Source organism: Strongylocentrotus purpuratus, unplaced genomic scaffold (genome assembly GCF_000002235.5).
Source record: "Strongylocentrotus purpuratus isolate Spur 01 unplaced genomic scaffold, Spur_5.0 spur5_scaffold_9, whole genome shotgun sequence".
Lineage (NCBI taxonomy): Eukaryota > Metazoa > Echinodermata > Echinoidea > Camarodonta > Strongylocentrotidae > Strongylocentrotus > Strongylocentrotus purpuratus.
Genome location: NW_022145615.1, coordinates 6,124,494 through 6,196,582, shown reverse-complemented (window position 1 = coordinate 6,196,582; position 72,089 = coordinate 6,124,494). Strand labels below are relative to the sequence as shown.

The following is a 72,089-nucleotide window of genomic DNA, read 5'->3' as shown; positions in this document are numbered from 1 at the left end:
TTACCGGAAAGTGTGCGATGTATACAATGTAAACAATAGTAAACGCAACGCGTGGCTACACACTGCGAGCGGTATTATGAATGTCTAATTGACTCGTATACATCTGTGCAAAAATGCGAAGTTGGCACGCCTACGTCCGTGCAAATCGGCGAACAAAGCAAACAAAGAGTTAACCTTGCCAATTTTTGGTGCTGCCACAGAAGCTTAACCACTATGAATTCGTCACTTCGGCCAACTATAACATTTGCCACCCAGTACGATACTAAAACTATTTAATTTTACCAAACTACCCCTGCCAGTCTGAGATTGAATATGTATTTTTTCAGCAAATTACTAAACATGTCCAATTACATGTAATTTAACAATATATGCCAAATTTACGATGGGCCCCGACATCTGTCAACTCTGGCAAAGTCTCTAATCTTGCCAACTTGGCTTACAGAACTTTGGTAATTTAAAAGTAACAAGGATTTTTGACACAAACATCGTATCAAATACTCAGTTCTTGCATGTACATCATGTTTTGAACCATTTGGTACCAAAATCCCAATTCATTAGTTTGACACTCTGGTTTAAATGTTTGGCAAAGTGTCACTTTTACGCCAAAAAGGCAACTTGGCCAAAAGACCCGCTAGATCTGAACAACTTCTTGTGTAGCATCTGTTGAAGGCCAGCCAGGGATGTCTCTGGTCCAGCAATAAACTGCCAAAACCATCACCGCAGCAATCAGAAGAACACCAAAAACAGGAGTGAGGAAATACAACATTATGGGCTTACAACTGACTGGGCATGTGTATTGGGTTGATGTGTCTGCTGTTGTGAGGTTGAAAGGTTGTGGTCCGTTCAATAGAAACAGATTAGTCGTAACTTCAGCAGAGTAAGATGCCATGGTTGGAGATCCTCCCTCAGTACGGATTCTTAACAGAGCCTCCGAGTAAAAATAAGTTCCATTAACATATACAATACAAGTCACAACAACACCATCGTCTTCGAACCTAACATCCGATATCTTCAACGTCGATGATGCAGTAATCGATATTCGGGAGATTCCAAAGAGACGTGAAAACCTCCACTCATACCTCACACCACTCTCATGGCCATCCTTAAGAATGCATTCAAAGATAGCATTACCTCCCTCTGTTACTCGGTTTACTATTGGTGTTATGCCTACTGGCTTGTTAAGCATAACGGTATCAACTACACATAGTGACGAGTGGTTCTGATTGATACAGTAATATTGGGATATGGAGCTGATGTTCTCAAGACCTATACGGGCTACTATTTTGTTGGCCAAGGTAATGTTAGGACTGATGCGAACACCGTTGTGGTGGATGAAGAGTTCATCGTCACATTCCTCTTTATTGAGGCAGTCTCGTTGGCTGTAACTTCTGCATATGAAATCAAAGATCAGATGTTGTGATGAAGGCATCTTTTTGCAAGGCATGGTGATATTAATGAGCTGTCAAGAGCAGGAATGGTGATCATGAATGTTACTTCTCTTATCACATCTCTTCTATTCGCGAGCATTTCTTGACATTGGTAGGTGAAATTTCCTGGTTCTGTTGTTCTCATGTAAGCAAGCCCATTTTCTCACGCGTCATTATTGACTACCAATTGATGTCCGTATGACGGGTATTCCCAAAACCCCTGATAACAGTTAGCAACGTTAACATACGTTGATTTATCAGAGCAATCGTTTTGACACGGAAACATCCATGATACCTCTCTTATTTCCTCGCGAAAGACGTATGTTGGCGATGAATCCAAACATCTAAATTCGATCGTTTCTCCCACATAACCAGTGATATTTACAATACCCTAAACGGTATCTATTCTGAGAAAAGCAAGTATGGTAAAGACCAACATCAGCCTCAATACCAGCATCCCGGCGATGTTCATATTTTCACTTCACTTGACATTTTCACTTAAAAATGGTTGGAAAAACCAAGCAGCAGGCAACCAATTAAAGCTGTCTGACTAACTGAATGAGCACAGATCATCCGGTGTTCAGTTATACTCTATACTTTAAACTCGCATTTTCTGGTATCATTTGAAACTTCTAAAACACGTCAAAAGAACTTCTTGGACATGCTAAATGTATAAACTTCTGTGATGTTAAGAGTGTATAAGATCTCAAATTCTGTATATGCGCAGTTGGTTTCTGTTTATTATGCAAAAGGCAGTTTAATTAATACTTTCGAATTGTGTATAGTCGAAATGTGAGTTTAAGGTACAGTAGCTCTGAGTTAAAATCGTGGTTGCAATACTTCCTTGTAAATCCAATCAAAACTAAAATAATTAATAGAAATATGAAAAGAGGCACTTTAGATTTTCTGGCACACACCGCCATAATCCAGGAGAATTTTCAAGGAGCTGCTCAAAGGGATTGTCATTTCCAGGTTCAGTTTCCAGGCAAATACAAAAGTCTTGCCTGTATGCCCTTTTGAAATGTGTATACAATAAGGTATTGAAATTGCATCTGAATTAATTTCAGTTCTCATTTCAGTTCTCCCCATATGGTAGTCCTGGATGGTAACTATCCCAAGCATGCAGATAAAAGCCAAATATTTGAAGAAAAATTATAAAACTCTAGAGATAGTGATGAGACGTCTACACGAGGGAAAATTAGGAAAATGTCAAAAAGCAAGATGAGCAATTAAACTCGCACGAATAAATTATTGATGTTATTTAATTCATAAGAGTGAAAGAGAAGGAGAGAGGGAGAGAGAGAGAGAGAGAGAGAGATGGGGTGGGGAAGAAAGCATAGAAAGCAACTCTGGTAGATAATGTTAGCGCTACCTGGGAGGAACCTATAACTTTCCACTTTGATACCCAGTGTTAAATTTAATGAAATGTCATGTTTACCCGGTTCTTTGACTATGTACCATAACTTGATTTACTTTTGGCATACTGTCTTTGATGTTGACGTTTTCACTCTTGGGTGTTTTTTAATAGTTTCTCATAACGTTTATAGGGAAAATTCTGGATTCGTTACTTGTATAAACTTGTGACGATGCATGACCCCTTCCCCTACCCCCTCTCACATCGCGCTGTCTAATTATTCAATCGTAGAACTTCCATGTTACCATTTAGAACGGATTCTTTTTTCTTTCTTTTTTTCATTTGCTGTTGCAGGTGCTGATAAAGTACACGGTGATTTTGAAAAAAAAAATCCTCTTAGCTATCAGCAGAGGGAGCAATTTTAATCCACTATTTGTTGACATTAAGCGTTTGAGACTCTAGTCTGATGATAATGAAAGTTAATGTTATTCACATTTCATTTCTGAAAGGTAATACATGATTATTGGAATAATGTATTACATCTGAATCATAATCGCCATCATCATCGGACATACTTACATCTTTATTGATTTTGTTTTATTATCATGGAGTTTGAAGCATATATTTCGTCTTCTTATTGGTATATGACATGCTTTCTTGAAATGAATGAGTGAAATCGCATTTAAATAAGAACGAAGGAGGTTCTTCTTTCTTTAAAAGTGTTACTTTCACATGAATACAGTGCATTTTGATTAACAAAGTCGCAAATGGGCATTGATATAATGCACACAGATTTATACGGTTGATTCGAATCCCATTAACGTGTGCTCTACTTCCATACACACGTGCATGCGCCCCTCATTGTGAGAAGAACAGAACGATTTAACGAGTAGAGTTTGAAGTATTTTCACTCGGGTGGAGATGACAAATGTCGGGATTAACATTTTAAGTCGAGCAATAAATTCCAAAAATTACTATTTTTGCAAGAAGAAGAACGCCGACAAAAGAAGCCTTTCTCATCTCAACATCGCTCATTACAACAAACAACAAGTTTTGTTCTCAATGAGATGGGCTAAAATGTCATCATAGGATCTGAATTATTCTTTATCAGTACTGATTAAGCATTATTCAATCCTAAGATTTATACCAGACTTGTACAACTTAAATCCTCTAACGACCTGCACAACATACTGTAAACATGTGACAGGGCAAATTAGTGTCCTTTACACGCAGTCTAACATACACATTATTCACACTCGAATCTTTGGGAAACTTTCTTTCACGTCCTATATCGCATTCCTCCTAAAGGGTGGCGAGCAATCTAAAAGTACAATGACATGGAAAAGTGTCTAAATTCTCAATCACTCTTTCTAAAGAAGATGTAAAAGTACCAACCACCATCGCACTTTACTACTGTAACTAGTGTTAAACCAGACATCTATTACTATAAGAATGAATCTGTCATCCTAAATTTTTCAAGTGAACAAATAATAATTAACACTTTATTACTAGATTTCAACTAACAATGTGGTGTTCGAGCCTAATTCATATACAAGTCATGTCAAATTTAATTGAATGCAAGTAATATAATATTTTAATGTACATTATATACAGATGTGTTGCCACTTTTGTCCGACAACAAATACTTTATCTAAGTAATACTAGCGTAGATTTGGATACTATATGAAGTGTTATGTTAACGGTTATATGTACAGGTTTATGATGTAATAGTATTAGCTCCCTAACAACTGAATTCTACTCAAAAGGGAACCTTTTCTTTCCTACAAAAAACATGAGAAGTAATTATATTCTGTGCTAAACACAACATAGCCTCTCAACTACGTTCAATCTAGGCTAATAGCAGCAATCCAATAAGTAATCCAATCCAATTTTGAGTCCAAAAACTCGACTGTCAACTTCTTCTTGCCAACTGCAGAGAGAGTGGAGGTGGAGTGTGTGTGTGTGTGAGTTAACAGATTAATAATCCAGGTTGATTTTAACAGTGCACTCATATTTAGATCAATTAATTACATTCTATTTACACATAGGAGCAAAGGCATTTTTAATTCAAGTAATAGACTGGCTGTCTTTGTCGTCTATAGATAGATTAACGAGGCATCCACTATCTTACAGATTGAACTAAAGTTATACATTAAGTTATTATGTTCACGTGTAAAATAACATGTTAAAATTATTTTGTTTCTAACATTAAACTGAGAGTTAAATCTAAACCTAAATCTCAATCTAAATTAAAAGGACGCCCCATATATTATAAGGCACTTTTGATATTTTACGTTACAGAGTTCGTGTTTAAAAAAGTCCATAGGACTTCACCTAATCAAGAAAAAAAATGTTATTGTTTACCACTCATAAATAAATTTCACGAATAAGACATCTTAAATGTCTACGGTCATGGAAACAACGCATCTTGCCAACAAAATCTTGCCAATTTGGATATTAAACATGACTTTGGTAATTTAAAAGATACAAGACTATTTATCACAAACAACATATACAATACTAAGTTATAGCATGTACATCATGTTCTGAACCAGTTCAATAGTACCAACATTTCAATACATAAGTTGGACACTCTGGCTCACATTTTTGGTAAAGCCACTTTGGCAACTCGGCCAAAAGACCCGTTAGATCCGAACAACGTCTTGTGTAGCATCTGCTGAATGCCGGTCAGGGATGTCTCTGGTCCAGCAATAAACTGCCAAAACCATCACCGCAGCAATCAGAAGAACACCAAAAACAGGAATGAGGAAATACATCATGAGAAGCTTCCAACTGTATAGGCATTTATATTGGGGAGAGGTGCTTGCTGTTGTGAGGTTGGAAAGTTGTGTTGCGAATGAAAGCAGACTAGCTGTAACATCTTGGGATACAGTTGATGTAGTTGAAGTACCATGTGCAGAAAGTATTCTCAGGAGAGACTCTGATTGAAATATAGTTCCATTAACATCTACTGCACATGTCACAACAACCCCACTATCTTCAAACTTGACATCCGATATCTTCAACGTCGATGACGCACTACTTGATATTCTGGAGAACTCAACGTGACGTGAAAATCTCCACTCATATTTCTCACCTCTCTTACGTCCATCTTTAAGAATGCACTCAGAGATAGCATCACCTCCCTCTATAATTCGGTTTACTATCGGTGTTATGCCTACTGGATTGCTGAGCGTAACGTTATCAACTACACACGGTGACGAGTGGTTCTCATCGACACAGTAATATTGGGATATGGAGCTGATGTTCTCAAGCCCTATACGGGAAACTATCCTGTCGGACAGAGAAATGTCAGGAGTGATACGAACGCCGTTACGCTGGAGGAACAGTTCACTGTCATTTGCATTTTCAGTAAGGCAGCTTCGTTGATGAAAATGTATGCAAATAAAATCAAATGTTTTGTTGTGTGATGGAGGCACATATTTCACAAAACACGGCGATATTGATGAATTGATTTCTATGGAAATTGTGAAAATTACATGTACCACATCTATGCCGTCTCCAGACATTTCATGACATAAGTAAGTGAAATTTCCCGGTTCTTGTGACCTTATATACGCAAGGCCATTGTCACACGAGTCATCATTGCCAACTAGTTGATGGCCGTATGAAAGGTATTCCCAAGATCCCTCTGCACATCTGGCAACCGTAACATAGGATGGATTATCAGAGCAATCGTCTTGAAACAGATACATCCATGATACTGCTCTTGTTTTCCAGGTAAATTCGTCGGTTGCCGATGGAGCAAAACATCTCAATTCGATCGTTTCTCCAACATAACCGGTGATATTCCTAGTGCCTCTGACAGTATCCATTGTGACGAAAGCAGGCATGGTGACAATCGCAAATATACAGCTTACTAGCATCCTGTACATGCCAGTAGTCTCTTCGATATGCAAAGTAAACATTCGTTGATCTCGAAAAGTCAAAAAACGTTTGAAGAATATATTTGCAGTCACACAAATGAACCGCTTCATAGTAACTTGAACAGAGCGTAATGCTTCCAACTGAAATAACAACGCATACAGTATACTTTCCCTTTTGCTGGACAATCAAGCAGTCAATTAAAGTGGCGTGACTAACAGATCCTCCAGTGTTCAGCTCTATTCGGTACTTTAACTTAGCTCTTTTTTCTAACATTGAAACTTCTAAAACATGTCATAAGAACCTCAGAACATGCTGAATGTATTAACTTCAGTGATGTGAAGATAGTATAAAAGGTCAAATTATGTATATGTGCAGTTGATTTCTGTTTATTATGCAAATGGCAGATTAATTCAACGCGGGATTTGTGTATGGTCGAAATTTGATTTCAGAGTACAGTTTGCTTTAAATTTGTAATAATGGCTGCAATACTTCCTTATAAATTCCCATCAAAACTAAATAACGATTAGAAATATTTTTAAAAGGCACTTCAGATTTTCTGACACACAGCTCCATCATCAAGGGAAATCTTCTAGGAGCTGCTCAACGGGATTATCATTTCAATGTTCAGTTTCGAGGCAAATACAATAGCCTTGCCAATGCCCATTTGAAATGTGCATACAATAATGATTATTACGTGATCCGAATATGACTTCTTTGAGATAGACAATAGGGTATTAAAACGGAATCTGATTTGATTTTTCGAAAAAGGAGGGGACTGGGTAAAAGTAAGTCAAATATCGCAATAAATGCCATACTTTGGTTGTAGAGAATTAGATAGTTCTCCTTGCTGCATGTGGAGCATTGGATAGCAAAAGTCGCCTCCCATCTGCTTGACATTTTCGGTCTGGAATCGAAAACACTCAAGACGAGGCAATTTTCATTTCAAAGAAAGTAGCTCTGGCAGATAATGTCAGCACTGCTTGGGGAAACCTAACTCTCCTCTTTATTTCCCGGTGTTGAATTCAGTTAAGATATCAAGTTTACCCGCTGCTTTGACTATATGCCACTACTTCATTCACTTTTGGAATATTATCTTTTTTGTTGAAGCTGGCATTCTTGGGTGTTTTTTGTGAATTTCTTATAATGTTTATAGGGAAAATGCTGGATTCGTCACTTGTATAAACTTGTCCCGATGACCCCCCCCCCCCCCCCCCCCCCCTCACATCGCGCTCTCTATTATTCAATCGTAGAACTTCCATGTTACCATTTAGAACGTTTTTTTTTTTTCTTCTTCTTTTTTTAATATATTTTTTAAACATTTGCTGTCGCAGGTGCTAATAAAGTAAACGGTGGTTTTGCAAAAATGCTTCTTAGCTATCAGCAGAGGGAGCAATTTCAATCCATTATTTTTTACATTGAGACAATAGTCGGATGAAAATAAAAGTTCATGTTATTCTCTTTTTATTTCTCAAAGGTAATACATGATTATTGTAATAACATATATCATCAAAACCATAATCGTCATCATCATCGGAAGTCATTACATGTTTATCCATTTTATAATATCATCATGAAGTTTGAAGCATATATCGTCTTCATATTGGTATAGGAAATGCTTTCTTGAAATGAATGAGTGAAATCGCAATTTACTAAGAACCGAGGAGGTACTTCTTTCTTTAAAATTGTGACATAACATGTATACAGTTCATTTCGATTAACAAATTCACAAACTATGAAGTAACTAATCAGTTTTAAACGTACTTCAATCCAAAGACAACCGGTTTATTTTAGAATTCGTCCCAGTGCTATCTATATAATTTAATGCTAAACATACATTTCACTGTTCAATAACATTCGACAACTGTCACAAATTGTTATGATCTGAAATAAACTCTAATTAATTGTATTCAACGTTTCTTACTGTACAAATTCTGGGTGCCAATAGAGAGAGAGAGAGAGAGAGTTAACAGATTGACAATCCAGGTTGATTTTAACAGTGCACTCATATTATAGATCAACTATTTACATTCTATTTACACATAGAAGCAAAGGCATTTTTAATTCAAATAATGGACTGGCTGCCTTTGTCCTCTATAGATATGTTAACGAGGCATCCAAGGATACATATTAAACTAAATTTATACATTAAGTTATTATGTTCAGGTATAAAATAACATTTTTAAATTATTATGGTTCAAAGATTAAACTAAGAGTTGAATTTAACCTCAATCTTAATCTAAATCAAAAGGAAGCCTCATATAGTATAAGGCACTTACATTACAGAGGCCCAAAGCCTCTCTGTTCTAAATTTCGTGTTTAGAGAAGTCCATAGTACTTCACCTAATCGAGAAATAAAAGTTTACCACTAATAAATAACTTTCACGAAATAAGACATCTTAAATGTCTACGGTCACGGAAACAACACATTTAATAATAAACAGTAAACCCAATATCAAATTGGTGCCATCTTTGGTTAAGTCCCCAAAGCTGCCACAGTGGCTCAACCACTATAAATTTGCCACTTTGGCCAACTATAAAGTTTGCCACCCAGTAAAAACTAAAACTATTCAATTCTACCAAACTCACCCTGCCAGTTTAAGATGGCAATTGATTATGTCTCTTTTCAGGAAATTACTAAACATGTATAAAACATGTATTATAACAATATATGCCGAAGACCTCAAAATCTGCCAACTCTGGCAAACTCTGGCGAAGTCACAAATCTTGCCAACTTGGCTAACAAGACTTTGGCACTTTAAAAAGATACAAAGGCTGTTTGTCAGAAACATCGTATTCAATACTTAGTTCTAGCATGTACATCAAGTTCTGAACCAGTTACTACCAACATCTCAATTCATTAGTTGGACACTCTGGCTTAAATTTTGGTAAAGACGTTTTGGCAAAAATACGGCAGAGTGTCACTATTACGCCAAGAAGCCACTTTGGCTAAAAGACCTGTTAGATCTGAACAACGTCGTATGTAGCATCTGCTGAAGGCAAGCCAGGGATGTCTCTGGTCAAGCAATAAACTGCCAAAACCATCACAGCAGCAATCAGAAGAACACCAAAAACAGGAATGAGGAAATACATCATTATGGGCTCACAACTGTCTGCTGTGAGGTTGGAAAGTTGTGTTGGTAATTGAAGCAGATTGGTCGTGTCAGCAGAGTATGATGCTGTGGTTGAAGATCCTCCCTCAGTGCGGATTCTTAATAGAGCCTCTGATGTAATATGTCTAGAAAAGACACGGAGTAAAGCCTCTGAGAAATATGAAGTTCCATTTACATATACTGCACACATCACAACAACACCATCATCTTCAAAATGAACATCCGATATCTTCAACACAGACGAGATAGTACCTGATATTCTGGAGAACTTAATGTGATGTGACAACCTCCACTCATATTTCTCACCTCTCTTACGTCGATCTTTAAGGATGCAATCAAATATAGCATCCCCTCCCTCTATAATTCGGTTTACTATCGGTGTTATGCCTATTGGATTACTGAGCGCAACGTTATCAACTACACATGGTGACGAGTGGTTCTGATCGATACAGTAATATTGTGATATGGAGCTGATGTTCTGAAGCCCTATACGGGTTACTATCTTGCTATCCAAGGTAATGTTAGGAATAATCCGAACATCGTTATGCTGGATGAAGAGTACATTATCCCATTCCTTTTCATGAAAGCACTCTCGTTGGTGGTAACTTCTGCATATGAAATCAAAGATCAGATTTTGTGACGAAGGCACGTATTTCGCAAGGCATGGTGATATTGATGAGTTGTCAAGAGCAGTAATGGTGATCATGAATGTTACTTCTCTTATCACATATGTGCTATACTCGGACATTTCTTGACATTTGTAGGTGAAATGTCCTGGCTCTGTTGCTCTCACGTAAGCAAGACCATTGCCACACGTGTCATCCTCGCCTTCCAATTGATGTCCGTAGAAAAGATATTCCCAATACCTACCGTCTTCACATTTTGCAACATGAACATACGTTGCATTATCAGAGCAGCCGAATTGTAACAGATACATCCATGATACTACTCTTGTTTTCCGTGTAAATTCGATGGGTGACGATGGATCAAAACATTTCAATTCGATCGTTTCTCCCACATTACCATGATAGTTTCTGATTGTTTCCATTGTGACAAAAGTAGCAATGGTGAGGGTCACAAACAGACAAAATACTGACACCCTGACGATGTTCATATTTTCACTTAATATGACACTTTTACCTTCAAAATGGTTGGAAAACTGAGCAGTCAATAAAAGTTGTCTGACTAACGTAAAAAGGCACAGATGGTCTAGTGTTCAGTTATACTAGGCACTCTTAACGTGACACTTTTTTGTAATATTTAAAACGTCTAAAATATGTCAAAAAACCTATGAACATGCTGAATGTATAACCCTCAGTGACTTGAAGATAATATGAGAAGTAAATTTCTGTATATGTGCAGTTAGTTTCTGTTTATTAAACAAATGACAGATTAATTAACACTTTGGATGTGTGTATAGTGGAAATGTGATTTTAAAGTACAGTATGCTTTGAGTTGCAATCAGGGTTGCAATACTTCATTGTTAATTCCCATCAAAACTAAAATAAGGATAAGAAATATGAAAAAAATCGCACTTTAGATTTTCTGACACACAGAAAAATCATCCAGGGAAATCTTTTAGGAGCTGCCCAAAGGGATTGTCATATCAAGTTTCAGTCTCGAGGAAAATACAAAAGCCTCGCCTATGCCCTTTTGAAATGCCCATATAATAATGATCATTAAGTGATCCGAATATGACTTCTTTGTGAAATACAACACGGTATTGAAATTGCATCTGAATTGATTTAAGTTCTCATTTCAGTTCTTCCCATATGATAGTCCTAGATGGTACTTTAACTATGCCAAGCATGCGGTTCAAAGCCTCGTATTTGAAGAAAATTATACATTTTTAGAAATAGCAATGGCATTAGGGACATTTAGGAAAATGTCGAAAAGCAACATGAGCAATTAAACGCGCACGGATAAAATATTGATGTTATTTAATTCATAGGAGTGAAAGATAAGAAGAGAGGGAGAGATGGGATGGATAAGAAAGCATAGAAAGCAACTCTGGTATATACTGTAAGCGCTATCTGGGGGAACCTATAACTTTCCTCTTTAATCCCCGATGTTAAGTTTAATTAAATGCCAGGTTTACCCGGTTCTTTGACTATGTGCCATAACTTCATTTACTTTTGGCATACTGTCTTTGATGTTGACGTTTACATCCTTCAGTGTTTTTTTCTTTCTAATTTCTCATAATGTTTATAGGGGAAATGCTGGATTCGTTACTTGTATAAAATTGTCCCGATGACCCCTCCCTCCCCCCCCCCCCAACCCTCCCTCTCTGACATTGCGCTCTCTATTATTCAATCGTAGAATTTCCATGTTACCATTTAAAACGTTTATCTTTGGTGTTTTTTGTGTCCATTTGGTGTTGCAGGTGCTGGTACAGTACACGGTGATTTTGCAAAAAGCTCCTTAGGTATCAGCAGAGGGAGCCATTTTAATTCACTATTTTTCTAGATTGAGACACTTGTCTGACGATAATAAAAGTTTATGTTATTCACTTTTTGATTTCTCAAAGGTTACACATGACATTTTAATAATGTGTAGGTATAGGAGATGCTTTCTTGAAATCGCAATTTACGAAGAACCGAGGAGGTTCCTCTTTCTTTAAAATTGTGTCTTAACATGTGTACAGTGCATGTCTATTAGGCGCGATAGCTCAGTTGGTAGAGCAGTGGTCTCGTAATCCGGTGACCCGGGTTCGAAAGGCATTAATCCTTATTACCAGGTCCCTCGGAGAGGACCTAAAGCCGTTGGCTGTCCGGTTGCTTACTAACAAGCATTTATGCTTTCTTAGTAGCCAGGTAAAATAACCACCACACATATCACATATTAACAAAGTCAGAAATTATGGACATCGATAGACTATATAAAGTCATGTCGAATTGATTCCAACCCACATTAGAGTTTGCTCTAACTCCATTACTATTAATGTGCACCCCTTTTTGTGGGAGGAACAGAATGATGAAAATGTAACCTTTCAAAGGAGTGGAGTTTGAAGTATTTTCACTCGGGTGCAGATATTGTTCTAAATTAACTTGGGACTGCGGATGCATTTGTAATTTATAAACCAGTGGGAATACATTCTATTTTGAAGATTATCGCTCGTGAGATCTTCGAACAATTTCGAGATTAACATTTTACGTCGAGCAGTAAATTCCAAAAATTATTATTTTTGCAAGCAGAAGAACGCCGAAAAAACATCCTTTCTTATCTCCCAATTGCTCATCACTACAAACAACAAGTTTTTTCTCAATAAGGTGGGTTAAATCATCCTTATAAGATCTGATTTATTCTTCAGCAGTACTCTGTAAGCATTATTCAATCTTAAGATTTATACCAGACTTGTACAACTCAAATTATCTTACGATCTGCCCAACATACTGCAAACATATGACAGGGCGCACTCAGCGACCTGTACACGCAGCCAAACATGCACAATATTCACACTCGTATCTTGGGTCACTTTCTCTCATATCCTCTATCACAAACCTATATGGTAGCGAGCAATCTGAAGGCACAATTACATAGTTAAGTGTTTGAATAAAACCAGACGATGATTTCGTTCTCTAAATTCTCAATCACGCTATCTAAAGAAGATGTAAAAGTACCAATCACCATTCGCACTTAAACTACTGTAACTAATGTGTAAATAGACATGTATTACTATAAGAATGAATCTGTCAGCCTAAATTGTTCAAGTCAACAAATAACAAGTAACACTTTATTACTAGATTTCAACGAACAATGTGGCGTTAGAGCCTAATTTATATGCAAGTCATGGCAAATGTAATTTAATTCAAATACGTATGCAATGCAAATAGTATAAGAGTTTATATGTACATTATACAGATGTGCTGTCCGACGACAAATATTTTACCTAAGTAATACTAGCAAAAATCATGGATAATATATATGCAGTGTTATGTTAACAGTAATAGGGACAGGATTATGATGTAACAGTATTAGCTCACTTACAACTGAATTCTACTAAAAAGTGTACCTTTACTTTCCCACAAAAAACATGAGAAGTAATTCTATTATTAGCTAAACACAACATTGCCTCCCAACTACGTTTAATATAGGCTAACCGGCAGCAATCCAATTATTACTCTAATCCAGATTTTAGTCAAAATACTCAACTGTCTATCTTGTTATTGTCAACTGCATAATCTACCTTCATAATCACCGCTCAAAGGGAATTTCACTAATGGGTCTCTCTGCCCTTAGTTTAACATGCGAGCCCTCTCTCTGGGCTAACCTAGTGACTTAAAATACAAGGTCTCTAATAAAATTTCGAATTTCTACTTATCGCCAACTCCAATATCAACTAATCAGTTTTAAACGTACTTCAATCCGAAGACAATCAGTTTATCTAAGACTGCGTTCCTTGCTTTATGTTTAATACAGTACGTGTTAAACCTACATTTCACTGTCCGATATCGATATGTACATGTATAACAGGTTGGTATGATCTTATCTATACTCTAAGTAATTGTAATCAACGTTTCTTACTGTATAACTTAGTGAGGGCGAAGAGAGAGAGAGTGTGTGAGGTAGCTTACTGTCAATCCAGGCTTCACTCATATTTAGATCAACTATTTACAGTCTATTTACAAAGAGGAGCAAAGGCATTTTTAAATCAAGTAAAAGACCATTTGTCCTCTATATATACATTAATGAGGCATCCATCTTACATATTTAATTAAAATTATACCTAAAGTTACTAGGTACAGGTTTAGAATAACATGTTCATGATTTGTATGTACATAATTATATATGTATTTGTACTAAGAATAAAGAGTTATAAATGATGCCTCATATATTACAAGGCATTGGTGATATTTTAAGTTACAGACCCGAAGCCTCTCTGTCCAAAAGTTCGTGTTTATAGAAGTCTATATATACATACATCCCATCATAAAAAAATCCTCTGTGTGCCCCTACTTGAGCCTTCATGCATGGCCATCCAGAGTATTTGTTTATGTTGGGGACCGGGGTAAAATGCAATAAAATATTGAAAATTAATTGCATTTTCTGTGTTGTTTTTTATTTATGGTAACTGCCCCCTACCCTAGCCCCCGCTGCGTACAGTCATGGTTCAGTGACAAAGCAATGGCCTCGTAACTGTGAGGCCCCAGGATCAAAACCGTGTCGATGTGCTATATAAGTGCCCTTTTGTGGGGCATTAATCCTCATTACTGTCATTTATGACTTAAGGGCATAGGTCCCCTATATGATAAGCATAGAAGCATACACATGCTTTAGTAGTCACGCAAAACACACATTGGCAAATTATTATTCAATAAAATCTGAGAATGTATACTTTTATCTAGAGCTATTATTTTTAAATTATTTTTAAAATAATTCCAGAAATTGGGGTTAAACAAAAATATTCCACCTATATGAGCGACAGTGTAGTACTTCACCTAATCGAGAAATAAATGTTTACCACTAATAAAGAGTTTTCACGAAATTACATCTTTAAGGTCTACGGTCACGGAAACAACACATCTAATAAGAAACATACCAATAAACGAAATATCAAATTGGTGCCATCTTTGGTTAAGCCCTAAAATATGCCACATTGCCTCAACCACTATAAATTCGCCACGTTGGCCAACTTTAAAATTTGGCACCCAGTCAAAATCTAAAACTATTTATTTCTACCAAACTCACCCTGCCAGTTTAAGATGGCAAACGATTGCGTCTCTTTTCAACAAATTACTAAACATGCCCAAATACATGTATTATAACAATATATGCCAAATTGACCGAAGACCTAAAAATCTGCCAAATCTGGCAAAGTCTTAAATCTGCAAACTCTAGCAAAGTCACAAATATTGCCAATTTGCCTAACAAGACTTTGGCAGTTTAAACGGATACAATGCCGTTCGTCACAAACATCGTATAAATTACTTAGTTCTGGCATGTACATCAAGTTCGAACCAGTTGGTACCAACATCGCAATTCATTCTGGCTTTAATTTTGGTAAAGACGTTTTGGCAAAAATACGGCAGAGTGTCACTTTTACGCCAAGAAGGCAACTTGGCCAAAAGACCCGTTAGATCTGAACAACTTCTTGTGTAGCATCTGCTGAAGGCCGGCCAGGGATGTCTCTGGTCCAGCAATAAACTGCCAAAACCATCACCGCGGCAATCAGAAGAACGCCAAAAACAGGAATGAGGAAATACATCATTATGGGCTTACAACTGTCTGGGCATATATATTGGGTGGAGGTGGTTGATGTTGTGAGGTCGAAAACTTGTGGTGTTTTTAATGGAAGCAGATTGGTCGTAATTTTAGAAGTGTATGATGCCATGGTTAAAGAACCTTCTCCCCGCATATGGATTCTTAACAGAGCCTCGGAGTAAAAAGAAGTTCCACTAACATCTACCATACACATCACGATAACACCATCATCTTCGAACCTGACATCCGATATCTTCAACGTCGATGATAAAGTACTTGCTATTCTGGAGACCTGAATGTGACGTGAAAGTATCCACTCATATTTTACATCTCCCTCATGTCTATCCTTAAGAACGCATTCAAAGATAGCATCACCTCCCTCTGTAACTAGGTTTACTATCGGTGTTATGCCTATTTGATTGCTGAGCGTATCGTTATCAACTACACATGATGACGAGTGGTTCTCATCGACACAGTAGTATTGGGATATGGAGCCGATGTTCTCAAGCCTTATACGGGCTACTATCCTGTTGGACAGAGTAATGTCAGGAGTGATCGGAACGCCGTTATGCTGAATGAATAGTACACTATCATTTGCATCTTTCATAAGGCAGCCTCGTTGATGAAAAGTTATACAGATAAAATCAAAGATCAGGTTATGTGATGGAGGCACATATTTTGCAAGGCACGGTCCTATTGATGAATTGATTTCTATAGAAATCATGAAAATTACTTCTTGTATGGGGTCTTTGCCGTCTCTATACATTTCTTGACATTTGTAAGTGAAATTTCCTGGTTCTGTTGCTCTCATGTAAGCAAGACCATCGTCACACGCGTCATCATCGCCTTCCAATTGATGTCCGTTTAAAAGATAGCTCCAAGACCCTTGATCACATCTGGCGAACTGAACAAACGTTGGGTTACCATCGCATTCGTCTTGAAACAGATACATCCATAAAGCATCTGTTGTTTCCCCGCGAAGGTTGGCTGATATCGATCGATTAAAGCATCTCAGTTCAATAGTTGTTCCCACATAACCGGAGATATTTACAATACTCTCCACGGTATCCATTGTGACCAAAATCGGCTTGGTGATGATCACAAACATACACAATGCTAACATCATGAACATGCTTGTAGTCTCCTGGATATGAAAAGTTAGCATTCGTAGCAGTTGATTTCGAGGAATAGAATTGTAGCCACACAAATACAACACTTCTAAGTAACCTAAGCATATTAAATGCGCTAGCACCAGAAGCAGTTCACTGCATGCATTTGTTGCTATCTTTATAACAGTATAATTATTCATTTGGACATCGAAACTTGAGTAATGGGGTGATTGAAACTAAGCGTGTGGCAATGGCTTTTATCTTATTATTAATTTATCTAGTTGGTTTGGTTGAGAGAGGTAGGGAAAAGCAGAGGACAAAGCAAAATGGGATAACTATAAATAGAGAGAGAGAGAGATAGAGAGAGAGAGAGAGAGAGAAAGAGAGCGAGAGGGGAAAAAGCCTACTAGAGGGGGGGGGGGGGAGAGACAAATAGAGAGAGAGAGAGAGAGAGAGAGAGAGAGAGAGGGGGGGGGCTGAAGATTGTTTGCCACCTTTACACAAGCCTATCTGATATGCGTCGGGATTTACAAGTATACTAATCGCGTTTATTATGGAGAGTGACATAGGCGCGGGCGACAGCTCGGGCTGACGCCATCGCCGATTTCAGTCTCCATAACGCGATCAGTATATTTGCCATAAAGCCCGACGAATATCGGATAGGCTTCCTTTACACTGGTCAAGGAAGAACCGAGCATGCCCATTCCAAGATGATCCTTTTTTTCAAATGAGAAGGTACATTAATACAAATCCTGTTTATGGCGTGATAAGATCCCCGTTAGAAGAAAAAAAGAAAGACAATAATTGTGCTTTAATTATGATGATGAAGATAATGATGAAAATATTGAAAACAATAATGAAAATATTAATAATAATAATAATACAAATAATGATAACCACAACGATAATAATATAACAAAATAGTTATTTTTAAATAGACCTAGTGATAATAACTATACGATAAGAAGTCACATTAATAATAATAACAATAATTGAATTGAATTGAATTGAACTTTATTTCATTCATCATAAAAACATCATAACAAACATATAAAATACTTAACATAGCGTACAAGTTAAAGAGAAACATTTACAATACAACAACAAAAATATATTTGAATGTGGAGACAGCTAGGAAAGCCAAAAGCTTCATTGGTGTTGCCACCAAAACAGTAATAAAGTATAATAGAGTATTATATTGTTGTTTGAGAGGGTGATTGAACAAAATTATTTTAAAAAGCCTACTAGGGGGGGGGGAACAAAAACAAACCAAAAACAAAAAAACAGACCGTGTACATAATCAATCTTTATTTATTTTGTTGGATTAAAAATGATTTATATCTCCTTTTAAAAACGTTAATTGATGGACTAGATTTTATATCTTGAGGTATATTATTCCACAATTGTGGCCCTTTAAAAAAAAAATGATTTCTTAGTTATATTTAGTCTTATTTTATTTAAATGAAAATTAGATGAACTTCGAGTATTATATGAATGTAATGCAAAATTTGCTGGAAAGACTGCGCAGATTGTGACCTGAAGCAGCAACAAAAAATTCAGTCTTTGAATCATTTAATTTTAACTTATTTACTACCATCCATTGCCTAATATCTGATATACAAATTTGAAGTTTGATAAGTGCGCTATCAAGAGCTCCTGGAGTCTTAGGATTAAAGGAAACATATAACTGTATGTCATCAGCATAGAGGTGATAATTAATACTATGATGCCGGACGATATCTCCAATAGGAAGAGTATGAATTGAGAATCCTATGGGTCCTGCTATTGATCCCTGGGGGAGTCCAAATTCTCAGGTTGTGAGGTTTGACAATTTGCCGGCTATGTCAACTTGGGAAGACCATCCAGAGAGGTATGACTGAAACCAGGGGAAACTGTTGACCTAACACCTGTTCTTTTGAATAAACGGGAAATAACTATTTGATGATCAATCGTATCGAATGCGGCTGATAGATCTAACAGTGCCATTAGAACTACCTGGGCGGTGTTTCATCAACTACAATCGAAATCAATTTTAGACCCTTAAAATTGATCAAATCGATTTTTAAATCGATTTTAGGGCTAAGTGAAACACCCCCCTGGTTTGAATCAAGAGCAAACATGTCGTTTTTTTACTTTAATTAGAGCTGACTCGGTACTGTGACATGACCTATAAGCAGATTGAAAAGAATCAGAAGATAGTTAGATTCAATGTGATGAACTAATTGTGTACATGCTGCTTTCTCGATGAGTTTACCTGAATATGTTAAGTTTGACACTGGTCTATAATTTCTAAGGTCATTTTGGTTCAAGCCTGGTTTCTTCAAAAGTGGTCTAATTTTTGCTGAGTGTGCTCCGCTGGGGAAAGTACCTGTGGAAAGAGATTGATTGACTATGTTTGTAAGCAATGGTAATAAATAATCAGAGTTCTCTTTCAGTAGCCATGTTGGGATGGGATCAAGTCGACAGGATTTAGTAGCCGATGACATGATGATTCTGGACAAATCTGATTGTGTAAGCAACTGAAAATTTTCAAAAAGAGGAATGTTTTCATTTAGAGTGTCACTAAACTGGGTATCAACAGGTACATTACAAGTATCTATTTTATATCTTATCTTTCTTATCTTACCGATAAAAAATGAAGAAAACTGATTAACCAATCTGGATGCAGAATCATACAAGGGGAGTTGGCTGGACTTCTTATTTAAAAGAGAATGGATAATCTGATATACCTCCTTGACAGTACATGAACCCAACTTATCTTTCAAAAAATCTTCTTTAGTGTTATCAATGACTTGGCATACATTCTTATTAACCTCTATGAACAATTTCCGATCTGAGTCTAGTCTTGTTTTTCGCCATTTCCGTTCTGCTTTACGGCGATGTTGGCGTGCCACAGGCACAGACTCGTTGAACCAAGGTCTACGTAACTTCAAAGGGCGAGACTTGGTTTCCGATGGAGCATAGGTATCAAGTACCTTAGTGACTTCAGAAACATACCAATCAAATAAGGATTCACTATCTAATCCTGCAGGTTGAGATGACACTAATTCATGTAAAGCATTAGTGAATTGAACTTTATCGATCTTGCGATAGTTGCGTAGGGAAGAATTAATAGAGATTGGCTCTGATTTTTGTTTAGCCAGCGAAAAGCAGATCAGGTAATGATCAGAAATGCATGTATCGACTGTATGAAAGCCTAGTATCACTGAATCATCTCGGGTAAAAACTAAGTCTAAAGTGTGACCCATGTTGTGTGTTGGACCTTGAACATGTTGGATAAACCCCGCAGATGTAATGATATTCTTCATTTGGAGCACATCATTTTTAGTCATATCTTCCCAATGGACATTAAAGTCTCCCAATAACATCAATTTTCCTGGATATAGTGATATCTCACTTATATATTCATCAAATTCCTTCAGGAAATCAGAAACTGTAAATCTATTTGTTGAAGAAGGTGGTGGTCTATACACAATGAAAAAAATGATCGAACATGACAAATCGGTAATGTGTGCACATTCAAAAGTGGAAAAAGTCAAAACTGAGTTTTTTATCATCAACTTAAGAGCGTGTTTATACAATACACCAATGACACCCCCACGCGTACTTGCAATTCTTGGTGAATTTTTAAAAGTATACCCTATAGGAGTGCACTCCCAAATTACCACATCATCCTGTGAATTTAACCAGGTTTCAGTAATAAACATGATATCAATATCATGTTCACTGACATACTCAGTAACATATGTAGTTTTATTCCTGACAGAGTGCGAATTCCATAAACAAACATTACAATCAGACTCAACAGGAGAATTATTTACGTATTGGACTGCTTTTAGCTTGTCGATGTTCCTCCCTCTCTGTTTCTTGAAGTTCAGTTTCCCATTTGTAAAATTCTTCTTCTGTCCCCCTCTCTTCCCTCGGAGATGTGTCTGGATACCTTGTTCCTTGATCCCTCTTCATACATTCTCGTGGAGCATGCCTCTGTTCCTACCTGTTTTGTGAAGTATATTTGTTAATCCATTTGTCACTGTCTCAAAACTCAAATGTCTCCATGCAGGGTTGCACTGCAACAGAAATTCCCTGCCATACCCCGTACGTTCTCCATTTCTATTACAGGATGTAGAATGCTTGGTAGCACCATGGTCCCTGTGTACATGTTCATGTTCGGTCCTGGATTAGGGTCGACATCGCCGGACTTTAGTAACTGGAGCTGAAAAGTTGCTGATGAATTCTTGTAGCATAGCTGGCGGTGTTTCAAGTACTTACAATGAATCAAGGATACTGAAGTATTTGAATATCCTTGTTCACGTACATGATAGTGAACAGCTGTAGAATAGACTTGAAATGCAGATACAATGTGAATGATGAGCCAAAGTCTCAATAGATCCATTGTACTACCAGAGCATCAATGACTTACAGAATAAAAGCCCCTATACAACTGGTCTATAGTTGAGTGAACATGAATGTTGAACAGATGAAGTGAAGTGCATAGGCACAGTATACATACAAGGCATAGCCTACATGTACAAATGGCATACAGATTCAGTGTAGCTCAAAAATAAGAAACCAGTGCAAAAATATCACATCAAATATCTCACTTTCTACTGCACAATACAATTTAGATTTGGCCACATGTATCCATGCACATAACAAAATTAGCATGATACAATTAAAATTCAATATAAATGTGAAAACTACACAAAATATCAGAGCACAAAAACTACATGTCAACCACGCAAGGCGACAAAATAGACCCATAAATAATTTAGATTTTACACCACTCTCCGAAAAGTTATCTCCTATCAATGAGGAAAATACTCCATATGGTCCGAATCAAAGTTGTTTATTACCTGATGAATTTAATGATTTTGCTAATACACATAATTTGAATAAAATATTTACCTGTCTTCATATTAATTGTAGAAGCATTAAAAGGAATTATGATAATCTTGTCTCTCTTGTAAATACAATTGATCATAAATTTTGTGCAGTAGGATTATCAGAGACTTGGTTGAAACCAAATGATCCCGTTTATAATCTTGATGGATATGAATATGTTGGAAATGAACGACAAGATCGCAATGGTGGCGGAGTGGTTATCTATGTGCGTAATGATTTTAATTATAATCGTAGGCTTGATCTAGACATAAATAATAATGATTTTGAATCTGTCTTTATTGAAATTAAAACAGAAAAGAAAAGTATTATATTTGGAACTATATATAAACCACCTATTACATGCTTTACATCATTCTTAGAGTCTTTGAATTTAATACTTAACATAGTAAATAAAGAAAATAAACTGATATATTTTGCTGGAGATTATAATATCAACTTATTGAATGACAGTTCTTGCCAACAAATAAATTATTTTTTGGATGTCTTTATGGTTAATTTTATGTTCCCTGTGATTCACTACCCAACTATAGGGTAACAATCAATTCTGCGACATTAATTGATAATATATTCACTAATGATATTGAAAATATATTTAGCGGGATTCTATTTGTTGCTATAAGTGATCATTTTCCTATATGTTGTATTCATAATGATTCAATTGAAAATAATTGTGAACTTGTATATACTAAACGCGACAGGTGTGAAAATAATATTCGTAAAATTTATTTGTAAACTTGAAACTATATCTTGGCGCATAGACAATGTTAATCCCAATGTAATTTATGATTGTTTTTTATTCCAATTCAAATCTTTGTATGATGAATGCTTTCCTATTGTACGTAGATCCTGTAAAAAGAAGAAAGATAAATCTTGGTTTAATGAACAATTACGTAAAATGTGTATTAAAAAATGTCGCCTATTATAAAAGGTTTATTCATAAGCCAACTTTTAATAATGGTATCTCATATAAAACTTTGAAAAATAAATGTTACAGTGGAGTAAAAAAGACAAAGAATAAATATTATCGTGATATGTTTATAAATGTGAAAAATGATATGAGGCAAACTTGGAAATGTATAAATAAGGCTATGGGTAAACAAAAATTTGAAACAAATTATAATCATAGTACAAATTACAATCATCATATGTAACTCTCACTGCAAATGTGATGACATTATAAATCAGTATAATTTTTTGTCTTACAAACGGCTTCAAAAGAAACTTACATAGTTAGTTCCTATACATCATATTTGAAACAAAAATTCATATTTTCAAAGAAAACATATGCAGTTGTATAATCCAAAAATGTTGTTTTAACAATGTAGCAACTTATACTTCTTTTTATACTGTTGTCCTGAGAGAAAAGTTTTCTCTTTTTGTTAACCCTACCCTACCCGACCTCTCCCTTATCCCCCTCCCCCCCCCCCCCCTCTTAACCGGTGGACGACTGGCTCTGGGTTCCAATTGTTTGTCTAATACTCAGGTTTTCCCATTTAGAAAAATGAATAGTGAGAGTTCCCCTCATTGCTGCCAATTTCCTTTCTTCTACTTTATCCCCTATTATACTATTCTTTATTTCATTAAAAGAGGGTGGTTTTTTAAGTTCTCTATTTCTATAAATCAGATATTTAACAAGAATTAAAACATGATTCATTAATTGATATTTTCCTTTATTTCTCTCCTCTTTCCCATACAGAATTTCCTCCAAACTACAGTTATGTATTTCAAAGTCTAAAAATCTCGTGCACATTCCCCACACTGATTGTGCAAATTCGCAAGTATAGAATAAATGTTTATATGTTTCTTCATCTTTTTCGCAAAATGAGCATAAGTTAGTCGAGACAAGACCAAAACGGAAGAGGTGATGGTTTGTATATAATATATTATGTATAAGTTTAAACTGAAACTCTCTTAATCGACTGTTAAGTGTACACTGTCTTAGTCTTAAAAATATGTTTTCTATTTCCTTAAAGGAAAAACCATAGTTCCTTCCAATTCTCTCAAAAACCAAAGGTTTAAAATCATCTTTCTTTATTAATTGTACATAAATTTGTTTTAATTTTAGATCAGCTATATTAGTTGTTTTCTTCCCCAAAGTGAAATCAGTTCCAGAATTATTTTTTTCTTCTCCCTTTCTAAAGTTATTTTTCCAACAAACTGGTAAACAGGCATAAAAGTGCTAGATCTTTTCAATTTCATTTACTTCAAGACCTAAATCGATGAAATGCCTGTCACATTTTAGTTTACCATCGTTTTCCAAAATATGTTTTAATTTGTAAATTCCTTTGTCATACAACCTCTTATCGTATATACAACTTCCTTTCTATCGAATAAGTTTATTATTGAAAATTACCACATCACCAATGTCTATACTCCTTATATGTCTCGTATTCACCCAATCTTCTAATAAATCCATATAAAAATTGTGGAGCTGTCACTTTTAATAAACTTGGTATATAGTCACATGAAAATATCAAATCTCCACCCACGTGTTCAGTGACAAAGTTAAAATATTGTTTCCATTTCATGTCTTCATCTTTGTTTAGAAGTTTTTGAATCCACATAATTCGCTGCGATTTAACTTGTGCAGAAAAATTTAACATCTTTAACCCCCTTGCTTATAGTCTAAAAACATGGTGTTTCTATTGATTTTATCTGTTTTTCCTATCCATATGAAATCAAAAGTTAATTCATCCAGTAAATCATAAACCCATTTTGGAACAGGAGTAAGTGACGCCCGATAAAGAACTTTAGAATAAATGTGCACCTTCAATAGTTGAATCTTACCCATAAGTGTTAAATCCCTTTGCTTCCAAAAATTTAAAAGTGTTTTTATTTTACTTAAGATTTCTTTTTAATTTAGATCTTCTTTCTTGTGTTCATCGAGGGAAAAGAAAATCCCTAAAACCTTAAGAAAGTCAACTATTTCGCCAAAAGAAAAATCACAATCTAAACGTTGACATAAACCTAACCTTAATATTTTAGTCTTGTCGTTGTTTATTTTCAGTCCAGAAATTTTTTCGAAATCTGCAAATAATACTTTTAACCTATTAATTGATTTTTTATTGCGAACAAAAATTGTCATATCATCCGCATAAAGTACTAGTTTAGTTTCCTTATCTCCAAAATTAATTCCGTCCACCAATTTATCTATTCGTAATTTGTGTGCCATTACTTCAATACACAAGATAAAGAGGTACGGAGAAAGAGGGTCTCCCTGTCTTACTCCCCTTTCTACTTAGAAATAACCAGTGGACCCTCCTTCATTTAATACACAACTTAGAGTGTTCGTGTATAAAACTTTAACCCACTTTTGAAAGGACGGACCGAAACCAAATGACGACAGAACATTTTGAAGAAATTGATGTGAAATTGAGTCAAAAGCTTTTTCGAAGTCTACAGCTAACAAAAAACCAGATAAATTGTAACGGTATGTATGAAAAATAATATAATCTATAATGCGAATGGCCTCACCAATATTCCTCCCTTTCATGTAGCCCACCTGATTTCCCATAATGATCTCATTTAATACTTTCTTGATTCGCTTAGCCAAAATTTTTGTTAAGATTTTATAATCGACATTAAGAAGGGAAATGGGTCTATAATTTTTCAGTGAAAAGGGATCTTTCCCATCTTTAGCGATTAACGTAATTACAGCTTGTTTTTGAGACGATGCTAATTCTCCTAATCTATATGCTTCATTCAAGGCATCTTTAACTAAATCTCCAATATCCGGCCAAAAGGTACGATAAAATTCTGAAGAAAAACCGTCATTTCCAGGTGATTTGTTCTGTTTTAATTCTTTTAAGATTTCTAGGCATTCTTTATTACTTATAGATCCTTCACAGTATTCTCGAGATTTTTCAGTCAATTTCGGTAAACCTTGAAAGAAACTATTATAACAATTATCCGAGCACTCGTACTCTACTTTACTGTACAACATGCTGTAAAACTTCCGGATTTCTTCAGTTATCCTTTTTTCATCGCAGCAAATAGCACCATCTGAGGTTTTAATTTTTTTAATAGTACTCTTTCTTTTGTTATTTTGCATTAATTGATTGAAATAACGCGAATCCCTTTCTCCGCTTTCGTACCACGAGGCTCGTGATCGAATCCTAATTCCTTCATTTACATAGCTATAAACTTCCTTTAATTTCTTTTTTGTAGTTTCCAATTTTTCTAAAATTTCTGCATTAGTGCTTTCCGTCAATTGTTGTTCTAAACATTGTATTTTTTTTTCTAAATCTGTTCTTATTGTTCTTCTTTGATCAGCCAATTTTTTTGAAAATTTTTGTGTAAAGCTCCGAATTTTCATTTTTTTAAATCCCATAACAACCTTTTGTCTTTTATTTCAGTTTGCAGTTCGTTTTTTAATTGACAAATTTTCTTTTTTAACTCTCTAACATAATCTTCATTTTCACATAAACTATTAATGAATTTCCAATATGACCCTTTTCTTCCATTCGTTTTATTGACTGTTTTGTCAAATAAACGTAAAAATATTGAATGATGATCAGGGGCAACAGATGGAATTATATCGCACTTCATAACCATTTCCTCTAGACATTCCGATATTATCCAGTAATCTAGTCTACTTTGCATAAAGGGATTGTTTTGCATATAAGTGAATTGCCTTTTTAAAGAATGCCTATATCTCCAAATATCCAAAAGCTGCAAATCTTCCATGAATTTTTCAAATTCTCGATTAAATCTTTTCGAAATCCTGTTTGAAGATTTCCCGTTATAATCAAATTCAATGTCCCTAATCATGTTAAAATCACCACCTATTATAACCGGGTAGTTATCTTTATTAAACTCAGCCAGATGATTGCGTAATTTTCGAAGAAATTGCAATTGATCACTCTCAAAATTTCTTGTTGGAAAATACACATTGCCTAAAATCAACCTAACACCTTGAAACTTACAGTCTATAAAAATATATCTACCCTCACTGTCTTTTAAGAGTTGCAATATCTCAATATCTATCCTCGGCGCAATCAAAACGAGAACTCCTTTACTGTGATTAGAACCATGACTAAAATAACTGGAACCCTCCCACATTGAAGCCCACTTGTCCTCACAATCGCTAGTACTAAATGTTTCTTGTAGGAAAACAATGTCCGCCCCTTTATCTTTACACCAGAAAAATATGCGTTCCCTTTTATCTCTGTCCCTGATCCCTTTCACGTTGAGGGAGAACAATTTACAATTAATCAGAACATCCATAACCTATCACACACAAGAAAATTTAACCCAGTCCCAGAGCCAATCCCCCACCTTAAAGGACCCCACGAAAAGCAAGAACGAAACCCCGTCATCTGGGAAAGAAACTGATACATGTAAGGCATGCAATATTGCAGCTCCCCCGCCCCACCCCTCCCACTCTAAAAATTTCTATTTAAAGGTAACATTCCCGAAAATAAGGCTATAAAGGATTATGTACCCTCTCCACATTGAAGGTGCTATAATGGACTGACTTACAGAATACACAAAATAAATACTTCCTTGCAATTATAAAAAAAAAACATGTCATGTACGACAATCTTTGAAGGCTCTTAAATCTATTAATCACAAATTGATTAAGTATTCAGGAGTAAATTACATTTCAATAATCAACATATAAAAAGGGAACATCCTTAATAATCACAGGGTTGTAAACCAGTATCTACCCATATAATAGCTTAACTACCAAGTAAATACCAACATGAAAAACATGCAGCTGGTAAATACACCTGGGAACAACCAATGTATTAAAATTTGGATTTAGGATAAGAATTATCCGCATAACCTTCTACTATGCGCCCTTTTCACTCTGTTTATTTTCATCTTTCTTAGTCACACAGAAAAGAAATGCTTGACAATCTATTCCTTTGAGGATTTTGAAGCAACTAAAATTTCAATTTCACCAATTGATGGACGTGTTCTAAGAATATTAAATTTCACAGATAAACAAAAAGATAACATTCTTAAGACGCATGTAGTTCTAAGCTTAAATACTCCTTAAACATAAGGACATTTGACTTGGCAACAGCCCTGAGAAAAAAAAAGCAATTAAATTTGACTAAGAATAAGAGTTATCCATTTACATTCCAATACTCTCCGAAACTACCTCTTTTCTTTTCTTATTAAAGAGATATACATTTCACCTAACCAACAGTCTCACAATAATAACTACAGACCCTTGGAATTTGCATGCATATAAAAAAGTTTTTTTTTTTCTTCTTCTTCCTTCCCTCTCCCCTAGAACTGTCAAATAGATTTTCCATTGAGAGAACAAAAGCATTTCCAGTATGCTAATAAGTGTATTGCTTCTCCTGACATAATATATAAGTACACCTGGGAACAACCAATGTATTTAAATTTGGATTTAGGATAAGAATTATCCGCATAACGTTCTACTATGCGCCCTTTTCACTCTGTTTATTTTCATCTTTCTTAGTCACACAGAAAAGAAATGCTTGACAATCTATTCCTTCGAGGCTTTTGAAGCAACTGGAATTTCAATTTCACCAATTGATGGACGTGTTCTAAGAATATTAAATTTCACAGATAAACAAAATTATATTCTTGAGACGCATGTAGTTTTAAGCTTAAATACTCCTCAAACATAAGGAAATTTGACTTGGCAACAGCCCTGAAAAAAAAAGAAGCAATTATTTGACTAAGAATAAGAGTTATCCATTTACATTCCAATACTCTCCGAAGCTACATCTTTTCTTTTCTTATTAAGGAGTGATGCATTTCACCCAATCAACAGTCTCACAATAGAAACTACAGACTCTTGGAATTTTCATGCATATAAAAAAGGTTTTTTTTTTTTTTTTTTTTTTTCCCTGTCCTCTAGAACTGTCAATAGATTTTCCATTGAGAGAACAATGATATTAGGTGCACAGAAGCGTTTCCAGTATGCTAATAAGTGTATTGCTTCTCCCAACATAATAGATACAAAATGCTGATCTACTTTTGATCTGCTATAGCCTATAGAAGGCATGATGTACATAAATTACAACCAAAACTGTTAAAGTAGATATTCATTGATTTTAAATCTAGCGTTATTTTCATTATTGCAAAGTTGAAACTTTGATTCGACAAGGTTATCAAAATTCAATGCTTGGAAACATTCGAAGTAATGATTATTATAAGTTACAAAACGCTTAAATACAGCCCCGGCATAGCACCTGAATAGCTCTCCGAACGCTGCTGAGATGTGTGAGATCACAACAGGGACATGATTTGCACAAGCAGACGATGTCCCATGACATCTCACACATTTTCAGTGCCTGTGTTTTCATCTGCTCTTGAGTTATTTCTCTTACTTCACTACCGTCAGGCTAAATGTATAATCTATTGCCTCACTCTAAACCCCGCGCATGGTTATATTTTGATGACAAATGCAGCGATACAAAAATAAAGGAATCTGTCGCTTGTAAACAAAATTAGACGCCATTGTATATTCAGCTGCACACACCGGGGTATGTTCGGCGTTTCAAGAGGGAACACATGCCGTCCTTAATATAAATCCGGGGGCTTTTCAATTTGAAATTCTGGTTTATTTGATTGTTAATTAACCCCTATCCTGAGTATTTACAAGCAAAAGATTTTAGTTATCAGAATCAGGTCATGTCCCCTTTTGATCGGTTTGACATGCCATTACATTTATATACACTTAACTCATTATAATTTGAGAAATAATAGCTTTGCAATTATGTTTATTCTTTATGGGATGTCGTCTGCTTGGGCAGTATTGGTCCCTGTTATGACGTCATTAAAACATCGTTATTTTCCTGGCGAATCTCTCGTATATCCCAGCTGCTATGGAGGTGGTTGTATTTTTATTTTTATAATTCACCCGATATGAAGCTGACCTCAAACTTATACGATGGCCATCTGTTAGCTTACCAGTTTCTAGTGATACATTAGTTGACATATTTGTGATTTTCTTTGAATTTCACCTTTAAATACTCTCAGTTCTATATATCAATTTTGTTTTCAGACTCTCATCTTTTCTTTATCTTCTTTATCTTCTCCCTCACACTGTTTTAGAGACTGCATCCTTTTCCATCATATTCCTTTACTTACAATAATATTACAATGGTTACCTATCATTAAAGCTTTGGTTAACATAACATTTCTTCACTCAAGGCAGTCAATCAGACTGCAAGTTATATAAAAGACATATCAATCACAACTTATTATTGAACATGTGCCTGCCTTACGTAGCATCAAATGCAGTTAGGGGTTTAAACTAAATACCCCAAAACTGGGCACGCTGTGAGATAAACCTCAATTATCTTTACCACTTTCATAAATAGAGAGTAACTCTATACTGATATGAAACTGGCATGATAAATTTGCCAACATACTCTAGTGAGATACATTTTATGTATATCATTGGTCTTCTTTTCTTTTCAATCTCTTTTGTTTTTATAATTGTACATCTTGCATCTATGTTCCCCTAGGGGCAGACAAGAAGGGAAAAAAATATGCATTTGGTCTAAAAGCTTGACCTAATATGAACTCACTGATTGATATGAACTCAAATTGATTATAAAAAAAAAAGAATTTATATCAATCATTTGTTTTTACTCTGTTTTCGTCTGCTACACAGGGACGTAGAATAAAAACCAAAATACCCTTTTCAGTTCTCTATATAAATTTCTGTTTTTAAGCTTTTGGAATTTAAAAAAAAAAAAAATCCTTTTATCTTCAACATTTCTTTACATGGTTCAGGTGCTACCACAGTCATTTTCTTCATAAAGTAATATCGCACTACATAATTCCATTAAACTTTAGTAACATGACCTTACTTCAGTCAGAACAGTCACTCGATTTTGAAAAAAAGAATTACATATTATAATAGCACATCACAACATGATATTAAGCAAGTATCTACCTTATCTGAAAACAAATGCAGTTAGGGTTTCTAACTAAGTGCAACAAAACAGGGAAGTAGTGGAATATACCTCAAATTTTCTAATATCAAAACCTGTTTAAGACTCATTTTTCTTTCTTTCTTTCTTTTAAGCCTAAGTCAACCAGACATTACTCTATTCAGATGCCATTCTTGCCAACTGAAATTCACATTATATAAGACAAGCTTACCATTTTCTAGCAGGTGCCTGCCTTAAATATAGCCTCAAATACAATATTGGTTCCTAAATAAATTCAACCAAAACTGTAACACCTATGAAATAGACAAAAGCTGTATATCAAATCCTATTTTCATACTCTTCAAAAGAAAACAAGTTAGCATATAGTAGACAGTTCAAGACAGAAAAGTTATATGTAGTCTGTTCCTCTCTTGTCTAGTTACTACAATGTTATCTTTCCTGTAGTTTTCCTTTTTCTTTATGTAGTCTGCTTCTCTTTTCTATAATTTCTTCATCTGCATCTTTCTTGTAGCTTTTATTTTCTTCTGATAAACATCATTCATCTCTTGCCTGTACGCCTGTGATAATATTTCTTTTCAGCTTTCTTTCATTTCTATCATGTTTTCCTTTTTCAAAGATATTGTTATTGGTTCTATATCTTATTTGATGGCTTCTTACCTAATTTATTACGCAACTGGAAGTAGCTGGATTGGCCTTTCTTGATGCTCTGGCTGAGGTTGCGGCTGCTGGTCACGCTGTCCGGGAATCGGTCCGGAAGTCGGCCTGGGGGTCTGCCCGGGATTTGGTCCTCTGCATTTTTCCAAGAACTCGGCCTGCTTATCAATGGGTAAATAAACCCTATCTACGAAGAGCTTCGAAGGCTCCGTTCTGGAGAAGTAAGCCAGTTTTCCGGCTCCTCTTGCCACTTTCAGAACTTCCATCTGAGCTTTCCTTTTCTGCCTGATTCGGATTGGTAGGTCTTCTGATATATACATCTTTGAGCCTTTTAAATATTTAGCGTTGCTCATTATCAGCTCCCTATCTCCGTAATAAACAAAACGGGCCTTTATTGGCCTCGGCCGCAAAGTCGAGGCCAGTCGATGTACTCTTTGGTATTTCATTTCCTTCACCAACTCCGGGTCCATCTTCAATTGATCCTTATGGAACTTTTGCAAGGTCTTTCTAACATCTTCTCCACCAGGCCCCTCGGCTGACGCCTCTTCAGGTACACCAATAAATACCAAGTTCTCTCGTCAATTATACGCGTTCAACCTATCTATTTCCTCCTCCAAAAATTCTTTGTCATCCTTCATTTCCTTCCTTAGCGTCGGAATTGTGTCCTTAATCACTTTCTCTATGTTGTTTGCGTTAAAAGTGACTGAAGCAATGACATCAGATATTTTGGATTCTATTTGTCTCATCTCTGTTGTAATTCTATTCTCCAGTCCACGACACTCTTCATGAATTTTGTCCCACATCTTATTCATATGGATATCCAGTCTCTCGTCAAGAAGCTCTAAATCTAATCCATACCCTTGCTGGTCCTTGGCCTTCGACTGGGCGGGCCCTTCTGGGCTTGAACGCTGGCGTTTTTGTTGTTTATGCGCCATGTGTGCATGCGCACGTAGAATTGGAGAGAGACAACAGTAAGCTTATGGGAGGAGCGGAGCGGATAAAAGGAACGTCTTCACATCGATCTGTTACTCTTGGTAATGATATGGCTAACGAATTTAATGATTTTTTTTGGGTGAATATTGGTCCTTCATTGACACAAAATATACATGATCCTCAGTTTTGTAGTAAGAATAACAATGTGCAATATTTGATGGAATCCTAAATCTGCCTTTTTCACTCTAATATCAGCGAAAGAAATTATTGATATCGTTTGTAATTTAAAGAATCGATCAAGTACTGGTTTTGATGAAATTGATGTATCGATTACGAAAAGAGTGATTCATTTAATTTGTTATCCACTATGTGATATTTTAAATTTTCAATGAGTATGGGTATTTTCCCAGACGGGTTAAAAATAGCAAAAGTGATACCAGTTTTTAAAAATGGATTGTCTGATTGTTTAAATAGTTATCGACCTATTTCTGTACTGCCTATATTTTCTAAAAAATTTGAAAAATTTCTTTTTAATCGACTTCTAAAATTTGTTGATCAGTGCAATATTGTTACGGCCCTCCATCTTAGAACGGGTCCTGGATGCTGGGGGCTGGCCTGTCCCTTGCCTCTATCACCGTCATCTGACGAAGAATTTGCCATCCTGAATAATGCGAGCGGTTTCTATTTGGCTTGTAGTTTAGAGGCCCGGACGTGGCTCCGTTTTCCCAAAATATATGGGTGTGGAGATGAGAGGTGTATTGGATAGCTGGACGTGTATTCTCTATGAGAGGGTTATATTACATCAGTCTATGGAGACTCAACTAATTACATGTTATGAAACGATGGATTGTTTAACTGTATACTTTAATAATACAAACATAAGTCAACATCTCCAACACGTTATCATAGTTAACACCGACACCGAATACCTGGATTAATCTCAACAAGTAGTAAAGGCAGGGATTGCCTTTTGTAGGAACTCTATTTCTCGCTTCCAATCCTTTTCCTTATTTTAGCTCAGTTGGAGCAAAGCGGAGAGTTCGCTATCTTTCCAAGACGAGAGCCAGCGTCGAGGTGACGGAATCTCCGTGAAATATTGCTATTTATAGCTTCTGAGAAGCTCTGAGAGCTGCTTTACGCATGGTGCGTCCGTAATCGCGCTCTGAGCCCTTACGCCCCAAAAGCTTACTACGCCCTCTACGTTTTCTGCAAGATAACTAATTGTTATTGACTGGTTCGTTACAATATTGACAGAAAGCCAGTATGGATTTCGTCCAGGGTACTCTACATCCTCTGCTGTAGTTGAGCTGATTTATAAAGTTACCAATGCTCTTGATAAAAAGAAAATTTTAATTGGTTTGTTTCTTGATTTAAGTAAGGCCTTTAATACTCTAGACCATTCAATTCTTTTTCATAAATTAGAAAATTATGGTATTCGTGGTATTCTTTTATATTTATTTAACTAATCGTAAACAATTTGTAATTGTCAATGGTAATGAGTCTTATTTGAGTGCTGTAGGATGTGGAGTGCCCCAGGGATCCATTCTTGGTCCACTTTTATTTCTCATTTATATGAACGATATTTGTGCATCATCTCAAAAGTTGGAATATATTTTATATGCCGATGATACCAGTGTCTTTTTATCCTATAACAATATTGATAATTTGATTCGTGATTTTAATGAGGAATTATTGAAAATAAATTCGTGGTTGATCTCTAATAAATTAATTGTAAATACTAAAAAAAAACTCATTGATTGTTGTAGCTCCCCGAAATTTTTAGGTGTAACAATTGATAGTAAATTATCTTGAAAGGAGCACATTGATGTTATCTGCACGAATATTTCTAAAGGTATAGGTATAGGTATTTTAAATAAAATTAAACATTTTCCTTCAAATATTTTGATTATGATTTATAATGCCATTATATCTCGTTATTTTAATTATTGTAACCTTGCCTGGGGATCCTCAACTCATCATGCAATGAGAAGATTATTATGCTTACAGAAAAGAGCTATTCGTTTAGTTTTACATGCCGATTATTTTGCTCATACTAAACCTTTATTTCTAAAATTAAAACTTTTGAATGTCCTAGATCTTTGTAATTATAGTTTTGCAATATTTATGTACTTGTGTTTTAATAAATTCATACCAATTAGTCTTTCCAGCAAATTTTGCATTACATTCATATAATACTCGAAGTTCATCTAATTTTCATTTAAATAAAATAAGACTAAATATAACTAAGAAATAATTTTTTTTTTTAAAGGGCCACAATTGTGGAATAATATACAATATACCTCAAAATAAAATCTAGTCCATCAATTAACGTTTTTAAAAGGAGATATAAATCATTTTTAATCCAACAAAATAAATAAGGATTGATTATGTACACGGTGTGGCTTTTGGTTTTGGGTTTGTTCCCCCCCCCCCCCCCCCTCTAGTAGGCTTTTTTCCCTCTCGCTCTCTTTCTCTCTCTCTCTCTCTCTATCTCTCTCTCTCTATATATTTATAGTTATCCCACTTTGCTTTGTCCTCTGCTTTTCCCTACCTCTCTCAACCAAACCAACTAGATGAATTAATAATAAGATAAAAGCCATTGCCACACGCTTAGTTTCAATCACCCCATTACTCAAGTTTCGATGTCCAAATGAATAATTATACTGTTATAAAGATAGCAACAAAAGATGCAGTGAACTGCTGCTGGTGCTAGCGCATTTAATATGCTTAGGTTACTTAGAAGTGTTGTATTTGTGTGGCTACAATTCTATTCCTCGAAATCAACTGCTACGAATGCTAACTTTTCATATCCAGGAGACTACAAGCATGTTCATGATGTTAGCATTGTGTATGTTTGTGATCATCACCAAGCCGATTTTGGTCACAATGGATACCGTGGAGAGTATTGTAAATATCTCCGGTTATGTGGGAACAACTATTGAACTGAGATGCTTTAATCGATCGATATCAGCCAACCTTCACGGGAAAACAACAGATGTTTTATGGATGTATCTGTTTCAAGACGAATGCGATGGTAACCCAACGTTTGTTCAGTTCGCCAGATGTGATCAAGGGTCTTGGAGCTATCTTTTAAAAGGACATCAATTGGAAGGCGATGATGACGCGTGTGACGATGGTCTTGCTTACATGAGAGCAACAGAACCAGGAAATTTCACTTACAAATGTCAAGAAATGTATAGAGGCGGCAAAGACCCCATTCAAGAAGTAATTTTCATGATTTCTATAGAAATCAATTCATCAATAGGACCGTGCCTTGCAAAATATGTGCCTCCATCACATAACCTGATCTTTGATTTTATCTGTATAACTTTTCATCAACGAGGCTGCCTTATGAAAGATGCAAATGATAGTGTACTATTCATTCAGCATAACGGCGTTCCGATCACTCCTGACATTACTCTGTCCAACAGGATAGTAGCCCGTATAAGGCTTGAGAACATCGGCTCCATATCCCAATACTACTGTGTCGATGAGAACCACTCGTCATCATGTGTAGTTGATAACGATACGCTCAGCAATCAAATAGGCATAACACCGATAGTAAACCTAGTTACAGAGGGAGGTGATGCTATCTTTGAAAGCGTTCTTAAGGATAGACATGAGGGAGATGTGAAATATGAGTGGAGACTTTCACGTCACATTGAGGTCTCCAGAATAGCAAGTACTATATCATCGACGTTGAAGATATCGGATGTCAAGTTTGAGGATGATGGTGTTATCGTGATGTGTATTGTAGATGTTAGTGAAACTTCTTTTTACTCAGAGGCTTTGTTAAGAATCCGTACTAAGGAAAGGTCTTCAACCACGGCATCATACTCATCTGAAGTTAAGACCAATCTACTTCGTTCTAAAATTAGTACTTCAACTATATCAACTGAATCACAAGACGTTAAAACTGAGTTGGAAAGCAGTGGTTCTACAACTAAGTCCTTACCGCCATACCCACCGCCATATTTGATATTAATTATTGTAGTCATTGTACTTTTTATTTGCACGCTGTGTATCCTTACTCTTGTTGCAGCAGCGAATTCAAAAACACGACAGCGGTGTAGACGGTTGACGAATAAAGACTCAAACATACAGGGTGCCATTGGGTTGACACGACTGGAATCAGATGCCAGGTCATCCCATTCACCCACAGCACATTCACCAACCCCGCGAAGACCATCCGCCGCGTCATCACCGCTTCCTCTTACTCCGTCACCCAAAGAGAGCTCTGAGCTATGTCCTGGAGCAATGTTCGGAGGACCTGAATCTTCGCATCAGCAGATAGACCATTCAGAAACCATGCCTTCACCCACAAGTCCTTGTCAGTCACCCCCTTTATCGGCCCTCTTAACGTCCGCACCTAATTGTTATCATGTGTATCAGAGTTTAGAAGATGAACATCGTCCCTTGTCTACTTCCAGTTTTGGTGCCACCTCAATGCCCAAATGCCCAATCAAATCAAAGTCTTCATCAACAAAGACGCCTAAGTCCGGAAAAAGTTCAACGACTCAGATTTTGCCTCCATATGAGATAAATCGTTCAGTTTCCCTCCCATCGAAAAAGACTTCTCATCATTCTTGCACGGGGTCGCCACTCATCCCTTTGACCAGAAAGGGGTCTGCAACCGACCAGCCCCTGCCCACTATTCCGAAATCACCAGGATCATATGATGAGCAAGACACTATCACGGAATCACGTTTGTCGATGGAATTGCCAGTGGCCGTCATCAAGCCAATGATCCACGGGTATGCGTCTATCCAGGACGACCAGCAGGTCCGTGGCGATGAACGGTTGTCAACGCCGGATACCTCTGGACTACATAGCCAATCTGCTACCACTTCAACCAATAACGTTCACAAGGGATATACTGGGTACACCTATGAAAATGAGAATCTTCGAAAAATTCTAGTTGATGGAGAAATTGAGAGTTCAAGAAGAGGTAGCAGTATGATTCCAGACTGCCATACATATGCCGTAGCAGGCAATGATGCTGATGAGAACATTGCTGGTATGTCGGCCAATTCGATATACCATACAATCGACCAAGAGAGGAGCGGTACACTTTTATCTGCAGATGGGCAGCCTGTCCAACGTGCTGACGATGCTACTTCTGCAAAAAGGGATAGTGTCTCATCCAATCGTCATATCTACGAAATCCCAGTAGATGATTTTGCTCAAGAGGTCAATAACCAGTCCGATTCAGCCGAGACTACGTTTTATTTCACACTCGAGTCTGAGAAAGATAGGAACTTCCAGGATGTAGCCATTGGGCAGTCAGCAACATAGGACTCAACAACCCGGGTACCTGAGCAACGCATGCAAAGCGTCATCAAGGAATCAAAGCAAAATGCTATTAAAGATCGTCAAGAAAAAGAAAGAAAGAAAAGACGAGCAACTTCGTAAAGATTCGGGTTGGTGGGGATAAAAACCTTAGACGATGTCAACTGTACATTTTGAAAATGTTGAAACACCATCGTCAACAAGATGGTCTGTATTGATGAAAGCCAACCCAATACAACAACAAACACGTTCTGTCAGATGTTATAAAACCCTCACACCGACGAGTTGTGGAATTGATGTAAAGTTCCAAACATTAGTTTGATAAAAATGTAGGCCAATTTGTGTAACGTATTTTGTGACTTTCTGTCCCATACGGAGACCGACTACACCTACGATTTCCGTGTACCTGATAATGGCATAAAAGTGATAGCCTTACTGAGCTAAGATGGAACCAAATATGAAGGGATGATACTTTGGATATAGATTATACATAATATTTCACGATACCTGTTAACTTATAGTTTACAAAATGATAACCTACATCGGGCATGCCCCATAAATTGAGCTATAATCAGTGTTTACATTTTGTTTCTTAAAGGCAAAATTCACCTACAATAATTTCTGGTCAAGTCTAATCGTGACGGAATGGTCTTTCCAGAGTATGGTATATACTTTGGATTTCATCTGACGTTTTGATAAAATCATACAAATTGATTATACGATATATTAACTAATGTGAAGTACGTTCACAATTACATATTAAAGTTTCCTATCAACCACCATTCATCAAATTTAGGAAATATTGAATGTTATGATATTTGTTTCGGAATAACACAGGAGGTCACTATTTGGTAATTCCGTATCAAGGCTATTTAGAATACAATATTTTATGAATTTGATTTATGGGTAATTGGAACCTGACCTGTTGTGGAAATACGTCATATAAATTTTTGTTCTGTTATGTCACTAATCTGTATATTAATAATGAAATATATCTTATCATTTGACAAATTACAAATCCTCTGAAAATGTAAATCCGTTTGCCCTTCTTGCAATAATTACGGCATTTACGGACACGGCTCATTTCGTTTATCATGTAAATAGTCATGGAGGTCACTTTTCGGTTATTCCGTAACAAAGTTTTTTCAAAATACAATATTTCATAAATTTGACGAATGTTTTATATGGACCTGAGCTGTGGTGAAATGTCAGTACCTCGTGTAACTTTGTAAGTTATATATCATTATATTTTACCTTTAAAAAAAAACGTTATTATTTAAGAAATTACAAAAACAATTGTGAAAATGTCATTCCGTAACGTTTGGATTTGACTTTCTCGCAATTATTACAGCAGTAACTGACATGTCTGATTTTGTTTATCATATCAATATTCATGTTAGATAACCTCAAAAACCGGGATTTTATATTCTTGGTATAAACATTTGGAAGAAGTTACAACACAATGGATTAATAAATAAGCCAAATTTAAAACCATGCCATGTGTTATGAATGTTTTTTTCTCTGAATTTCTCCGGTATAAAATTGTAAATATATTTGTAAAAGTACATGTAACTTCAAAGAAATGTGACATATTCGTGTTCCATAAATAGTACAATGCTTAACTTTATTTTTTTTTCATTCTAATGAAATTTAAAGGTACTCTGTCCCTTTTGCAGTCAACTTCAAATGCTGTAGAACTTTGCAGGAATTATGAATATGTCATGTATGTCCTATCTTTAACATTTAAACGTTAGCAATGTCCTAATATTCAAATTATGCAAGGAAACCAGTTTACTTGCTAGACTTCACTGTCAGACACTATTGAGTGACTGACTGGCTTATTTCTTCTTTGTATAACATACATGAAATGAGCTCTAAAGGGTAAATGATCATTTGTCTACATCAATAACCCACTTTTTGTGATGGCCAAAATTAAACTGATTGAATCCTTGCGCGGCATAAAACGAACGACCATTCGGTACAATGGTCTAAAAATCAAGACTCTTACTTATTGGCTCTATAGCTCCTAAGTCGATTTGACAACTAATACAGTAGTTGTTATTTCCCACTAAAAGACATTTTCAAGCCCCACCTTTTTTAGGGAAGTTCTAAATAAGTATTATCTTCAAATGCCGTTGGAATTTAACCTTTTCATTTTTTTGGCCTGCGAATGGGACATATTACCTTTAAGTTGCTTTGTCCAGGACGATTATGACCTTGTGATACCGTCTGGGTTAAGTACACTCTTTCGGATTTTCATATCATTCTCAATATTGATTATCGTCATATCAACTTTCACTTTCTGTACATTAAGGAAATTAATTATCACTAGCTTAGACAATAACGATATGGTTGAAATTACATGATCATCCATCATGAAGGCTTGTTGAGAATATGGTCGTATCATAATTTGCCATGGGGTTGTATTTTATGATCATTCTTCATTATGGCCAATTGTACATTATGAATTACTTTCATAAGTTCATAAAATTGTCGCACCATGCAAGAATACTTCACTTGTACGTATAAAGCCACGGTAATTAAAGCTTGAACAAAATAATACAAAGATAACTGGATATTGCAGGATCATTGTATGGGCTGCGTAATGATTATTAGGGTATGTTTTGGCTTTTACAAAAGGAGTTCTGATGCAAAGAAGATATTCATTCAATGCAAAACAGATTTTGTATTAAACACAATTGTTCAGAGCAGGACTAAGATAAATGAATATTGTATGGACTGCATTATATGACAAAGACTTAACAGATATGGGTTACTTAAGAGTTTTGAATTATATACATTATGTATAATGACTTTATTGTATGTAACATTTTTCATTCGCTTTAAAGGAAATATCGTGAATAAAAAATGTGTAAATATATGGTCACATTATCTTTTCAATTTGCATTAATAGTGTAGTATCTGAGTCCATTTTCCTGTCAGAAATATTTTTTGCCTGTAGCACATGAGGCGTCATTATGATGACGTAAGACTCCGTCAGCAACAAGTACGGCGTTCTTTGACGCACCATGTGAAGCTGTTAATTTCTACAACAAGTTTATAACAAAAAAACAGTGCAAACATTGCTTTGGATTGCTGGCGTACGGGCTTATTAGCGCAGATATGTAATGGCGCAATATAAATGACGCCTCGTCTGCAATAGACGCAATGCCCTTAGACTTACACATATGGCGTCATTAGCCTGACGCAGCTTGTCTTTTCTCTGGGGCGCCATCTAGTGCTAACATACAAGAGAGATTGCAATATGAACAATTCAAGCATTGCGATTAATCATCTGGCGCACGCACCAATTGCCTTCATATCATTTTGTTATGTGTCATTGTATACAAGAAACATTCAAGCATTAGGCTACTGCCTGAATACACGGGACGGTACAAGCCGGAAATGTATCTAAAAAGCAATTAAAATGTTCAGATATGGTGCGGTTAAATGTAAATGAATGGCAAGTGCGTGCAACAAATGACTTGTGCGTATTCACTGAGCTTTATGTTACAAGTAATTGTTTTGAAAGATACAAATCATACAATTTTTTTTTTTTTTTAAATTAAAAACAAACAAACGCGGTTTTGCCACGTCATGTCTGAACGGGCCTTTATGCAACCAGACGATAACGAGGAAACAGCTGGAAAACACAAGGCATGAAGAGGGAGCTGTCGGTGGAAATATATATGAGAAGTATAAAGAAAAAAATCATAATGATTTCCCATCTCAAAAACCTGCAGATGCTGAGAGGAATGTTAAAAGGTGATGTGACGTAGGGTTAGAGCGTATAGGGTTAGGGTTAGTGTCAGAGTTAGGATTAAGGTCATATCACGGTTATTGTTGTGTTTATGGTAACTGTCAGAATTATGATTAGAGTAAGGTTCACACTACATAAAGCCATCTTGGCCATTTGTTAACATAAAATGTATACTTTGAATGAATCCTAATTGAGAATTCAAACAGGCTGTTTGATTTATAATCGCATTAAAAATACATATAATAAAAAGCCAGGCAATATTTGACACGTATACATCAATGTACTGTTATTTATTTCAGTTAGCTACAACATGGGAAATAACACCTCGTTATAGAAGTCAAGTCTTTGTTAAATGAGTTTATACTTTCTCTTTCAGTTTTGATTAGAGTTATAGACAATAGACAATCAGTCTTGTTTTTACTTTTAATGAGCCATTAACAGTTCTTAAGTGATCGATCTTCTCTCTCTCTCTCTCTCTCTCTCTCCCACTCTCTCTCTCTCTCTCTCTCTTTCTCTCTCTCTTTCACTCTGTCACGCATACACGCAAATCTAAATTGTTGTTGTTGTTAGTGTGTTTGATTTTGCTCAGTATTACACATTATTGCAGAGAAACCTCCGAGCCAACGGTGCAGTCCGGTATTAAAGAAATTCACATTTGGTTGCCCTAATTTGCATCGACGGGGGTGGGGTGGGGGCGCGGGACGTTCCTTTTTTTCCAATCTCTCCCGAGTGCCATTTTGGTTATAAAAAAACAACAATGATATGGGAAGAATCGATACTGTCCAATCACACACCTCAATAGGTCCTACTGAACAAAGCAACATCGACACTCGAAAAGTGCTTTAATTTATACTCTCTCTCTCGCTCTCTCTCTCTCTCTCTCTCTCTCTCTCGCTCTCTCTCGCTCTCTCTCTCTTTCTCTACCCCCTCTCTCTCTCTCTCTCTCTCTCTCTCTCTTTCGCGCTCTCTCTCTCTATCTTTCTCTCCACCCCCTCTCACTCTCTCTTTCTCTCTCTCTCTCTGTCTGTCACGCATAAACGCATATCTAAATTGTTTTTCTTGTTAGTGTGTTTGTTTTTGTACGTTTGTTTTGGCTCATTATAACACAGAATTGCAGAAAAAAGTCCGAGCCAATGGTGAAGTCCAGTATTTTATTCAAAAAACTCACATTTGGTGGTCCTATTTTGCATCGACGGGTGGGATGGGGGTACGGCGCTGGACGTTCCCTTTTCTCCAATCTCTCTCCAGTGCCATGTTGTAGAATACAACGATCTATATGGGCAACAATAGGCCCTAGTGAACAAAGGAACACCAAATTGTATAATCTGTACATATTTTTTTTCCTCTTTCGTCCTGAATACGAATTATGGTTGAATAGATTCAATGAAAGAAACTGTCAAGGTTATTACAAACGCAGGTCGCAAAATAACTCATAACAATTAACATTTCGAGTAGTCTAGTCGCGCTTGCAGTTCAAAACCTATGGCACCCTAAATGCTGAGATCATAATCATACTCCGATAAATGATCAATCGCCATGGCCGGTCCGTCTTTTTTTGGCGATCTTAAGGAGATATACTCTATTGGCAAGTTGGTTTCAAGAATGAAGCGTGATGCAGACGATGGTGTCAGTGTATATCACAGATTCGTTCAAAATGTGGAAAAATTTCCAGAGAGGGTGGGGATAGTTTTCGAAGAGGAGTCTTACACTTACGCAGATATCTTCCACGCGTCCAGCCAGGTAACCCAGTGGATACTTCAACAGGGTGATCATTGGTCTCGGAACACTTATCATGAGACTGGGGAATCGGCCTCGGAAACGGCATCGAATGGATCAGCCGTCGTCGATCACAACGATGATGAGGACGATGTCGGAAGATGCGGGACAACCGTAACCGTTTTGATGCCGAACGAACCAGCGTTCGTGTGGCTCTGGTTTGCTTTGGTTCGACTTGGAATCACGTCGAGTCTTCTAAATCACAATCTGAAGCACGAAGCGTTGATGCACTGCATCAAAGTCAGCCACGCCAAAGCTCTTATCTTGTCATCTGGTAAGTTTCGTTTCTTTACAATCTGCAAGGGGGGCGGGAACCCATCTTCCATATTTAGCTGGATGTGATATGAGCAGAAAAATAGGTTGAGCAAAGTCCGATTAAATAACACAACCTGAAGGTTGTCCACTCCCGATAATTACAAACCAATTTCGGTATTATCCGTTGTAAACAATATTCTAGAGAAAGCTGTGCATTTTCAACCATGTGGTTTTCTAAACAAAGATGAAATATTGTATCCTAATCAGTCAGGCTTTCGTCCTCTTCACTCTAGTGCAACAGCTCTAATGAAATTGTAAACCAGTGGGCTTTGAATTTAGATAACAATAAGTTAATAGGTGTCGCTTTCATTGATTTGAGGAAAGCATTTTGACACTGTCGATCACGATATTCTGTTACATAAATTCACAGCCATTGGATGTTCTGATACTTGTATTCAGTGGTTTGTATCATATCTGTCCAACAGAGAACAGAGTTCCTCAAAAGTGGACATATCACCAGTCTTATAAATTGGAATCACCCTTGCTTTTTCAAGCCTTTTGGTACATGTCCTGTTGTAATTGACTTATTGATAATACATTGTTAAGGAGTCCACAATGATATGCTTTGACATTTTTAAAAGACGGCAACTTATTTCATCATCTCCGGTTGCTTTGTTCTCACTCATGTTTTTTCCCTTGATTATAATGATGACTAAAGAATATGAGACACATTTAAGTCATATAATTAATATATTTCATCGCATTTTCCCCTTTTTTGTTTTTTTATTTGTTTTGCTTTCTGACCGAGAACAACAACACGTCAAAAAATAAGAACTGTAACCCTGATTGAAACAAACTTTTAAGATTACCATGATTTTGTTTAAATATGATAAGCAAAACTTTACTTTACACACTAAGAAAAACTGGTGCAAGTATGCACCTTTAGGGGTGCAAACCGATGCAACAATAGCAGCACCTTTAGGGGTTAAATCCTGCACCCTTTTAAAGGTGCAATCCTGCACCCTTTAAAAGGGTGCCAGATTGAACCTTTTAGGGGAAATAGTACCCTTTATGGTTCATTCCTGCACCTCTAGGGGTGCAAACCGATGCAACACTAGCAGCACCTTTATGGGTTCAATCCTGCACCCTTTAAGAGGGCGCAAGATTGCATTTTTTAGGAGACATGTTCAATCCTGCTCCATAAGGGGTGCAAACCGATGCAACACTAGCAGCACCTTTAGGGGTTCAATCCTGCACCCTTTAAAAGGTACAATATTGCACCCATCATCGAAGAATACTGGTAAAATTTGCTCGTACACAAATACATAATAAACATGCATGATGTTTCTTGGTTAGTAATCATAATTATCTATTGCTAAACGTGAATGTAATTGTAACATGATCAGACAAAATAATCTATTGGTTAATGATTGCCAAAGGAAAATACAAATCACAAAATTGATGTGCATTGTCATAATTTGCTTAACAAAACATGATAAAAGTATTTTTATGCGAACACGTGGAAAGTAATCATGAATATGCATGCATATGCAAATTTTTATTTTGCACCCTTTTTTTTTTGGGGGGGGGTGCAAACTCTTATTTTGCACCCTTTTTTTGCACCCTTTTTTCTAAGAGTGTAGAGGGAGATAGACCGACGGTCACCGACACTTATTATGAAACAAATCAGTCATGTCCAAACTGGGGGGGGGGTAATGGGTAGAGTATATAAAAGAGGTGTCTTCATTATCAAAGCATACTGGCTGTACATTATACTTTCGAAGAAATAACAATGGTATTAAATTCGGAAATCTGAAAAATCATCATCTTCCTGAATTAACTTCTAAATAATGATAACAAATCACTAACAACCGGAATTGAAGTGCATTTACCTCTTTTAGTTCTAGTCATAATAAAAGCTGCGTCGACTACAAATATTTATTGTACAATCGCACTATAATACTGATGTTCTGACGTCACTACGATTCACTGAGGAAGCAGGAAATTCCTTGAAATTTACATTCTCTTAATCATATGACTAATCCGCTCCTCAGTCATTACAAATTTACTTGTTTGAATGTTTGTAACAAAATTAATGCTACTCCAATTTTTTTTCAAAATCGGATCGTATAGTAATAGAATCGGCGTTGTGTGCGGTGGGGTTTAGTCTGCTACAGTTTCAGAAGGGGCATATCTGGCATTATCAAAAATATGCGGGGGTAAACGCCAACGAGTTATTTTTATACAGTCCCTGAAGAAAATAGGTATATTCAAAGGTGCGTCACTATAGGCATATGTCTTAAAACATTATTAAAGCAGCGTTTTTCAAACGGGATGCCGCGAGAAAAAAAAAGTTCTGCTTAAAAAAAAAATAGAATTTGAGAAACCACTATATGTATTTTAATGTATTAAGGAAAATACATGTTAAAAGTTATAATTATTACCAAGTAGCCTAGGCCTAATTTTCAAAAATAAATGCATCAGATATTAATCCGCTAAGAGTTTGGTGGCTCGATCGTGTCACTAAAGTTTGCAGAGCACTGAGAGCAGACCGTATGGTCTGCTTATGTCTCTAAAGAGAGGAGCGGACCCTACTCAAATAAGAAGCTAACGAACGAAAGAGACAGAAATTTTCCGTCTAATGCCTACTAAAATGCGAATTAAGGACCTTTTCCATTTTGTGTTTGTTTTGTTATTGCTTTTTTGTTAGTTTCGTTGATCTTAAAGATGTTTCTGTTCGTTTGCTTGCCTATTGCTTGCTTTCTTTTCCGTCTCTTTTCAGGCCATGATAGGCCTATGAAACCTAGAAATATCGTCATCTCCCCTATAGCTCCTCCCGCCGCCCCCCCCCCCCCCCCCCCCCCCCCCCCCACCCGCCCTTAAAACATGTCGGTAAGTCGTTGGCATCGTCATTAAAAGAAAATCATAAACGTTCACGACTGATCCGAGACTGATCCCCCCCCCCGGCCCCCCCCCCCCCCCCCCAATTTTCATTATTTTTTTAATAATGTGCTATAAAGGAAAAATGTCGAAAACAAACAACGATGCGTGTGCTGGTACAAACATTCATTGAACGTTCTCCGTAAGTACGCTCGCGCACGTACGCACACGTGTGTGATAATACTTATGTAGCTTATCGTAGCGCGCGATTTGATTGTTTACATGCGTTTGTACGATATATAACTAGCCCCGCCTCTTTGCTCTAGTTTCATAACAATAATTTTTAAGTCGCGTTGTCTACTACTATTGCGGATATTTCTGAATCTACAAAGGGACAGCACTTCACAATTATTGATCACACTTTTTATCTTACAAGGTCAAACCCCGAATTAGATAGAAAGAGCCACGGATATCTATAGCAGGCAAACAGAGGCCATCTGGCAGAGCATCGCACTCCGGCCCCCATCGCACGAGGCATGCAGACACGAGCTTCACTGCACAGCCAGCCAGCCTAGCCTAGCCGCGTAGGCCGTAGCCGTGGTGTGATTTGAAGACGTTCCCATTCTGCATCTCTGCTACTAGCTGTGAGCTGTGTGGAGCTGGAGTGCAATGTCTTATAACATTTGTTTGTAACTTGCTGCATATTTTGTATACAGGGAGCTACCAGTAGTAGTTGCAGTTTACTTGTAGAGGCAGGCATCTATGATCAGTGCACAAAAATGGGAGACTGGGAAGTGTTTGGATTTTCAGCCCTCGTTGTGAGTCTCATCGTGGCTGGAGTGAAGAGGAACTCGATTGTGAATTTCATCCAGGATTTCAAAGATGTATCAAGTTTAGCGAAAGCTCTTGTGGGCATTAAAGTAGCAGGGAGAAAGAACAGGACGATTCTTCATTCTCTTTTAGAAGGAGCGTCACGTTATCCAGATCGGCCTTTCTTGCTGTATCAAGATGAGAAATACACGTATGCAGACGCTGAGGCTGAGTCGAACCGCATTGCCCGATGGGTGAAGACCAACTCTGACCTCGTCCAGGAGGAAACTGTGGCTGTTCTTATGCGGAATGAACCGGCTTTCATCTGGGTTTGGCTGGGGTTTGCCAAGCTAGGTGTTGGAACCAGTCTTCTCAATCATAACCTGAAAGCAGAAAGCTTGATGCATTGCATACGAGTCAGCAATGCAAGGTTCTTGATTATGTCAAGAGGTAATGACTGAGGGGGGTTTTGGAGACAATTAAAGTCATCTGCATTATTGCATGTCATCAAAAACTACAATTGAAACTAAAAAAAAAAAAAAAAAAAGAAAGAACCAAAAAGGAGAGAAAGAGAAATGAGAGAGCGAGAAAATGAATGTGGTGTTTACAGTAACTATGGTATAAGATACTTGCAAAGATAGACTGCATACAAAGTGCACAGTCTTTTGATTTGATGATGAAGAAAAAGAAACAGAGAAAGAAGAAGAAAAAGAAACAGAGAAAGAAGAAGAAGAAACAGAGAAAGAAGAAGAAGAAAAAGAGAAAGAAGGACCACTGGCCTGGCCTGGGTCCATTGTCAAACAAATAGTTCTATTGAAAAAATATTTTCAATGAAAATATTGTACAATGTGCAATGTACACTTGCAAATTATTCAATTAAGTTTTTTGTCAGATCTTCGGGGTCATGGGAGGATGCAACATCCCCTTGAGCCTATAAAACAGCCATTCCTCTCATAGCAGTCGATTTACAGTATCTATAATATTTTCTCTATTTTCTTCCTGTAGCTTTCATCGACATCGCCAAGGAACTCCTTCCTGAGCTCCAGCAACTTGGAATCAAGGTTTGGGTCCTCGGTAGCGCCTTCAACGGCACAGTAATCCCAGATGGCATGGTTGCTATGGAAACCAGTCAGATGACTGGAAATCCGCTTCCACCCGATCAGTTAGCTCCCATCACCCACAGTACCATAGCATCACTGATCTTTACCTCTGGGACTACAGGTGAGACTCGTCAGTCTTTGTTTTGATCATCCCCATCTCCTGCCATCCTCCCACTCCTCAAAGGCAAAACACACACTTTCTTTCTCTTTTCAGTTAAAAACATGCCACTTTGTCACTACGAATGAAAGAATGAATGAACAAATTTATTCATCCATCCATTCATTCATCCATTCATTCATCCATCCATCCATCCATCCATCCATCCATCCTTCCATTCTTCCATAAATTCATTTATTCCTTCTTTCATTTATTTATTCATTTATTTATTTATTTATATTTATTTATTATATTTGTTTCAATGCATTTTGCAATTGTTTTCTAGCCCAATAAGCGAGGTGGTGGTGGTGGTGGGGGGGGGGGGGAGAAAACACACAGCCTTTTTTTGTTTACTCTCCCTTTGAGTTTCTGCTCGACCCAGTGGTACAGAGGACTGCCTGCCACATTTGGAATTTGTAGAGGGTTTTGAAACATTGTGATTAAAGATTAAAGGTTTTTTTTTTTAATTAAAAAGAAAAGAAAAAGAGTACGTGGATCCATGTTAGTGTTTGCAATTGACAGCACATTTTGTTTACTATAGCATCATGGCTCATGTATGCCCTGAAAGACACATTTTGCCACTTACGGTACCACTTCAAAAACTGGAAGCTTGGAATCGTGTTTCCGATGAGGAATAATAGTTTTATTCATCAAAATACAGAGCAATTGACCAACGTATTATCCTTGGGTTTATTTTATTTCCTTCAACAACATTGACTGCTTACGAAAGCATTGTTTCAGCGACCCAAGGTCGAGGACATTTGTCCGGAATCGTGATATCATCTTGAGTAATAGAGGAAGTTGGCATCCTTCCATTTCTGTATTTGGTGATATCAAGTACCCAACCCTTGTAATTACTGTCAACAAACCTCCAAAGTGGCCTAGAACTTGCCGTAAACATTTTATCCTCGAAAGTGCAGAGGTACATTTATTTGATGATTACCTAGGCTAATTTACATTGCAAAATAGGAACAATTTGAAGAAAAAACATTGTTTGTTTTAAATTAATAATTCACTAGTGTTTTAAAGGGATCGTTTAACATTGTTAAATCTGAGATACACGGCTCTACGTGTTATCAGTGTCTGTGATATGGTGTAATATTGAAGCCCTAAACAAATTGCGCTTCAAAATGATCAAGAAGTGCCTCAAAAAAGTAAAAATCTTTGAGTGACCGGTTTTACCATGCTCGTTTTTCCCAATAGACTGTAGTGTTATGAAAACCGTCAGGCGAACGGTTTTCAAAATTTGTAATTCCAATCATAAATATCTTGATAATCAGACAGGCGATCGGCTTGTAAAATTCATGGGGTTCCTGACTGACCTAAAGGTTTATAATTATCATTGCATCATGAGCTAAATCCAGAATTTTATTTCAGAATCTGAGACAAAGTTACCGGATCCCTTTAAGAGGGAGCATAATTTACACTGCAAAAATCATCAGTAGAGTTTCTGCTTGCATTTAAAAATACCACACTCCTGAGGTGGGTGTTTTATGTTTATGGGTAGTCGCCTAGCAACCTTTGAACGAAACTCTGGAATGTGAGAAAAATGTAAATGTTACTTAAGTCTAATATAAGTAATAAGTATTGTAAAGTAACTAAAATTTATAGGTTTACCCAGAATCACAAAATGATTTGAAAAACAGTACATACTGTACATGTAAGAGATAGATCATAGGACTCAGAAGACTGCAAACGTGTGACTGATTGGAGGACATTGATTGACACTCTTTATTAGACAGGGCCCAGATTAACTTTTTACGACTGAAGCTGAGTTTCAAAGAGTGGTACTCATCTCCCTTTTCAGCCTACACTGAATAAAATAACACACTACAGTTATTGTGTGCCCAATTTAAAGTTTACATTCTAGTTTAAAAGAACAAATACAGTACCATGTTCAATGTAAACCTAGAGACATACCATTATAATCATAAAGAATAATACAGAAGACGTCTGCACACTGCTTCCAACCAGCACGAATTTTACATTAAAAAACTGCTCTAAACGTAATTATTTGTGAAGAAAAATACTACTTACATTTGTATTTCCATCTTGAATCGTGTTTTATTTTCAATTTTAAAAGAATCATGTTTTCAATTTGTCAATAAATGATATTTTTTTAAAGATTTTCCAAGACGGTTGTTGTCTAATGTTAGAGTCATGAAAGCTGCCATCTTAAATAGAGTTTCAGGCTTGTCAATAACTGTTTTTTATAATTTTTTATTTTCATTAGGAAAAATATATTTGTTTTGATCACGCACATGTATTCTTGTTTATGGCTTGCGATCGGGATGTAGCGTGGTCAGGATTTGGGATTTAAAATGGCGCCAGTGAAGTCGCGCCCACGACTGGATAGAAATAAATCACAAAGGCGGAAAATGGGAAAAAAAGTAATTATAAAATGAGCAATCATGACATGAAAATTAGGTACAAAATGGCAAGTTAATTAGCTTGCAAAAACGTCGAACATCCGAACCAGGCATTTGCGTTCGGTTCGGTTCGGAAGTGCTATGTTCGGTGAACTTCCGTTCGGTTCGGCGGTTCGGCTACAGCACTACAACATACAATGACAAACAATTACAAAGCAAATTACAAATTAACCTACAAATTACAATACATGATTATGAAATGTCCATAAACATGAACCGGTACGTGTACTGTACATATGTGCTGTTGATAGGGATTAGCAAAGTCCATTTTTGAGCCAAAAAAATTAATAGAACTTGGCAAACTTCTGCATTTTATGAGCATTCTCACCCAAAAGTAGTATGTTACATCATGTGAGAGTTTAGTGCTGTGAGCGCAAGAGCAGTGTCCAAGCGGGCAGGACTTTGCTCCATGCGTGAACCAGATGTGAACTTCTCATGTAGTTTACAATCTACAAATATATCACTATTTACTCAGTCCTAGAGATAACAGCGAGATAGCGGTCCCACTTTATTTACAAGTTCATTCAGAAGTTTTTATGCATTATGTTTAAGTAATTCACTCTACCTTTGTGTACCACACCGTTAGAAATGATGTGAATTGTTGGCAAGGGAGTTTAATAGCGGGCAGGACGGGGTACAAAATTTAACACTTTAAGAATTATGAGAAAGGGCAAAGAACTTTTTGAAAGAGTTGTTGCCCAAGGTTGATTAATAGTTGTACGTATAGTATTGGCATATTCAATATCATTTCGCCCATGTCGTCAACAATTATCAGTCAAAGTTTGATGACCTTTCCAATGTACTGATTGAAATGTTGTCATATGATTAAAGTCACATGATTAAAGTCACATGATACTATCCTAGCCTTGACATGCAATAGTAGTGCAGATTAGTGCCTTGTTAATAGCATGTATCGTTCATGAACAGATGTGACATGCTGGTACATTCATGTTCATGAAAAGAGTAGAGGCCTAGAGGGAAAATCAGGGAATTTGAAGAATAGAGATGCTATTGTTTACAGATGACTAATGTGCTGCTACATTAAAGTAATGGTAACTCTACAAAAGTGCATGGCGCAGCACATTTACATTTACTGACATTGTATGTCATAATCCTGCGATATGACAAAGTTTGAACAAACAATGTCTATTTCAGGATTTGTTTACTGTTAATAGATATGATATGAAGTACATTTATCAATATGTCTCTATAGCATTCATTTTTTTGGTAAATTTAGTGAGTGTGTGTGAGCTTTGTGAATTCCTGTTATAATGCGCCTAATACTACGTTTCTAGGCGCGGAACATATTATTACCCCGGTCATCGGATTCAGGCTTACCCGCACACAAGGTGTGCACATTCTCCACTCCCTGGGGAGCATTCCAGCCAGTCGCCATTATGGGGGGGGGGGGGGGGGGGGGGGGAGATTGCTCATATGACAGAATATACAGTATTTACTTTTCAGAAATCTACATTTATATGTTTTTCTTTTTTGCAATTGGATAAATTATTTACATGTAGCAGTAGGTAATGGGTTGGTTAATCATTATATTGACAGACAAATTAAAGCAAAACAACAATAATTGAGATGAAACCGAACAGACACACAAACAAAAAGCATGAACACACACTTCTCCAGAACGTACCGGTACATGTACACCAAAATAGCGCTTTGAGACTAATATAATAGTGCTTAGAGACTTTGGTGGTAAGCGCTTAATATGATTATCATTATTAAAAGGAATATCTAATACAGTGTAAGCTTCATTTTTTTGTTCTCGTTCTATTATTTCTTTCAGGTCTTCCAAAAGCAGTGAAAGTGCCCCACAAGACCCCCATCAAGGCATACCATGCCTGGACACTAAGCGGGGGTCTCAAGCCTACAGATGTCTTGTATGTATCCCTACCTCTCTACCATTCCTCAGGCCTTCTGAACGGTGTCCTTAGCTGTCTCAGTTCAGGTAATTATTTTAATTGATATAGAATTCAGTTCTACTCTATTTTACTTTGCATTAAAACAATTTAAATGATTTTTAAACAAAACATCAATTTGAAACAATAACACACTCACAATAAATGTACATCAAGAGGTATTACAGTTAAAAAGACATACATTTGTAAACTAATATATACATGATATTGCAAAAGAGGGTAGCAGCCAGAAAGGAGAACCCCTTTCAAGTGGCTGACCCAATAGAATATTTAAATGTAGAGAAAATAATATCGTAATTGTTAAGAAAAGTGTGCATTACACATACTGTACATGTAAACCTGCATGTACACATGTATGGTGGTAGATTATGAAATGAAACCAGTAAATTTGATAAATAACAGAACACTAAAAACAAAGACGATGACAAATTGTCCGAATGTTTAAAATATTACCAGTAGGTTGAATACATGTACATGGATGTACAAAACAAACATGTGTGCAGGGAGATGTGTGCATACATGTACTTATTGGCATATTTTTCATATTTTGCATTGTATGTAAAAAGTGAAAAATGAAACATTTTTATTAATAGCAATGTCTTCTATAGCATCATTATCCGCCAGCTTACATGTACGTACATGTAGGCCTACTGTAGGCTCCCGTGTTTGTTATTTATTTACAGTATTTATTTATGTTGTAAGTAGTATTGTAGTACATTGTAGTACATACAGTACCGTACAGTATGTTCTTTTGGGGGATATTTGGGTATATTTCTTTCTGTTTTGCTTTAGTTTTCATTCTACTTTCTCTTTCCTTCGACTCTTTTCATCTATCTGTTATTTTCACAACTCTCTCTCTCTCTCTCTCTCTCTGTTAGCATGTGGTATAGTTTCATATTCTGTTTGTTGTTGTTCGTAGCACTGTTGGCAGCCTGCCAAGTTCTTGAGCTTCTAAAATTACCTCAGGCTCAGAAAATCCTGATTTCAACTTAGTTCCTCGTTCCTCATAGAAATGTAAGATGTAGGTCAGGTTAATAGACCTGTTGCCATGGTGATGCCCTGTTCATCCCAAAGAAATTGTGGTTGAGGTCTCCTGAGATTTTGGACATATTTGTGCTAGAGCGGCAAATTATACTACAATGTACTGAAACTTAACTGGTGCTTTGAAACATTCCCTCTAGAATGTGTATTACTTTTGTGTTCTCTGCTCTATTTTAAATAGTAGATTGATAATTTAGCAAAACACAGAGACTTTAGGCTTTTTATCCCCCTCCCCCACCTACACAAATAGAGAACTAGAGATGATGATGATCATTATTAAATGTTAATAATAATGGTATATGATGATGGTGATGATGATGATAATGATAACGATAATAAAAATAATGATAATAATGAAGAAATAATATTTACAAATGTATATTAGTGATTCAATAATGATGAAAATAATAATACATGTAACACAAATTATAATAATAATACAATTGATAATAATAATAATAATGATAATAATAACAATGATAATAGTGATGAATGACAATGATGAAAATGGTAATGATGATAATAATGATGATAATGATAACAATAAGGATAATAGTAATAATAATAATGATGAAATAATACCAACAATAACCTGTATACATGTAACCACAACCATAGTGATATTGTGGAAAGTACTGGATGTGTGTTATAACTTGTCTCAATCAGGGAAGCCTTCTTATTATTGAAAATCCTTCTTGTTAAGCTGCACCAAAAGGTGATTCACCAGATGTGCTCTTTTGTTTTGAATCCCACAAGGACCTTTCCTCTGAATGAAATGTATTGATTTCTGCTTGCTTGACAGAACTTTACACAATATAAAGTGGGTTAATACAAACAATCAATTGTTTATTCCAATACAGTGTATAAGCAAATTATATTAGAAGCTGAAAAACGGCGGTCAAAGGTACTGGTTAACATTGTGATGGTTGATTTAAAAAAAAACTATGTGTGTAAAAGACTATAAATGTACTGTATGAATATATTCTGATGGAATTGGGGATCTTTTCTCATTTCTGTGATCTTGTCACTATTGCACTAAATGTTTATATCTACTCTAAAGCCAGTTTAGGGAAAAGCCCTTGGCACAAAAAGCTGGTTAATGCAATTTGGGTTCTTAGTATCTCAAGGAGGCCTAATGTTAGCTAAAATTTCATTCAAATGAGATATATATGTCAAAAAAGAAACAATAATTAACTAACATCTCTATTTATTGCATTATGCTTTCCGGAGTATCCGGACATATATTTCTATGCCACTACATTTTGCAAAGCAATCTTTAGTTAACTTACATGTTGTCTTTGTCCTTTTAGAGCTTTGGGTAGGTAACACTACCAAAATTGAATATATTAATCCTATATGTACGCTTTAGCTTGTCTCCATTGTATGAATGTATGCTATTTCTCTTTTTATAACACATATTCATTATTTTCTTATCATCAATCCTTTAGGTTGCACAGTAGCTTTGGCACCCAAATTTTCAGCGTCGCGCTTCTGGGATGACATGCGCAAGCACAAAGCCACGGCCTTTCTCTACATAGGTGAATTGTGCAGATATCTCCTGGCGCAACCTGAAGTAAGTTTCTGCTGCACAAGACAGCACATAGAGAACATGGGACTTTGTACTTTCCTTAGCCCAGGATCAACTTTTTTTGGCTTTTCACACACGCTGTTTTAGTCCTGTACTAAGTGCCTATCCTGGGTTAAGAAAATTTACGTTAGCACCACAATTTCGGAGTTCGCCCTTCTTTTTTACTTTAGGTGGGGCTAGCCCACTTTGGTAAATTCGTGACTGGATAAAAAGTGGGCCAATCTTAGCACACGACTATAGGCGGGGCTAAGACCCCCCTTTAGCCCCACCTAAATGGTATAGTCTGGTGCTAAGCAAAATTTTACCAGTGTGAAAAAGCATTGTAATACTGATTCAAACTACATGTATGATTTCCCATGAAAGTATCTACACTGCAATGGTCATTATGAACAATATAGGGAACCAAGGGAATTAGAACATGTGTTTATCAAAGAGAACCATGAATAATGTTAATCCAACAATATCACATACATCCCCATACATCCCCCCCCCCCCTCCCCAAAAAAGAGATTAAGAAGAAGAAGAAAAAAAGTGCTGCAGTAGGATAGATACACTTTTCTTTTGAATGACTGGGAATTGGGGGGAAAGAAAATATATACTTGTAGCTTTACTCATTATTGGCTCATGAACATTTTTAAGATATAAGAGATGTCAAAGTGCACTTTTATCTTATTTTTTGTTTCAGTTATTATTATTTGGCTGTCAATGGTTATTGCTCCATTGTTACAGTCATATCTATGCTGCACATTAGACTTTTTATCATACCTTTAACTCCACTGATTTCTTCATTTCCCCCGGTTTTCTTTCCTGCAGAAGCCTGATGATGGCAAGTACCCCAGCCCTGTGAGACTAGCATATGGCAATGGCCTAGGGGCAGACATCTGGGAACGCTTCCAGAAGCGTTTCAACATTGAGAGGGTCGTGGAGTGGTACACTGCCACTGAGGCGTCTGGAGGTTTCATCAATACCGACGGGAAGGTCGGATCTGTTGGGAGGTACTCCTGGCTGGCAGAGGTAAGGAGGGCATGATGTGCCTAAAATGGTCTGGAGGGGCGGGGCAGAATCCACCCCTCCCTGAGCCACACTGCGATATGTTTGAGGATAATTCTATTGCCGCAAGATTTCTAGACTTTATGGACTAGGATCTATGTGCAACATTTGATATCAAATTTACACAATTTCAAACTATTGCACACACTCAAAAATTGTTGTGCTGCTCTTCCCTCACCCCCCCCCCCTCCTCTTCTGAAAAAGCACCGATATAACCCAGCATTTATAGAGTGGTGAAGTGTGACGTCATAACAAATCAATTTTTAGAATTTTTCAAGATTTTCTTCATTTTCCGAAAGAGCATCAAAAATAATGTAAATTGTTGAAAACTAATTGAATATGTTAAGTATTGGCTGAGATATGACCATCTGAATAAATAGATGCCCTATGGTAACTCAGTGTTATAGTGATCTGGTTCATAACCTTAGGTCACTTGCTATCAATCATATGAACCCCAAACAAACTATTGTAGCATTTTTGCACATACTATAGAATGCTTAAATATCAAAATAATGACTAAATTACTCAGATAATTTGGTAAGTTTTTATGTTTAAAGAAAAGAAAAAGAGTTCTTAATTTCTGCCATTGAGGTTCATACCATTTCTGTTTTACTTTTCATTATGAAGAGTTTTGTTTCACAAATAAAGTATGATTCATATACAGTGAGTTTAAATCAATTTTGTATACCGGTAAACGTTTTATGCACATTTTCCCATGGATGCAGCAAAGCACATACATGTACAAGCGTTGTAAGAAGGAGAAGAAAAAAAAAACATTCAAAGGGGGAGGCACAAATCTCTACCCTGGTGTTATTTGGATCATTGTTTTTCTTTTCAACTCACACTTGACTAGTTCAGAATAACTTCCATTCACTAGTAGGGTAGGGTAGGAAATTCAGGATAGCAAATATGTCAAGGGCTTTTCCTGTGGTGAATGATAACAAATAGATATGATCATGGTTGATAAAACATTTTGTTTTCAAACAAAGCCTCTTTGAGTATTTGTTTATTGAGCAGGCTCTTTGTAGAGAAATACTATCTGTGACAACTGTAATGATTGAATGTATTTTTCTTTTTCACATTTCTCTTGGTATTTATGCATGCATCATGAGTATGTATCAATTCTCATATGACATGTTGCAGAATTAGTGATATTAACTGTATAATTCATTCAAGTTATAATGAAATGAGTTGTGCAAATATTTTTGCCACATTTTCTGAGATTGAAGAGAATACATGTTTTCTTTCTTTCTTTCTCTCTTCCTTTCTTTTGTCTTTACTAGGATTTTTGTATACTTTCTTTTAATGCCGCATTTAGTAAACAAACTCAATTGAAATTTGAGGTTCATGACAACAGTTGCATTGGTCTATAAATCTGTCTGGTGAACAATTATGATGTTGTGATTTCATTATATGAAAACGAAAATTGAATTGACACCCGATCCGATAAAGATTGGTATCGGATAATTAAATCGTAATTTAGTTTCTGGAGTGAAACTTTTGGAAGGGTATCTCTTGCATGTACATACATGTATATGTCGAGTCTTGTAACTTTTTGTTACTATCTCATGATGAATAATAATAATAATATTAAATTCTTGTAACACGCATATCACATTATATAACGACCATACATGTATGCGCTTCCAAAGAGCTTTGGAAATGTTTACCCTCACTTTAGCTTTGGCAGTCATTATCAGTGCATAGTGCATGTCAAGAAATAATCCTACCAGGTACCCATTTACCTCACTTGGGTTGAGTGTGGCAATTGTAGATTAATGTCTTGCTAAAGGACATTATAGTGCCACGGCGGGACTCGAACCAGGGAAAAAATTAATATTTATTTTACGGGGGCTACTTTTCAAGCTTGTTCTGCATAAAAATAACACTCTAAAATTTGTTTTGCATTGAACTCTATGCAAATTTACAGGGGCTCTTTTCTGATTCTCAGGGGCTCTTTAGGGCATTTCAGGGGCAAATTCACCCTGAGCCCCCGTGTATTTTTTTCACTGACTCGAACCGCAGACCTTGTGATCCAAAGTCCGGTGATATATCCACTCAACCACGACACCTCCACAATAAACAATGAACAATGCATGTTTGGCCTTGTTGTTTTGATATAGTTTCAATATGTTTCTTTGTCATTTCCCGTTTGAATTCAGAAACTTGCAGGAAATTGTGTGGTAGTTGAATGTGACTTTGCCACGGCCCAGCCTGTCAGAGGGCCTGATGGGAAATGCAAACCAGTTCCTAGAGGTGAGTCAGACATTGTTTATTTGACACAAATTGTGCTCCTCATCATGTCTGTTTTATGGTTGAAGGATCATAGCTTTTGACTTTCATCAGAATAATTTTGATTATAAAAAAAATATATATATATTTTTTTTTATTTATCTATTTTGTTTATATATTTGTTTGTCTTTCATAAGAAGAGAGAGTATTTGACTCAAATTCAGCTCCAATTTATCTTTCTTTTGTTGGTAAAAGATAGAATTGTTCAATTTATTCACCATTTTCATGAAAACATGCAAAGTAAAAAAGGGTTAACTTTTTTCTTTTCTGAGAAGAATGTGGAATATTTCTTTGCTCACTATGACTTCCTCCGTCTCTCTGTTTTCTGGATGAGGGATCCACTTCTTTTTTTTTGGGGGGGGGGGGGTTAGAAAAATGTTTATTAGACTCAAATTGTGTCTGTCGTTCTATCTGTTTTGTGGGTGAGGGATGGTAGCTTTAAATTTGTCTTTCAACAGAAGAATCATCTTTCTATTCCCAGATGTTGACATTAAAAACATGAAACCTCCAACTGACAGCCATTACTCCTCATGATCTTGTTTTTGTGGAGATTTTTTGTATTTCCCTCTTTTAGGGATGGGCGTGGGTTGGAGGGGATATGTTTGTTGAAGGATACAACCACCTACCTCTTCTACAAAAGTGTTTATACAGATTCTTATGTAGTAGGCCCTATGTATAAAATCAGCTCAAAAAGCATTCACTCGGCAGTCTGCCATCTTGACAGTGAAGAAAATAAAGGATAACATGTAATTATCGCAACACAAGCTGGACTTTGGTTCCTTGTGCACCATTTTTGTAAATGCATTGTCCTGGAAAAGGACACAAATAGAACCTAAAGTCGGCCTTCACCCTTATGGTTCTGTGAGCAAGATTTTGTTGTTATCCTTTAATTTCTATTTACTCTGAAACTGATGATCCACATATAATGCCAGATAATATTTGTTGTTAGCTGAACACACATTATGTTTAATAGGCAATACTCCTCTATCAGCTATGTCTGTAAGGACACAGTGGTCAAGGATTTCTGCTGTTCTGATACTGGAACTTGATAGTATTAAAGTGAGCTTTAAGACATGCATCTACCCGGACATGTTACTTTAATGACCTTCACCCGGATGGCATTCAAGTAGGCTCAAATGTAATCTAAGAACCAGGCAAAGTAATGTTTGACTTATACATTATAAAAGGATTATAGCCATCCCTGAATTCCCTGAAATCAATGATACAGTTATCTACATGCTTTCTTCATGTACATATATTATACATAATGTTTATCTTATAGTGTTATTTAGCTCTTTATACATAAATTACAACAAATTTGTTGACTTCTAACCACTGAAATCTACATGTACATGTTCCATGTCAGGGCTAGCCATCACCACCCTTCTCCCCCCTCCCCCTCTTTACTTGTATATGATTACGTTTTATGTACGATTTTGAATTGGTTGAATAATATGAAATTGATTTGAAATTGAAAAGTAGTAAGTACATGTATTCCAGGCCCCCGTAACACAAAGCTTAGCAATTTATCGTAGCATTGATCACCATGTGTGCGATCAATTTCCAAAAATCAATTGTTCAATCATTTACTATTAAAGCTTTGTAACTGGCCCAGGCGGGTCAGTTCTTGATATATAGCATATAGCCTTAATTTATGTGAATATGTATAGAAAATATAAAGTGAAAATAAGCAATACAATTTTCAAATGTAACAATGACTAATTCCACCTACCGGTACACGTATCAGCCATCAGTTTATGTACATGTATGTACAAAACATTTACCTGATTACTCTAACATTATATGAATCTGAGTTGAAATAGATGATATACAATAATGTACTAAACATCACATAGTTATTATAATTCAAGCCACTCATCTTGTTCAGCTTCAAGGGGATTTGAACCTTTTAACAGTCATATTGCCATAGCAACAGTACTGTTGATAACCACACTTATAAAATAAGTCTGTACCCAGCAGGTTTCAAGGTTTTCTCCGCTTAAAAGGCAATCCAACCTTTGCATTGTTTCCATTATCATAAGCTGATTAATATGGAAGCAGAAAAATAAGAGAAACAGAATGGCACAAGTATGAAATAAATCGAGCTAAAATGAATGAGAACCTAAAGTTGGGCTGGGATTTTGTTCATTGAGCTTGTGACATTAGACACAGACAATTCTCCCATTTGAAAATGCCATATACAGGGCGTATCATAATAAAGGATATTGAAGTTTAATGACGATTTATATGAAAACTACTGATTTCATAATCAAGCATTTTATGTCTGTTGTAAAGGACAGAATGTCCTCTTGTTAATGACACCCGGTCATACTACTACTGTCACAGTTGACTGAATAACAAAGCATTGCTGTCCACCATGTGAAAGGTGCACTGTGACAAGTTAGCATTCACAGATAAATTCTAAAGATCAGTGCTTGTGTCAGCCCAGACATATTGAAATGCTGAACAATGACTGGATTATGTGTCTAAGAAGGAAATGTTATCAAACTTGGCACAGTGCACCTTTCACATGGTGGACAGCAATGCTTTGTTATTCAGTCAACTGTGACAGTAGTAGTATGATCGGGGTGTCATTAACAAGAGGACATTCTGTCCTTTACAACAGACATAAAATGCTTGATTATGAAATCAGTAGTTTTCATATAAATCGTCATTAAACTTCAATATCCTTTATTATGATACGCCCTGTATACTGTATGTGTACGCTTATAGCCAATGTTCTGCCTAACTAGCATACCGGTAACTAGAAAAGAAAGTGTGTGAAATTGATTGTTTTCTTATTTTTATAATTTTTTCTCTCCATTATTTAAAGACATGTACATGTTTGTGTATATCACTTCAGGTAGGCTAGCAGTAGATGTTGATGAATATTAATAAGATATACTTTGTTTAGGCCGATTTAATCACTTCCTTAATGTGCAAAAAACAAGTTTATAAATTGTTTTTTCTGTTTTCATTAAGTAAACATTTAGGATGGTCTTTAAAGAATCCATATAATTTTTTTGTAACAATATCCCCTAGGTGAGACAGGGCTGATGCTGTTCAAACTGGACAACTTCAACAAGTTTCTTGGCTATCGCGGTCCCTCGCAGCAGACCCAGAACAAACTGGTCCATGACGTTAAGAAGACCGGTGACCTGTTCTTCAATAGCGGTGACCTGATGATGGTTGATGTAGATGGCTATGTCTACTTCAAGGACAGGCTAGGTGATACATTCAGGTAAATATTCAGGGTTCTCTTTTAAAGCCCCACTGCACTACTTATAGCTACTTGCATCCTCTATATATAGCAAACAATGCCTAAGCGGTGACCATTGGTCCCCCATGGTCCCCTTTTTCTTATGGCAATTGAGAGCTGATTTGATGAGATAATCACCTGTCGGTGATCATGCAGGAACGTCTAATCACTTGAGGCCAAACTAGTGCAGACAGGCTTTAAACATGAGTCAGACTGGTCAGCCAAGTGGGTACAGATTGTTCAGAACACCCCAGTCAATAGATCAACAGCCATCGACTTCAACAGGACAAAGTCCAACAGCTAGCAAAACTGAAGCCAGTCTAATGAACCCTCAGAAAAAATTGTCAAGAGGCGAACCATACCAATATGTTTGCTTTTGGTTTCTTTGGATGCAGCCCAGACTTTCTGGGTTGGTCACTAGTTATTTACTGTCCAATCCAAGCTACACATATTCATTGGGGGGGGGGGGGTGGCAACTGCTATACCATACCTCACCATTCCAGCAATTCATGACACTCCTTGTAGTTACTCGCCTGACCTACCATCCCAGTATAGCTTCCTGAGTGAGCTGCCAAAGGGATTACCGGTACCCAACCAAGTACCAAGTACCAAGGAAACGATAGTGTTACAATGTACATCCTGATTATCATATTTTAATGAATGAAAATTGCTTGATTGGGAAAATACATGACAATTCTAAGCATATGACACTGAATTTATTATTCAACTTGACTTTCCAGTCCCATGAAAAAAATTTAGTTCAAAGAAAAGGGTGCTTATAATTTGTAATCTTTTTAAGCACTCTCACTCTAAGGTCATGGGAAAGGTGACAAAAGGAGGATTAAAACTCTATAGAAATTTCTGTGAAGGGATAATCAGATCATCCTAAAACTTGGCGCACTAATTCAGCAGATCCTGTTCTTTCTTTTTTTAAGGAAACAATCTAATAGCTTACTCTGTTTTAAAGTTATTGGAGATCAACATGAGCACCAATGCTTGTATATAAATAAAAACTATTACAAAAAACTCAAAATCAGAAAAGCATAGGTCTATGAAATACATTTATATTGCATTGTGCTTCCAAATGTTGAAATAACATTAACAAAAATTACATGTTGAAATGAAACTAAAATTTGACCATTCTGACCAAATACATCTTTGTTGAGCTCTAACCGAAAACCACACTATGATAATAATGATAAATACTTATAAAGCGCACTTATCTAATAACTTACTCAAGGCGCTATGCAACTTGTTGGGGGTTTTGTGGGGCAGGGTCACATTGGATTACATTCTAAAGTTCAATGATCATGATATTGAGAAATAATAGCAATCATGAAATAAGATGAATACCAATAAAAAAATGCTTTTTCTGAAGAGTAAACATGAAAGACGATTTACCGGGCAGTGAACCAGCGGCAATCCTTTGAATTCTTCCTCTATAAATGTTACCCTCTTATGTGAAGTTGATTCAATACTTGAGTTAATCTTCTGAAGAAGATAAGTTTGATGTTCAATAAACGGCATTAGTTATGAAATAAGATGAATACCAATAAAAAAATGCTTTTTCTGAAGAGTAAACATGAAAGACGATTTACCGGGCATTGAACCAGCGGCAGTCCTTTGAATTCTTCCTCTGTAAATGTTACCCACTGAGTTCTTCCTCTATAAATGTTACCCTCTTATGTGAAGTTGACTCAATACTTGAGTAAATCTTCTGAAAAAGATAAGTTTGATGTTCAATAGACCGCATTTGTTATGAATAGTTTTTTGTTGATTCAAACTTTTGTTACTAGAGATAACATTGATGCAAGCCTAAGTGAATTCCTATTGTGTTGATGATAATGCGTAACAAAGCGGGACTTGAACATGTAGCTACACTGTACCTTCAATCTGTTTTTGCCTTATCAAGTGTTTGGATTAGATTATCCGTTGTTTGCTTTGTTTATGAAAGGGTTGAGGTTGAGTGAACTAGATTTGTATCAATTCTGTGTAAATCTATTATGATGAGCTCCCCACTTGTAATATGGTGATACTGTTTGTAAATGTTAGCGCTCATAAGTAACCCACACCCACATCCACATCCATGTGTGACATGCTAGCTGAAAATTCACCAACAAATCACTTTACACTGTATTTCAAGATGTGTTTGTGTATATAAATCCCAAAACCTAACCCTAACCATATGAGAAAAGAGGAAGAGAGAAAAAAACAACTCTTCTAAAGATGTCAGTACTGTCATTTGCAAAAGTTTAAAACCACTTGTACATGCAGAACAATATACGCCAAACTTGAACCAATTACAGTAATCATAGCAGATTGTCAGAGATGCCTTGATTTTTCATATAAGAATGGGAGAGATCATTCTTAGAAAATCTCTGAATCTCTGAATTACCTTGTCATCACAGAGGGAAAGGGGATAGGGGGTGGGGGGTGGGGTACTTTTGTCAGATAAAGGCAACCATACATGTACATGTATGTACCTTTCTGCCCCCACCCCTTTGCATAAAACTACTCATTGTTGGTAACTTTGCCACTATGGAAACCTTGATTTGATTGGCTGTTTAGCAATGTTGCCATGGTAGTTAGTATTGATGGCAAAGTTACCATCAGTGGTATAATATATGTCCCCCGGCCCTCATCAGATAATGAACCATCTTCTTTAAATATTGAAATATCATTGAGCACAGCAGACTTTAAGGAACCAATCCTCTAATGGAGGGGCACTTGGGGGCCCCTGAAAATGTCTTTATTTTTAAATTTTATTTTATTTATTTATTTTTTTTTTTTTTTGGGGGGGGGGGGGTTCTCTTTTGGATATGCTGCATTAGATCATAGATCTACCATATAAAAAGAACCACTTTGAATAATACGTGTACATTTGTGTAATCATTCAAGAATACAATGTGATGCAGGCCCATTGACAGAAATACATTGTATCAGCAAAGTTCCCGGTAGTCTAAACATTTGCAAATGATTGTATGTGACGTTGTTATAACAATACATATGTGTAGCTGATAGTGATAAGGCGAGGTTACTGTACTGTGTAAATATTTTGCCAACCATTTCATTTAAATATTTGTGCAGTGATGTGAACTCTCAGAGTTCGCATTGTACAATCAATCCGACCATTTATTGGGATTAGGGGTCAAAGGGTTGCAAGTCATTGTTGTACTGTACATGTATGCATTGCGAAGTGGCTATCTTTGAAATATGTACATTGTCAATTGAAGTATCGATGTAATAGTTGTTATCTTGAGGTTATGTATAGTATGCACATTGAACCTCTTTCTATTTCATAAGGACGTCCTGTACATAATGAAAGGGGAAGGATGATTCACCTATATTTTAGCGTACCACCCACTCACAACTTTTCTCTTCTCCACCTCTCCCACTCTTGTCTTTCACTCTTTTGCTTTCTCTTTCTTTTTTTATGCCTCCGCCACCGAAGGTGGTGCCGGAGGCATCATGTTTTCGGGTTGTCCGTCCGTACGTCCGTCCCGTTTGACCGTTATCACAATATCTCAAGAACCATTTAAGATTTAAAGTTAAGACTCGGGAATAGTATTTATCACCATAGGAAGACGATTTGATTAGATTTTGGAGTACGTAGGTCAAAGGTCACAGGTCACAGAGGTCAACTTATGAAATTCCTTGTATTGAGTTTGTTAGCGCGATATCTCAAGAACCATTTGAGATTTAAACTTCAAACTTAAGGATAGTATGTATCACCATAGGAAGACCATCTGATTAGATTTTGGAGCACGTATGTCAAAGGTCAAGGGTCACAGAGGTCAACTTATGAAATTCCATACATTGAGATTGTTATCATGATATCTCAAGAACCACTGGAGATTTAAACTTCAAACTTAGTGATAGTGTGTATCACTATAGGAAAACAATTTGATTACATTTTGGAGCATGTAGGTCAAAGGTCAAGGGTCATAGAGGTCAACTTATGAAATTCCATACATTGAGATTGTAGAGGTGTCGTAGAGGTGTCGTGGACGAGTGGATATGTCACCGGACTGTGGATCACAAGGTTCGCGGTTCAAGTCCCACCGCGGCACTAATGTCTTTTGGCAAGACATTGATCTACATTTGCCACTCTCCACCCAGGTGTTAAATGGGTACCCGGTAGGATGCGAAAGCTAATGTGGTTAGATTAGCATGTGTGCGCTTGTAAAAAAGACGCCTGGCTGGAATGCTCCCCAGGGAGTGGAGAATGTGCATACATTGTGTGCGGGTAAGCCTGAATCCTATGACCGGGGTAATAATATATACATCTGTAAAGCGCTTTGAGAGGGCCTCCGGTCCTGAAAAGCGCTATATAAGAACTAGCTATTATTATTGTTATCATGATATCTCAAGAACCACTGGAGATGTAGAAACTTCAAACTTAAGGATAGTATGTATCACCATAGGAAGACGATATGATTAGATTTTGGAGCACGTAGGTCAAAGGTCAAGGGTCACAGAGGTCAACTTATGAAATTCCATACATTGAGATTGTTATAATATCTCAAGAACCACTGGAGATTTAAACTTCAAACTTAATGATAGTGTGTATCACCATAGGAAGACAATCTGATTAGATTTTGGAGCACGTAGATCAAAGGTCAAGGGTCACAGAGGTCAACTTATGAAATTCCATACATTGAGATCGTTATCGCGATATCTCAAGAACCACTGGAGAATTTTCACTTCAAACTTAATGATAGTATGTATCACCATATCATAATATCTCAAGAACCACTGGAGATTTAAACTTCAAACTTAATGATAGTGTGTATCACCATAGGAAGACAATCTGATTAGATTTTGGAGCACGTAGGTCAAGGGTCAAGGGTCACAGAGGTCAACTTATGAAATTCCATACATTGAGATTGTTATCATGATATCTCAAGAACCACTGGAGATTTAAACTCCAAACTTGTTTAAATTGCTCTATGGCGGAGGCATCATTTTCGACTGCGCGCAGTCAAAATTCCATCTAGTTTTCTTCTATTTTTTTTCTTTTTCTTTACCTCTATATTTTCTCTTTCTCTCACTCACTTTCTATCTCTTTATTTCTCTCCCACACACTCTCTGTTCATCTATTTCTTGCTCTTTCCCTCTCTCCCTCTCGCTCTTTACCAGTGACCCTGCCCCCTCCCTCTCTTAGTTATTCCTTTGTCTTAAATACTTTTATTAACTTTCTTTCAGGTGGAAAGGAGAGAATGTATCGACGACTGAAGTATCAAACGTCATGAGTAGATTATCATCCATAATGGAATGCAACGTGTATGGTGTAGAGGTACCAGGTAACTACAGACCACAATTTATATTTTTCTTGTCCATTTTGACACCTTCCTTTTATTTCATACGTGTACATGAAATGAAGCAGAATTTTAAACTTCAATTTAAATGCAAGATTCATGTATAGTGGAGACTGGAAAGCCTGAGAAAGAAGGAGGAGCAGGGAAAAAATACCTGGGGGCTCGGGGCAAATTCGCTCCTGAAATGCCAAAAAGAGCCCCCCCAAAAAAATAAAAAATAAAAAATTTAAAAAAATTTTCCATAGAGTTCAATGTAAAACAAATTAAAGCGTAGTATTTCATGCAAGCAAGCTTGAAAAGTAGCCCCCCAAATTTTTGGAATATTTTTTCGCTGAGGAGGAGGAGGAGGAGGAGGAAGGGGAGGGGGAGGCGAAGGCAAAGGGGGAGGAGGAGGAGGAGAGGAGGGAGAAAGGAAGGAAGGGAGGGAGGAGAGAGCGAGGAGGAGAAGGAGGAGAAGGAGGAGGAGTTGACAGCTTGAAAAGCGTCTAGAACTAGATCTTGCATGTTATAATCTTATCATTTTCCATTCTAATTTCTCAGGTTGTGAGGGAAGAGCAGGAATGGCTGCGATCGTCCTCCACGACGGTGACAGTCTAGATCCCAAGCACTTCTTTGATCACGCTATCAACCACCTCCCGGACTACGCATGCCCCAAGTTTATCCGTGTCATGACGGAGATGGACATCACCAACACCTTCAAGCACAAGAAGAAACAGCTGGTCAGCCAGGGATTCAACCTCGAGATGATCTCTGACGACCTCTACGTTGTCGACAAGGTCAAAGGTTCCTACGTTCAAATAAACCCTAGCATCATGGAAAGTATACAGAGGCAAAGCTACAAACTTTGAGTGGACATGCACCTTTTTCAGGTTGAATTTCCTTCTAATACTGACTTAATCAAACAGTTAATATTTGCAGATTTTTACTTACCAGGACTGAGAGATTGGACATTTCTAAATCCATCTTTTCATAATTAATCTTTCCTTGATGTGTTGGAGTACTGCAAATGAGACCACTTTAATTTGAAATTTGAAATTTATTTGATTTCCAGGTACATGTATAAACAAAATAGAAATGACAACACAGAGCAGACGCCTGAGGATTACCTAAAAGAATTTCCATTCTTTCATGAGGTTCTCCACATCCACTGGTGTTACATATAAATAGATTTAAGAAGTAACGGTAAAATAACATAATATAATTCAAGTTCATCCATCAAGCATAATAACTAATAGAATGATTGCATGTATGTTGAACTTTGTGGCATGAAGAAAATAACAATCATGTACGGCATGTAACGGTAAAATAAAATAACATAATTCAAGTTCATTCATCAAGCATATTAACTTATAGAATGATTGCATGTATGTTGAACTTTGTGGCATGAAGAAAATAACAATCATGTACGGCATGTAACAGTAAAATAAAATAACATAATTCAAGTTCATTCATCAAGCATAATAACTTATAGAATGATTGCATGTATGTTGAACTTTGTGGCATGAAGAAAATAACAATCTTGTACGGCATGTAACAGTAAAATAAAATAACATAATTCAAGTTCATTCATCAAGCATATTAACTAATAGAATGATTTCATGTATGTTGAACTTTGTGGCATGAAGAAAATAACAATCATGTACGGCATGTAACGGTAAAATAAAATAAAATAAAATAAAATAAAATAAAATAAAATAAAATAAAATAAAATAAAATAAAAATAAAATAAATTAATACTTTATGTATGAAATACAAACAAAAATGTTTTTACTGATCTCTCTCCTGTCCCTTTGCCCTTTCATTTTATATATATTGAACATTATCACCAACAAAAAGGGCAAAGCTACAAGAAACAAGAGGTGCTTACAAAAGTCATAACTTTTTATGATGCTTAGAATATCAATTTCTATGAAGGCATTAGTGTGTTTTGCTGCTTATCTTTCAATTTGTAAAGTTAACTTTGGTGAAGAAAGCTGCCATATTAATGTAAGTTCTTGCGCTGTATTTTTTTTCCTGATGAGGGCTGCATGCAGTGTCTTTCTTTCAGTTCCACATTGCGTCTTATGTGGTTTATGGTTCCTGAAATTCCTAGTCGGAAAAATGAAAATACATTGTGCCATAATTTCTACACTTTGCTTCACAGTTGATTAATATTCCTGGCCACTGTGCAGGTGAACAGGATTTTACCAAGCTTAATCATAGCTGAAATAAAAGTGAATATTCATTATTCAACATTTGTTACATGCATGAAACCATACTCAAAATACAGGGTATCATTTGATTTTAATATCAAGGAGATTGTGTCTTTTTCATAATCGAGATCAGGTCTTTTTAATCTTGTATAATTATTACAATTGTTTCAGTTTGCACAATTGACTGATATCTTGTCATTATGCTATGGTATTTCATTGAGGTTTGTGTTTCATGTTTTAAATGTAGAAAAGGAGAAAAAACAACAACAGTATTGATTGACATGAATGTAAATTCCAGTCATTAATGAAATGCTTAAATTAAAGCACTACCGATTATTTGATTGCAATATTTTCAGATTCAAGTCCACATGATTCGAACATTTTTTTCAAAAAAACTTGTACTTGTTTCACGAATATATGTCTTACTTCACAAGATTCCATACTCTTTTTATTTAAAAAAAAAATCAAAAAAATCAACAACAAAAAAAACAAAAAAACAAATTCATAAAAATATATGTTAAATAAGAATTGTGGTTTTTGAGGCAATGAAAGCAATTGAAGTAACTGAAATTCTAACATTGATTTACTGATAATATCTGTCATTGTCATTACTGCCAAACAAAATTTAATCTTGCTAATTCTTTTTCTTTTTCTCTTGTATACCTGTATTTTGAACTTTTGCTCCATGTCTCCTATAAGAGAAGTTTTATGAACAGGTAGGTCAAGTTGTCAATATGACATTGTAACTAGCCCTACCGCAAGATGTTCATTCAACAGTAAATTTTCAATTTGTTCCAAGATCACAAAAGCCTTCAAAATGCTGGCAATGCAAACAAGAAAAATTGAATAAATAACTACAAAATGAATTATATAATAATAACAACAATATAATAAGTAAAATAACAGTGATAATGACACAGCATTTGTAATGCACACATATTGATCCTAGGAGATGCTTGAGAGAGAGAGTCAGAGAGAGAGAGAGAGAGGGGGGGGGTCAGAGAGAGAGAGAGAGAGAGAGAGGGGGAGTCAGAGAGAGACAGAGAGAGAGACAGAGACAGACAGACAGACAGAGAGAGAGAGAGAGAGAGAGAGAGAGACGGACAGACAGACGGAGAGAGATAGTGTGTGTCAGAGAAGCATGTATTCTCTGTTAGAATATAGAAATGTATGCCTTTCTGGCTTTCAACAAGCAATATGTCAAGATATCAGAGATGCACAATCATGTCATCTACACAAAAATTATAACTGTTATTCACATATTTGTTATAAATCTCAAATAGGGATGGAAAGTTTTTGTAGTTGATTAAGTTTTAATATTCTTGTTACAACCCACCAATGACTGGTATGAAAATGCATAACTATGATGGTGTCAACAGCTCAGGGAGACAATGTTAACCATACCAATCTCAATAATCTATATTATGTACTCATGTTTTGTAAAGCGTTCGGTGGCCTGAAGTACATGTATATCTATTTGTGTTTTATAAAAGTATTATATATTTACTTAAGCATGTATATATTTATATCGTTGTGATGAATCAAATTTTGCTCACTCCAAAGCATCGTTGTATGTTCAGGTTGATGTTGTACTCGTGGATTTCACAAACGTTTGATATTATTTTCTAAATGATACTATAAAGCTATATTTTTCACAGGAGCATGCATTATACTGGTATGATTTAATTTTCAGGTATGGTGCGATTGTGTACGATTTTAAAACATGTATATTTTCATGAATATTGTTTTTATAATTCTTTCCAAAGGTTACAATGTTCTCTGCCTTATGAATGAAATTCACGGGAAAATCCACCACAGATGTTCTTTTATGGTTAGTGGATTAGATTAGTTGCATATTTTTGACTCAATATGAAGCAGAATTATATCTTTGTTTTAAACAAAAAAATATGGTATACTATGATTACCTACACACTGCCAAAGAATGGTTTCTGATATTCAGTGTTAAATAATTTTTAAAAATTATGTATCTTTTCTAAGGCCAGAGAGCAATTTATTGTAAAATGTTTGAGTTAAAATTGTTGAGAAGTATGAGTATTTGCACAGCTTCCCCAACTGGAAGACATACTTAAATTATGTAAGGTTAACAAATGAAGCACAAAAATTAAGAGTCTTTTCATACATGTTAAGGTTCCATTGTAAAACTTGAAAAATTAGGAAGGGGGGGGGGGGGGGGGGGGGGAGGGGGTACTACACTTATCAAGAAAACGTGTCACAATGCCAGCCATTGGAAGCAATTCCCATTGCGGACAGCAAGTTTTAATCAATGTGTGGCATGTTTGTGCTAGTTTCAATGAAGTTGTTAAAAAAGTTTATGAGTTCATCAAGTATCATTAAAGATAAACTTGAGTTCTGGTAATGCGATTGCATTGTGAAAGAAAAGGTGTGGAATGGATCAGAAAAGTTGATCATACAAGTAATGGTGTGTAATGCAAGGTTCTGGAGTCATCAAAATCATCATAAATTTGGCAGAGT

General features: G+C 36.3%; 1 protein-coding gene across 1 annotated transcript; it reads left to right on the top strand.

The window, feature by feature from the left end:
* Window positions 1–46,704: 46,704 nt before the first annotated feature.
* On the top strand, window positions 46,705–68,836 carry LOC579013 (very long-chain acyl-CoA synthetase). The gene is made up of 9 exons (XM_779148.5): window positions 46,705–47,689; window positions 48,245–48,460; window positions 52,724–52,885; window positions 55,346–55,470; window positions 56,299–56,499; window positions 58,698–58,791; window positions 61,870–62,068; window positions 67,292–67,389; window positions 67,945–68,836. Exons 1-9 carry the CDS (start codon window positions 47,209–47,211, stop codon window positions 68,250–68,252), a joined length of 1,884 nt encoding a protein of 627 aa, XP_784241.3. The 5' UTR covers window positions 46,705–47,208; the 3' UTR covers window positions 68,253–68,836.
* Window positions 68,837–72,089: the final 3,253 nt, after the last annotated feature.

Coding starts and splice junctions, on each gene's coding strand:
- LOC579013 (XM_779148.5), top strand. CDS start 47,209: ATGGGAGACTGGGAAGTGTTTGGATTTTCAGCCCTCGTTGTGAGTCTC. Junction 48,461..52,723: donor CTTTACCTCTGGGACTACAG/GTGAGACTCGTC, acceptor TATTTCTTTCAG/GTCTTCCAAAAGCAGTGAAA. Junction 67,390..67,944: donor GTATGGTGTAGAGGTACCAG/GTAACTACAGAC, acceptor CTAATTTCTCAG/GTTGTGAGGGAAGAGCAGGA.